The sequence below is a fragment of the Xenopus laevis genome, chromosome 4S, assembly GCF_017654675.1.
Source record: "Xenopus laevis strain J_2021 chromosome 4S, Xenopus_laevis_v10.1, whole genome shotgun sequence".
Lineage (NCBI taxonomy): Eukaryota > Metazoa > Chordata > Amphibia > Anura > Pipidae > Xenopus > Xenopus laevis.
Window position 1 is genome coordinate 117,343,216 of NC_054378.1, and position 72,089 is coordinate 117,415,304.

The 72,089-nt window shown below is 41.1% G+C and overlaps 1 protein-coding gene and 1 pseudogene across 1 annotated transcript; both read right to left on the bottom strand.

The window, feature by feature from the left end:
* Positions 1–9,367: 9,367 nt before the first annotated feature.
* On the bottom strand, positions 9,368–11,073 carry LOC121393369 (annotated as a pseudogene).
* Positions 11,074–23,792: 12,719 nt separating this feature from the next.
* LOC108715894 (NUAK family SNF1-like kinase 1) lies at positions 23,793–53,318 on the bottom strand. Its single transcript, XM_018261430.2, has 8 exons — positions 53,162–53,318; positions 51,635–51,990; positions 41,336–41,456; positions 35,679–35,830; positions 31,799–31,864; positions 29,332–29,451; positions 26,530–26,662; positions 23,793–26,215 (listed from the first exon to the last, which is right to left on the bottom strand). Exons 2-8 carry the CDS (start codon positions 51,902–51,904, stop codon positions 25,281–25,283), a joined length of 1,797 nt encoding a protein of 598 aa, XP_018116919.1. The 5' UTR covers positions 51,905–51,990; positions 53,162–53,318; the 3' UTR covers positions 23,793–25,280.
* Positions 53,319–72,089: the final 18,771 nt, after the last annotated feature.

Below are 72,089 nucleotides of genomic sequence, written 5' to 3' on the forward strand. Positions count from 1 at the left end.
GACTTCGGGGCTTGCCCCCCTCCCCCCATGGAATGCCTGGAGAATTGGGACAAGGACCATTTTGTGGGTCAGTTAGGGTGAGATCTATCCAATGCCCTTCCCATCATGAATTATATTTGGGTTACACCTATTTGCTTTCCTACACTAGATATTCTTAGCATAATCACTGAATTGCTGATAAACCTGACAGGGGTTCAATAAATAAATCACCATATAAAATGATGCCAGAATAGGTATTCCCCAACACTAAGCACAACTGCGCAGGAAAATAAAAGTGTATAGTTGCCAGTAGAAATACTTTACAATTTGAATTTCTAAATTTTTACTTTTAAATAAGGTAATGTTCTGTTTATGTAGAGCATTGTTAGTGCCTTTATTTCAAACTTTCAGGTCTGCTTCTACTTCGTTCTAAAATGTATTTAGTTTATTTTTGTTCACCAATTCTGTAGTTTACCAGTGTAATTAAACTCATAACCAGAAAGCAGCTTCTGCTTCTCAGTATGTAGCTTTATAGCTCCATCTGCCGTTTATTGTTGTTGATTAGATGTTTCTCGCTGCTTTTATACACTTACAACAGTTCTAAAAGGTTAACAGAAAACAAAATGTTCACATGATGAATTTGGGGAAGATGTATTTGAAGTTTGAACTGGGGAATTCTGACTGATTCCCAGCAATTTTAATTTAATAATACTTTTCTGACCGGAAAATGTTTTAACAGATTATCACTTTTATTGAAGCCTTTGGCTTTTTTTTTAATGTGCTTATTCATCAGAATTTATTAGACTTATTCAAGAAGCCGAGTCCAATGCTTTTCTACTGGATGTTAGAGCCCCATTGAACTGATGCACCTAACAAAGACATTAAAGGTGTTGTTCACCTTCCAAACACTTTTTTCAGTGAGTTGTTTTCATATTGTTCCCCTGAAATAAGTTACTTGCCATTATTTCTTTTATACTGTTTTTTCAAAACCTAAGTTTAAAGTTGAATGTTCCTGTTGCCATACTTCCGGGGATTTACATTCTAGCCGGTAGGAGGCCGTTCGGGGAGATTAGTCGACCCGAAAAAGAGGAGATTTGCCGCTGGGCGACTAATCACCCCAAATCTGAGTGAGTGTCTCTGCCCTAAACTATTCTAACAGCTGCCTGTAATGAAACTCAGGGTAGAGTCCTGCGCGGGTCCATTTTGTGGGACCCGAACCCAACCCGTACCCACAACCTGCAATCCGCAACCCGGACCCGCAACCCGAATTCTTACCCGCTTGGACCCGCTACCCGACCCTACCCGCAAGTACCTTATCTGCAATCCGGACCCGCGACCCGCTGACCATCAAGAATCAGGAAGTGCTGTCATTGGAAACCGGAAGTGACGTCATCGAAAGTAGAAGTGATCAGGAAAAAAAAGAGTAAAACAGGAAGTGCTGTCATTGTAAACTGGAAGTGACGTCATCGGACGTAGACATGACCAGAAAAAAGGAGTGAATATAGATATTGAGAAGACCCGCGACCCGACCCGCAACCCGCAAACCTGCAGAACCACTGACCTGCGGGTATACCCGCACCTGGAACTTCTAAACGCAACCCGCAGGGTACCGCAGGTTTTTGTGGGTAACCCGTGAGTACCCGACCTGCTGCAGGACTCTAACTCAGGGATTCTGTTTAGCAAGGACAAAGATAAGAAATGTATCAACTAAGGGGCAGATTTCTCAAAGGTCGAGGTGAATTAAAAATTTGAATTCCGAGCTATTTTTTGTGTACTTCGACTAGGGAATAGTCCAAATTTGATTAGAATGTACTGTCTCTTTAAAAATTCGACTTTGACCATCTAAAACCTGCCAAATTGCTGTTTTAGCCTATGGGGACCTCCTAGAACCTATTTAGAGTCAATTGGTGGACTTTGAAAAATCAAAGTTGTTTTTGGGAAAAACTTCTAAATGAATTTGATTCGGCCAAATATGGACCTATTTCATCGAAAACTGACCTATTCGACCAAACAAAACTTCGGCTTCATTTCGGTTGGTCTTTTTGAATTCGAATTTTAAAGTTATTTCAATTCAAAATTCGACCCCTAATGTATCCATTTAGCACAGTTTAAAGAGTCGGCAATCCCCCTCCCAGAGCTGCTTTAGAAGGTGAAAAATTACACTTTACACTTCAATATTAGAAAAACGGTGACACATAAAAAATAGAAAGCAACTGAAAAAAGTTGTTATCTCTGCTGATCTATCTGAAAACAACTAGTTGTTTGAAGGTGAACAACCCCTTTAAGTCCCCAGAAAGGCTACAAATGTATTGTTTCAGACCAGCACACCTTATAAAAAATATAACTTTTATTACTTATACATTAAATCATATATTCTTGTTACCCCTTCCTGTGCCTGATTTGTATGTAAAAATGATGGTTTGTATTCAGTTTGGCATTCTGCCAAATTTTCTGCAAAGTATTCAATCGAAACCCAAAAAAGTGAATTTGGTGCATCTCTAATATATACCGACAAGATGTGGATCTTTTCTCATCGTTTTTAATGGTATTATTTTATTTTTTTGAACTTCTCATTCTCCTTTTCTTTCTCTTAAACCAAAACAGAGTGACCCAAGCATTTCAGTGAAATACCAAAGTAAACCCCCTTTATACAATAGTTACTACAAAGACATGGGTACATTTCAGACCTATAGCATTGGAAACCCCAGAGGGATTCTGGAGCAGTTTGAAGAGAGGAAGAGAAAAGCAAAAGAAAAATATGACAAGTATGACAATACATGCCTTACATTAGGGAAACTCATTATCTATAAAGCTTTGAATTATGGAAAAAACATCTCCCATAACCTTCATTTTAATCTAATAATTTAAAATGTTAAAAAGCATTTTCTTTTTCTGTGTAATAATCAAACAGTACCTTGTACTTGATCCAAACTAAGATATAATTGAGGGGGTTGTTCTCCTTTGAATGAACTTTTAGTATAATGTAGAGAGTGATATCCTGAGACAATTTGCAGTTGGTTTTTCATTTTTTATTTCTTAAGTAAATTGTACTTTAATAAATAACCCTCTTAAAGTACAGATTAAAGTATAGATCCATTATATGTAAAACCCAAAGTCCTGAGCATTCTGAATAATAGTTCCAATACCTGTAAAATGCCACTATTGAATCATGTATTTACCAGTGATGGGTGAATTTCTCCCACTTTGCTTTGCCGAAAAATTTGTGAATTTCCCTCAAAATTCGCGAAGCAGCAAAAAATTTGCAAAAAAAATTGTGAAAATCAAAATTGATGCCCACATCCAATTTTGGACGCACGTCTGAAAAGTCGCTCAAAATTCAATGTGAATTTGTGACAGGCACATTTATTCGCCCATCACTCGTGTTTACACTTTGCACCAAAGGCGAGCCAAATTACAGATAGATCCATTATATATAAAACCCCAGGTCCTGAGCATTCTGAATAATAGTTCCAATACCTGTAATATCTCACTATTGCACCACTATATGCACTTTGCACCCTGCCCTGCACACTATGGGGCAGATTTATCAAAATGTGAGTTTAGAGCTTAATAAATAAAAACTCGTGTTCTATTCATTCCTACGGGATTTTTAGAACCATATTTATCAAATGGTGAGTTCCTACTTTAACCCACTGATAAGTACTGTACATTACTAAAATGAATATAACATGGATCTGGTTTTATTTATTAAGCTCTAAGCTCGCATTTTGATAAATCTGCCCCCTAATATCCGATCGAATATGAATGGCCCGAAACTTCGTAACGAGTTTTCCTCCGAAAAATAATCTTGACTGTCAGGAAGGCTATTAACATATTTAAATGGTTCAACAGACCATTGACTCGGCAGGTTTTAGGTGGGGGATATTCAAATTAAAAACAGTTTTCAGGATCGAGGTGTGAGAAATATCACATTCAAATTAATGTTCGAGATTTCAAATTCGAATTTGTGAGTTTTGACCAAAAAAGAAATTCATAAATTCTAATTTGAATTTACCATTTGAACCTTAATAAATCTGCCCCTAAATAAACCAATAGGCTGGTTTTGCCTCCAATAAGGATTAATTATATCTTAGTTGGGATCAAGTACATGATACTGTTTTATTATTACAGAGAAAAAGGAAATCATTTTTCAAAAATGTGATTATTTGGATAAATGTATTCTATTGGAGATAGCCTTTCCATAATTTGGAGTTTTCTGAATAACTGGTTTCCGGATAACAGATCCCATACCTGTAGCTCTACAATCATATAACTTTACAACAAATACAATTATTGCCATGAGGTGCTGGTGTTTGGGACCACTCAGGTCTGGACTGGGATTCAAAATAGGCTCTGGCATCTGAAGTTCATAGAGGCCCTCCAGCAGCCCACTAAATAGTGTCGATGGGATCTTACAGCAACCGCTCTGCCATTTACCAGAATCCACAGATTGCCATTCTGTACCCCTGGGCGTAGGGTCGCCACCTTTTTAGAAAATTTCTACCGGCCAGTGGTGGGGGCGGGAACAAAAGGGGCAGGTTGTGAAGTAAAAGGGGTGGGCAGTGAAGTAAAAGGGGCAGGTAATGACTTAAAAGGGGGTGGGGCCACATTGAGCGATGGCTAGAAGGCGGAGCAAAGGTACGTTTCAAGCGGAGGGCCAAGGGCTTTTGTTAAAGGAGAAGGAAAGTTAGCGAAGCAGTTTATTGCCAATAGATTAGCCACAATAGTGGAAGCTATAACACTATGGGGCAGATTTACAAAATTCGAGTGAAGAATTCGAATGTAAAAAACTTCGAATTTCGAAGTATTTTTTGGGTACTTCGACCATCGAATTGGTTAAATTCGATCGAATTCGATCGAATTGCGAACGATTCGAAGTTAAAATCGTTCGACTATTCGACCATTCGATAATCGAAGTACTGTCTCTTTAAAAAATACTTCGACCACCTACTTCGGTAGATAAAACCTACCGAAGTCAATGTTAGCCTATGGGGAAGGTCCCCATAGGCTTGCCTGTGATTTTTTGATCGAAGGATTTTCCTTCGATCGTTGGATTAAAATCCTTCGAATCGTTCGATTCGAAGGATTTAATCGTTTGATCGAACGAAAAATCCTTTGATCGATCGATCGCAGGATTTGCGCAAAATCGTTCGACTTCGATATTCGAAGTCGAACGATTTTAGTTCCCAGTCGAATATCGAGGGTTAATTAACCCTCGATATTCGACTCTTGATGAATCGGCCCCTATATTTATTCTGCAGAATGCTTTACCATACTTGAGTAACAGCTGTAGAAGCTCTCTCTGTTTCTTTAGGATAGCAGCTGCCATATTAGCTTGGTGTGACATCACTTTCTGCCTGAGTCTCTCCCTGCTCACTCTTAGGGGTATATTTATCAAAGAGTGAAGTTAATAGTGATGTTCCGCTACTAGAGTGAAATTCCGCCACTCTCCATTCATTTCTATGGGATTTTTATAGGCGTATTTATCAAAGGGTGAACTTTCACTTCACCCATTGATAAATACGCCTTTCAAAATCCCATAGAAATAAATTGAGAGCTGTGGAATTTCACTCTAGTGGCGGAACTTCACTCTTTGATAAATTTACCCCATAGCTCTGGGCTCCAATTACAGCAGGGGAGAGAGAAGCAAACTGAGCATGCTCAAGCCCAAGCCCTAGAGGTTTTTGCTGAAAACAGGAGGTCTGATACAGAAGCCCATGAGTACACAATAAAATGAAAGAAATGTGGTTTTACTTTTGACAGAGGACAGCATTAATTTGAGGGTTTACTGGTATATTTATATAGACCTTTCTGATAAAGCTTACTTAGTTTTAGCATTCCCTTCTTCTTTAAGGGTATTACAAATTTACTGGCAACTAAATTCAGGGTCGCCATCAGGGGGGCACAGGGTATACTCCTGTTCTGGGTCCGGGCCTCGCTGAAGCGGTGCCACCTCTTCCGTCCCAAAAAGCCAAACATCCAAGGTTCCGAACAGCTGAAGTCCCGAAAGCGCCGAAATTGAAACCTGAAGCGGTGAAAAGACCCAAAGTTATGAAAGGAGGCAAAGTTGAAGTCTTGAAGCCACAAGTTCAATTTTACTGAACACCAATTTTTTTTTTAATCCCCTGGCCACCAATGTATTATTTTAATACTCTATAGGCCCCTGCCACCAATGTTTTTTTAAAAAAATATTCTCTGGGGCCCCAAATTTTTTTAACTTGTAAGGGGGGCCTGGCGCCAATGTTGTTTTTAAAAAATATTCCCAGGAGCCCCAAATTTTTTTTAACTTGTAAGGGGGGCCCTGGCACCAATGTTGTTTTTAAAAAATATTCCCTGGGGCCCCAAATTTTTTTAACTTGTAGGGGGGCCCTGACCACCAATTTTTTTTACAAAAAAAACTTTTATGGGGGCCTTGGTGCCACAGTTTTTTTTAACTTATAAGGGGGCCCTGACCATTAATAGCTTTTTATAACTTGTGTGTGTGTTACCTTTTTTAGCGCGGATGTCTGTGTGGTGTTTTAAAAGTGTGGAGGGGGCTGGATCTGGGGTGGAACGCCCAGGGGGCCCCAAAAATGTGGCTGTACGGGGCCCATGATTTCTAATGGCAGCCCTGACATTGCCGGTAAATTTGTAATACTGGCCCCCGGCCTTGGCAGGTTTTAGACCGTCCGGGTGGCAACCCTACCTGTGCGGGATCATAAATAGGCCAAGGGGGAAGATACCCGTCTCATACATGCAGCAAAAATACTGTCAGTATCTCAGCATTCAGATGTAAGTGAACCACTTCTATAAATAGAATTAAATTAGCATATATTGTACAAATTAAACATATTCATAAAACCCTTCCTCACCTTCCTCTGAATTCGATTTTAGTTAAGATTTTATTTGCATCTCATGTACAGTCCCACAGGGCAGACATGTCCGTTATAATATTTGTGCTGGCATGCAATGTAATGAATTAAAGGAACAGTAACACCAAAAAATGAAAGGAATGCCCGTACAATCGTTTGTTACACTGCACTGGTAAAACTGGGGTGTTTGCTTCAGAAACACAACTACTGTTTATATAAACAAGCTGCTGTGTAGCCATGGGGGTAGTAGGAAAATTAAAGTGATCTAAAAATAAAATGGCTGAGCCACTGCTTAGTGAGATCTACTGCAGCCAAGTTACCCAAAATGATATGATATTCAACATTTAGGGGCAGATTTATCAAGGGTCGAATTTTGAAGTGGAAAATACTTCGAAATTTGACCATCGAATAGAATCCTCCGACATTCGAAGTCGGAGGATTTTATACAGCGTACGATCGTATTCCGATTGTAGTACGATCATACGATTTTCCTTCGAATCTAAAAGACTTAGAAATATGCTCTGGCAGGTCCCCATAGGCTAACATAGCACTTCAGCAGGTTTAAGTTGGCAAAGTATTGAAGTCGAAGTTTTTTTTAAAGAGACAGTACTTCGATTATTGAATAGTCGAACGATTTTTACTTCGAATCGAAGTCGCAGTGAATTCGAAAGTCGTAGTATCCTATTCGATGGTCGAAGTATCCAAAAAATTACTTCGAATTTCAAATTCACTTCGACCCTTGATAAATGTGCCCCTATGAGATGCTTTCCAGAATTCTGGCATAATTGTCAGGGGGCCCCAGAAAATGTTGTGGTACAGGGCCCCATGATTTCTGATGGCGGCACTGACATGGATCATATATTTTCTGTTGTGCAAACTCAGTCACAGATCACAAATATATAGTAGTATAGTATCAAAGGGCACCTACGATTTTATTAAGCACCACAGGCTAATGCGATGCCATTACACTAAGCAAATACATAACACATAAAATTATCTTGAATGACAAAAAGGAAATGACCAAAAATAAACACAGATGAGCATCTGGTCAGGAAACTCCTTCACTTATACAGTATTTTGCAGAACTGGTTCATCTACTGTATGTGTCTAAAAATATCAGGAATTATTCATATTTTCAACCTAAAAATGGAAACCAAGGCTATTTAGAGTTGCTGAGACAGATGCCAACAACTGACCAACTGTAATATTCTTTAGCTCAAGCAGATAAACAAATATGACATTTTAAAGGCAAACTACCCCTATGTTCAACATGAGAAAATACACAAGGATTCTGTTTATAACATGTTTTGCCTTATTACGTGACCTTAAGACATTGTCTAGATTTGGTCAGGAAGTTTGGCTCATTTTGCCTACACTACCCAACCATCTGGGCCTGTATAGCAAGTCGGGGGGCCATTTAGTGGATAGGTGATTATTTATCATGATGGAAAATTTCCATCAATTAGCTGAAAGGTTTTCCTTTACTTCTGGACAGGACAATAGAAGAGTGGCCATACATGTGCATTGCCCTCATATGATACCGATTCATTTTACCTGTTGATGATCATTTGTGGGAATAAAAACTGCCAATTGCAGAATGATATCTTTATAAAATGGGACAGATAACCCTAAAAAAGAGCGCTGCAAATAGGAACTTTAGCCTTTAGTTTCGCTTCACCTACAGGACAAATATGTCTGAACACCAGGACTGGAACTAGGAATAGGCAGAAGAGGCACATGCTTACAGCGCAATGGTGGTGGTGCTAGAATTCTAGGCATGTACCTCTTCTGCCTCTGTGACCTGTGATGTGCATGGAAGATGTGGAATCCATTTTCTAGAATCAGAACTTCACAAACCGCGGTTGGGGAAGGAGAGGTGGGAGAGAGATCAAATTGAGTGAATTGAGGGGGGTCAGCTTAAAGGGATACTATCATGGGAAAAAATGTTTTTTTCAAAATGAATCAGTTAATAGTGCTGCTCCAACAGAATTCTGCACTGAAATCCATTTCTCAAAAGAGCAAACAGATTTTTTTATATTCAATTTTGATATCTGACATGGGGCTAGACATATTGTCAATTTCCCAGCTGCCCCAAGTCATGTGACTTGTGCTCTGATAAACTTCAATCACTCTTTACTGCTGTACTGCAAGTTAGAGTGATATCACCCCCCTCCCTTTTTCCCCCCAGCAGCCAAACAAAAGAACAATGGGAAGGTAACCAGATAGCAGCTCCCTAACACAAGATAACAGCTGCCTGGTAGATCTAAGAACAACACTCAATAGTAAAAAGCCATGTCCCACTGAGACACGTTGAGAAGGAAAAACAGCAGCCTGCCAGAATTTCTCTCCTAAAGTGCAGGCACAAGTCAAATGACTGAAGGCAGCTGGTAAATTGACAATATGTCTAGCCCCATGTCAGATTTCAAAATTGAATTTAAAAAAATCCGTTTGCTCTTTTGAGAAATGGATTCAGTGCAGAATTCTGCTGGAGTAGCACTATTAACTGATGCTTTTGGAAAAAAAACATGTTTTCCGATGACAGGATCCCTTTAAGAAGTATTGAGAAAATGCTAGTAGGCCAGACTCTGATAGATACCTATACATGGGCCAGTAAAAGTTGTCATCTGCCCCTCTAGAAGGAGTTGGCAGCTTGTTGTTCCATACAGAGGGCCCTCCTGTCAGCCAGCACAAATGATATCTGTATGAAAATGGGTCAGATATCTAACAGGCAGTTGCCTTTAGCTCCTCCAAAAAAGCACTTCAACTTTAGATCTTCAGACTTGAGTATACCCTTAACTTCTTAAAGTGATATCTAATTAGAATCATCGCTACTATGAAAGAACAGAGAAAAGGTCTTTTGTTCTGTATGTAAAAAGGGCTGATTTAACCAATTCTCAAACAAAGGTGTTGAAGGGGAAACCCAAGCCATGTGGTTTTCCTTTGTAATGCTATAATGTAGGTGATTGCTGTCCTCCAAGGCAAAATCCCAACACATGAGTTTTTTTTCTGCCGTAGAGACTCCAACCCTCTCACCTACACATATATCACTCTTCGTAGATGACAGCTGTTCCTGTCTTTCATTGGAGCAGAGAAGTGGAAGCTTTGTCACATTTTTTTGCCTTGTCTTTCTTTCTGGCACATGAACGACAGGTAATGAAGGCCCCCAGCTCTCCGAATGAAGAGTGAGACAATCCTCTGTTGACTCTTTGACTGAGCGACCAAATCTGCTGGAGATATTTTCTGATTCATCCTGCTAGAGTTCTAAAAACGTTATCTGTATAATTTTCTAAAGGACAATTGGTTCTTTTTCTCTGTTTTGGCTTTCTTCTCTTTGACATTTTTACCTTTTCTTCCAGACACATTTTCTGCAACATTTTCATGGTCGCTGAATTTCTCTGCAACTCCAGGTAAATACATTTCCCAGCAATTACAATTTACTGGTAATTGCCTGATTTGTGAAATCTGTGTAGAAGTTATTGATGGGTTCCCTAGGATGGGCGGTTTTCTTCTAAAGTTCTTTGAAACCAATCAAAGGTGTGAGAATCTGAGGTCTCAGGAAACTTGGAAAACATTCTAGATTTGAAACCACGTAATGGAGCCTTAAAGCCGTCCTTGTATGCTCAACGAGAACATTCCTTATCATGGCAACCTGCACAGAATTTGCTAGCAAATCTATCATCAGATCTTATTTTTAAATCAAACTGATGCAAAAATGAATCATCTTCATAAGTTTTAATGTTCCCAACTGGGATTTTGATGATTCTACGAGACATTTATCTGGAACACTTTTTTGGAGAGGTTTGGGAACTGTTCTCTTTTAAGTGAAGTGATAACTTAGGAGCCAAACTCAATTTCTGGAGTTCACTTAGTATATTATTGTTTTCCATTGACTTCACATAATCAGAGAACCATGCTAACTTTTTCAGCATTTCCACACGCTTCTTAATTTGCCATGGTTTTAATACATCAAGGCTTGTTAGAAATAGCTGCACGTCAGATTTCAGCGGAGCTGTTTCTCCAGCATTCTGCAGGGATAAAGATGACGAAGATTTGATAAACGATAGTTCCATTTTTGTAAGTGTAGAATAAGATAAATGGACACAAGTAGTCAGTGACACACTACAGACTAGAGATCTGATTAATGGCTAGACTGTTTACAATTTGTATAAGAAAGCAATCATATGAACAAGAGGCAAGTGCAAGCAGGTTACAACCATTGCAAGTTTAATATGTCAAGTGCAATATTTTGAATGTAGGACTTGGGTATTAAACTTGCAAGGGTTTTACCCTGCTCACACTTGCCCTCTGTCCTGGTGATTATCTTGTGGAACTCTTCAGGAGTTTGCTGATACCTCGATTACTGAACACCGCGCCTTGGATTGGGAAAGCAACCGTGTTGTAGCATTTTCTTATTTCATTCCTGAGTGCAATTTGGGCATAAACATGGTGGCAGAAACCACCAATGCCATAAACCATAGCAACTCGCTAAGCAATTAAAGCAAATGCTGGATTTGTTGCCATAATTTAACACCGTATTTTTTTTAGCGACTAACATCAGATTCATGCAGGCTGGCACTGATCCAGATCCCAACAATTGTATAAAAATCAATGGCAGTATAAAAACCATCTAGTTTATTGTTACATATCGGAAACAGTAATATTTAAATATCCTTAAGTGTTTCGTGCCTCCTAAAGGCACTTTATCATAGAGTGCTTAATCATGGAACTGCAAGAAATAAATATAATTTGTTTTACACAAACATACCCAATTCCACAGATTGAAAGGAAACCATGACAGTCTTCGCAGAGGCCAGTTCTCCACCTCCTTGATGGTGGCCATACACAGGTCGATAAAAGCTGAGTCGGCAGTTTATTGGCCCATGTGAGGGGCCCTCCAATGGGGTTATATATCCAGTTGGATCGCGGACCGCATCTGTTCGTTGATGCTGTCCGACCACCCGTATCATCCGATCGTTGGGCCCTAGGACCCATGATTGGATCAGCCCAATATTGCCCACCTCAAGGTGGGCATCTCGAGGAGAGATCCACACATTTGGCGACATCATCTCTATGTGTATGGCCACCTTATGGCTCCCGTCATGCAACACCTCCCTCACATTCTCCATTGTAAAGCGATTGATTCTAAACTTGAAGCCCCTGAGCCTAAAGCTCCCCATTCATGGACCAATATAAATATGCATGAGTCGCCGGCTTATTGGGCAGTGTATGGGGCCCTCCGATGGACTTCCCCCATCCAATATCTGGGCAGGTTTAAAGATCCTGTCAGATTGAGGACTGCAGTCCTCGTTCAACCTCGTGTATGCTCGTTCCCAAGGGACCACATTAGGATCAACCAGATATCACCCACCTCGCTTGGTTGCATGCATGGTTGGCCACCTTAAGGGAAGTAATATGGTTTGTTACATATTGCTTACTTCCAATCTTTGGAAATCAGGTACATATGTTTAATAATACATTGATTTTTGGCGGTTCACTTTGGGGCACATTTACTAAGGGTCGAATATTGAGGGTTAATTAAACCTCGATATTTGACCATCGAAGTAAAATCCTTCGACTTCGAATGTTTTACCGCAAATACTTTGATCGAAAGAAAAATCGTTCGAGCGAACGATTAAATCCTTCGAATCGACCCGCAGGATTTTAATCCATCGATCAAAGGATTTTCCCTTCGATCAAAAAAAGCTTAGAAAGATTATGGGGACAGTCCCCATAGGCTAACATTGATGCTCGGTAGGTTTAAAGTGGCGAAGTAGGTAGTCGAAGTTTTTTTTAAAGAGACAGTACTTCGACTATGGAATGGTCGAATAGTTCGAATCGTTCAAATCGAAGTCGAAGGTCGAAGTAGCCTATTCGATGGTCGAAATACCCAAAAAAACCTTTGAAATTCAAAGTTTTTTTTACTTTGAATCCTTCACTCGAGCTTAGTAAATGTGCCCCTTAGTGTTTATTCACCTTATCTACTTAAGCCCAGCTGAATGGGCTCATTTAAAAAAGGGGGGTACATTTTTCTTTTCATTTCATGTTCCAAGGGCATCAGTTAAGCCTGTTTCATCTCCAAGTCTAAAACTGTGTCATAGAACAGCAAAATTATTTTTTTTTGTCTGTAACAGTGTTAATATGACTTGTTTTTGTACTTTTTTTTTCTCTATATCCAACATGAATTGTTCCCCCCCACTGCTTTTAGCGGATAGGACTTTTAGAATTGATTGATGCTGTGATGCAGTCTTTTATATTGTACCTTTTTGTTCTCCATTTGGAAAATAGTGATTGCAGTTTTGGCTACTTGGATTTTTTTATATGGGATTTATAGGTGAGCACTCCTTTTCACACTAAGGCAAATGCAGGAACCCTGGATAAATACAGTACATACAATTTATATGCAACTAATTAGCATGGTAACTGTAATCTGAGCACATACATTGCAGGTATGCGCATCTTTCTGTTTTGGCACCGCAGCATAAAATGACATGTTGGCATTAAACGAGTGACAGAGAGAGAGAGAGAGAGAGGCTGATAGTGAATAAGTACTGGACTATAGTAATATAAACCCAAACAGCAAACAGAAAATTTGGGAGGTTTGTCTATCCAGGCATTTCGGACTCAGGCCCGGATTTGTGGCGAGGCCACATAGGCCCGGGCCTAGGGCGGCAAAAAATAGGGGCGGCATGCCGCCCAGCCGCATTATGGGGACGTGTGCGTCCCCATTTAATTACACAAGCTGTGCCGGCGCTTTTTCGCCGGCGCGCTGGGAAGGGAGAGTGTAGGCAGGCGCTAGGACCTAGGGCGCTAGTGGCCTAGGGGCGGCCGGCAAACAAATCCGGCGCTGTTTGGACTCAAGGTTTCCTTCTTTAATTTAACTGACCTGTGGATGGTATATTATATATTTTTAATCAAATGTAATAGTGTGTATGAATGTGATAGGGACCTTAGATTGTAAGCTCCACTGGGACAGGGACTGATGTGAATGATGTACAAAAGAAGTAGTAGCAGAATAACTTAAAAGTATAAAATCCTCAAGGAGATGCGTATCTTAACTTAAAGGAGCAGATTTATTGAGGGTCATATTTTCCTATTTAACCTCAAGTCTCTGTTCCTGAGAGCTGCCTAATTCTGACATACAAAAAGTTCTATATAAATTGCAGTTTCCAGATGCCCTCTTCTGGCAAATTTACACAAATCCTATTAGCAACAGCAGTATCACACTCACGTGCATTAGAAGCTGTTTCCACTGCCTCCATTATAGATTTGTAGCTCAGATTCGTATTCTCATCAACCCGACCAATTACATTTTTCAGCTACAAAAAAAAAAAAAATATTAACAAAGTAAAATAAAATAAAGAAGCACTGCAGAAAAAAGGCATTCATAGATCACCACAGAGGAAAGCTAGCTGGCAGAAACTTGAAACATTATCGATTATTCACCCCTGAAAGGGGTTGTCCCCGAAACATTGCATGCCGCATTAAATAAATTTAAAGCAAGGGTCTCACCCTGCTAGCATTACCTGTGTGCCAGTGAACTTCTTTCCTTAGAAACTTGAAACATTCCATATAGAGTACAGAAAATCATCAGTTATTGCTTAGGTCATGATCTAAAATATCGCTGTCCAACTGGAGCCCCTGCTTTGTATAACATAATTTTAATATACCGTAATCCGGCTCTCAGTTAAGTGCTCTGTGATCTACGTAATTAGAAAAAAAATTGATTTCTGCGTACTTTAAAAAAATTTTTTTTTTTTTTTTTCCACTTCTTTCTCCAAAAAAGCAGTAAAATCATGTTTTAGCTCACTCCTACTGTGGACATTCAGTATATAGCAACAGTACCTAGTTACAAAAATCCTGAAAAACATATAAACGTCCTGCCAAAAAACAAGTTTTACTGATGCCCTGAAGCCTAATGCATCTTCTCCCCCTTCATCCCATATTTTTTTTTTTTTCAAATTTCTTTATTTTCAATTTTCTAACAGGGGTACAAAACAAAAAAAAGGGGAAAATAAGGGGAAATAATAAAGGGTGATGTGGTTACTCTTACATATATCTACGCATATACTTTATATGTTACATATATCTGAACATATAATTCATGTAGTGCATAATCATCTCATTGCACCTTTAAATTGTCATTTATTCTCTCCTTAGAAAATCCTTCAAATATCTGTCATATCTTCATCCCATATTTATCCATATATAGAGACCCTGAGGGTTAGGCATTTCTGGGACCTCACCTCTCTGGGAGGTTGTTACAGGCCCAGGTTAACAGCCTGGTGAAGTTTATATATGATTATCTAGTGATAGTTGCCTTGCTGGAAGGGATTTGTCACTATTGCCCTGATGTACCTAAATCAACATGCATGTAAAGTCTAAAATAGAATAAGGCTAGAAATGCTGTATTTTTGTAATTTATGCTTTCAAAGTTGGCTACAGGGGTCACCATCTTGTAACTTTGTTAAACATCTTTGCAAGACCAAGACTGTGCACATGATCAGTGTGGTCTGGGCTGCTTAGGGATCGTCATGAACAAAGCTGCTTGAGTTCTGCATGGCTGGGAAGTGAGGCGGGGGCTCCCCCTGCTGTTCATAAGTATGATTGTTTCCCTGCTCAGCAGTTAGGGACCTAATCACAGCAGTAAATGAAGGGAGAATTTCACTGCATACAGTCAGGTTTCTTATAAAAACGGTACACATTTTTTAATTAAAGTATATTCGAGATAGGTTTCTTTTTCATTAAAGAAAGTAAAAATGTGATTTTATTTTTTTGCCTTTACATGCCCTTTAAAGGACCAGTAACAATTTTTTTTCAATTCGTTAGTATAAAACGAAAAAAAAAAACAACAACAAAGACAAATGAAACTTTGAAACTGCTAAGTCTTTATTAAGAAATAAATTACCGAAACTCCACTTGCGCTCCTCTTCAGAAAAGGTGATGATCCATCGTGCGGTGCTCGATTTCTCCTCCCTGGCTATCTCCTATAAGGAAGGCAGGGAGGAGAAATCGAGCGCCGCACGATGGATCGCCGGATCGCCTTTTCTGAAGAGGAGCGCAAGCAGTGTTTCGGTAAGTTATTTCTTATTAAAGACTTAGCGATTTCAACGGTTAATTTGTTTTTGTGTTTTTTTTCGTTGTATACTAACAATTTTTTTTTTTTTTAAATTTGATGTTACTGGTCCTCTAAGTTGTGATCTCTGCAGTTAATCTTGCTGTGACCAAAGTGAAGGTAAAGATTCCTACTATCCTGGTTTCTGTTAATAAACAAATTGTTTTACTGCAAGAAATCCTCTCTGTGACTGGATCCTTAGCTACACCGGAAATCACAAGGTACCAGGAGTTGCTGGGAGTTGCACAGGCACAAGTGGTTCAGAAGCACTTTACAAGCAGCAGTATTCCTGCACACACAAACAATTTAAATAGCAGTACTTCCATGGGTGTTCTACACATACAACAGGTTCTCTTTTACATAGTCCAAAGCCTTCTGTTGGGCTGTTAACACATTCAAGCTCTTTATGTACCCTATGTAACTCTGTGGGTTCCTCCTATGGCCAGACATTTATGATCAGATTGTTGACCCTGATCGACCCAGTTTTGCATGTGAGTGTAAGGCTCCATTACATTATAGTGTTGCTTACTCATCTGTGCTCATGTATCAGGGTACTCATGCACATTCTTATCGCCTGCTGCCTGTATGTTTGTCTATGTGTTTGTTGGTGCATTCGTTCATACGCCCATTCTTCACATGTGACGTAATTGCGTCCACACTCACCTACATATCCAAAACTTGTCCATATAAGCACTCCAAAAGGAAGTAAACAGCGCTTGGTGAAATTCTTACCTCCGGGTTCACGGGTTCAAGTACTTCTGGTTCCTGACTTCTGGTATTGGCTTGGTTTGATTCTTGGACTTCTTTTATGCTTGATTGCTTCCTGCCTTATGACTCCTGCCTGTGATTATGATTAAACTCAGTCTGCCCTTGACCTCTGCCTGTTTTTGACCTTGATTGTACTCAGCCTGCCCTTGACCTCTGCCTGTTTTTGACCTTGATTGTACTCAGCCTGCCCTTGACCTCGGCCTGTTTTTGACCTTTGTTGAACTCAGCCTTCCTTTACCTTGGCCTGTTTTTGACCTTGATTGAACTCAGCCTGCCCTTGACCTTGGCCTGTCCCTGACCACGTTAGTAGTCAGCTTGCTCAACTTGGCCCATTCTGTGTTGTGTTATACACTTCCTTTTACAAGCAACATGACAGTGGTTGGCCAAAGTGGGCAGAGATCCACTCGCTTGGCGACCTCATGAGTGGAACTCAGTGTGTATGTCAAGTTTAAGAGGCAGATTTACTTTTTGGTCCAAAAAATTACCAACTCGAATTTGAATGTGAGATTTATCACACCTCAACCCTGGAAACAGTTTTAATTCGAATATTCTCCACCTAAAACCTGCCGAGTTCATGTAGAAGTCAATGGTAGTGGTCCCTTGAACTTTTTGAAGATGATAATAGTAGCGATGAACCAAATTTTTGCAAAGATTCTCTTTGAAAATGACGCACATAGACTCTAATTGGAGAAAAAAAAATAGTTGCGAGTCAAAAAAAAAATTGATTAAAATTAGATTGGAGTTTTGGGGTCGGGTCTATTAGATCGAATTTTAGACATTCGAATTTTGGAAAAAAATTCACATTACTCTAAAGTTCGACCTTTGATAGTCTTTATATTAAACCTGCTGATATTATGGCTCTGTTGCACACACACTGCCCTGTATATTTAGTAAATATTGCCTGATTCCTGTAACTTGTAGCTGCATGTCAGTTCCATGAATTGTCTGTTGCTTGCTACAATGCATTGGATACATATCTCTTGAATGGTAACTTGAATGTTGCAAATCACACTATTTAGCTGGTCACTAAAACAAATAAACACAGATAAAAACAAAGAGATATTTTTAGCAGGATGAAGTGCACTTCTAACAGGAATTACATAGGATACAGGTAGCATCTATTAATAAATGTATACAGACATATAAAGAAACAACAACCAATCACAGATACAAGGAGAAAAATGAAAGAACCTTGAAGAGTAACTAATAGGGATGGGCAAATTTTTTTCGCCTTCTTTCGCCACAGAAATGACGCCCATAGACTTGTATGGTGTTGTGCGTCAAAAAAAAAGAAGATGCACGACAACATGGGCGTCGGCGACATTTTGCTGGCAGTACATTTTTGGCGAAACGGGTCAAATTCGCCCATCCCTAGTAATTAAGACTTTCAGGGACATTGCCAATTTACAGTGGGATTGCATTTAAAAGTTGTGACTGTTAAAAAATATTGTTTTAACATTTTATCCCAGCCATTTGAAGGTCATGCCACATTTGTTTTAGGGTGGGCTCATGTCTCGGGCATTAGAGGATCTCTTTTGTCTTTAGTTTGCTTCCTTGGACATTTGTAATAATAATAATAATGATAATAAGTGGCCACTTCAAGCAATTTCCCCAACATTCAGCGCCGGATTTGTTTGCCGGCCGCCCCTAGGCCGCGAGGTCCCACTAGCGCCTGCCTACACTTCCCCTGCCCAGCGCACCGGCGAAAAAGCGCCGGTGCACCTGGTGTAATTGAATGGGGACGCACATGTCCTCGCCACAAATCCGGGCGTGCCAATATTACTAATAAAGACACAAATATGACTTATATGTACCTGCCCTATTCAAATTGACCTAAGCGCAAGTGTACAACTAGGCAGAAATTAACGTTAGCGAAAGTTTACTTTTAAATGCTAGCGCTGACAAATTTTCGCCGCCTGGTAGCAAATTTGCACCTGGCAAAGTGGTGCGAAGTATGGCAAAGCCTTCGCAGTGGAAAATTCACCCTTTAGTGAATTTGCCCCATAAGGCTTTGGTTGCCTTTTTTTTATACATATACCTGACATTGGGATTTGGGAGTGAGTACTTTGTAATGAATTTCTGAGTGCCTCCTCAAGCCGAAAGTCTGCCCCAGCCCCCATGTTATATTGGCAAGTTAACAGTTGTTATGCCAGCACTATGCATTAGTAACCCCTTTTTGTCTGAGCATAGCAAATAAACCTATGCAGTATCACTGACAACTAAAAGGTTTTCATTATTTCAGGATATTGATTTGTTTCCCAATCACCTTGTTAATGTATTTTATTTTACTTTATTGTAATGGCGGTGGCAGGTGGACCACTGCTCAGAAACGCTCGCTGAGAAATAATGGGTACGTCAATTCCAATTCATTATTTTAATTTGTTTTGTAAAGCCTGGCCTTTTATCTGTCAGCGTTCTACAGAAACGCTTCCTAATTGCTGAAAACTAGGAGCAATATCAAAGGAGCAATGTAAGAGTCTATTTAAATTACCTATTTACTCCATTCTCCCCTATGTATCTTCTTCTTCTTCCTTTAATATAATTGCCACCTTGTGTAGCACCATATCCTGTATCTTCATGCATTGTCTCTCCTTCTGTTGACTTATATAACCATATCCAATCTCCACCACTATCATTATTCTCAAGCTAAACTGTGCCATTTCTTCATCCTTTTCAATTTCTATTTCACCCTCACTCTTTTTCTTCCTATACTGTCAACTTCCCTTCATGTTTCCCTCACATAATTTCATTTGTCTCATGTCTTTTTATGACTTTCTTCTTGCTCCATTGAGCAATTAAATCCCAGGATGCACTTCTTACCTTTTATATTCTGTGCTTATTCATTCTCATTTAAAGTCCCTTACTTTACTTTCCCTGTGAACCCCCCACCCCTCTACTCTTTCTACTGGAGCAGAGTAGATTCCTGAATGGATTCAAACTCCTACTTTCTGGTTCTTCACATCGAATGAGTTTGGAGCTTTAAAAATGTATTTTAAACCTTAAGATTCATGCCAAAGATGATTCGTGCTGTGTTCCAAAACCTTATATTACTCATGCACATGCAAACTCTTTATGGCACAAGTAGGAAGGTTTATTTTGGAATCCTCAATGTGTTTCATCTGCCAACCAGTACTATAATCTAACACAGACACAGTGTTTCCCACTTAATGTTTGGATGACAGGTGTCTGGGGTAAAGATTTATTTATATCTGCCCCTGATGTAAGTGCAGGAGTGTTAAAGGGTGCAAAAGTCCTCCCCTAAATGCTTATTCTGGTTGGACTTGTGGCAGCCGTAGAGATGGGCGAATTTGCCCTGTTTCACCAAAAATTAGCCGGCGCTGAATTCTAAGGGCGTCAAAAAAATTTTTGACACATGCCAAAAATTTTTTTGACGCACAACTTTTTTTTTATATATATATATTTTTTTTAAGCACAACGCCATACAAGTCTATGGGTGTCATTTCTGCCCGGTGAAAAAATTCACCCAATCCCTAGTGGCAGGGGCTCTGCACTGCTTCTTATGTCACATTACAGACAGTAAGTACAGGACCCAATTACAGACTGCACTCACAGGCGCTCCCTGAATTGAGACTCTAAGGGGGTTATTTACTAAATTTCAAATGCAAAAATCACAAAAAATGTGTGATTTTTTTTAATAAAATCTGATTTTTAGGGGGTAACTTGTCAAAGTCTGAATTTATCTCAATACTTTCTGCTACAAACTCCAATAAAATCGGCTCATTTTTTTTTACGCTTATTTATTATTACATTTTCCCGAAAATTTGCTTTGCAGGAAAAAATCTGATTTTCTTGATTTTTTTGGAATTTTCACTCGAAAACTTCGGGGTATTGCACGAAACCCAGTGCACATAAAAAGATAATTGGGATTTCTCCCATTGACTTATATCCAACCTCAACAGGTCTGAGATGCCAGATTTTAAGATTCTGACTTTTCCATCCTCGGGGTTTAATAAATTCCAAAAAAATTGTGATTTTTTAAAAGTCAGATTATATTAAAAAAAAAAATCACGCATTCACTCATTTTCATGATTTTTGCATTCAGAGTTTAGTAAGTAACCCCCTTAAAAAAATCTCAAATTTTTCGAAATTTATTAAACCCAGAGGATGGAAAAGTCAGAATCTCAAACCTGTTGAGGTTGCATGTAAGTCAATGGGAGAAGTCCCAATGATTTTTTTGATGTGCGCTGGGTGTCATGCAATACCCTGACGTTTTCGGTGAAAATCCACGAAAATTTGAAAATCGGATGAAAAAATCTTGTAAAATGTAATAATAAATAAGCGTAAAAAACCCAAGCAGATTTGATCGGAGTTTGTAGCAGAAAATATTGAGTTAAATTCAGACTGTATAAATAACCTCCTAGATGTTCGAGTTAAAAAAAAATTTACATAAATTTGAAACTCGACCTTTGATAAATCAGCCCCTTAATGTTTATGTGATTTTCTACTAGAAGGTACAGACGGAAAGATCCATTATCCGGGAAAACCCAAGGTCCTGAGCATTCTGGATAATAGGTCCCATATACATAGTAAAGCATGTCAGAATGAAAATAAATACACAGTTATATTTCCTTGAAAAAATTCATCTGTATTTTCTTTTACAAAAGTTGCATAGCTATTTATTCATAGCCATTTGTAAAACAAAGCAAATCCAATGGAATTTATATGTCAGGCTTATTACAAAATGCGTTACCCACTTCTGGACTAATTTTGGAAATTAATTGAAATGGCACACTTTGTAAGGAAGCAGAGACATTTCACAGCATCCATTGTCTGTATGACACCAAACAGCTGAAGGTTCAGACATTAGTAAACACATATAATAAATATTCTAGCAGCACAACCTAGAAATGTTTGCTGGGTTTCACAGACTTAATTTATATTTTAGCTTGTAGGTTGTCTCTTTTTTTTTAACACTAAAAATAGTCAACAACATTTATAGGAAGAGTCCCCGGGAACTGGAAGATAATGACACGGTTCAGCTTTAGGACTTCTTACTGAAGAAGATCTGTTGCTTGCAGAAGGTGCTACTGAAGGTAAGATTTTTATTCCAATACTCGAAAAAGTATATTTGGGAAATCTTTTTGAGGTTCCTTCGTAACACCCTTGTCTTGGCAAGGGAAGGGGCGACTAACAAAGAGCAATAAGGCAGTTTCTCTAGAGGAGGAACACCCTAATTCATTTATACTTTAATGGAGAAGGAAAGGTTAAAATTAAGTAAGCTTCATGAGAAAGGTCTATATAAATACAATTAAACCCTCAAAGTAATGCTGCTCTGAGTCCTCTGCCAAAAGAAACACCACATTTCTGTCCTTCTATTGTGTACTCATGGGCTTCTGTATCAGACTTCCTGTTTTCATCTTAAACCTCCAGGGCTAGGGCTTGAGCATGCTCAGTTTGCTTCTCTCCTCCTCCCTTTTCCCCTCCCTGCTGTAATCTGAGCCCAGAGCTATGAGTGAGCAGGGAGAGACTCAGTCAGGAAGTGATGTCACACCAAGCAAATATGGCAGCTGCTATCCTAAACAAACAGAGAGAGCGCTTCTAGAGCTGTATGGTAAAGCATTCTGCAGAATGAATACAGTTTTATAGCTTGCACTATTGTGGTTAATCTATTGGCAATAAACTGCTTCTGTAGCTTTCCTTCTCCTTTAATATTATCTGTTTGACTCCATTGGCACCAACAGTGCTCTAAAGTGCATTTTCAGGGCTAAAAGCGACCAGCGGTGTCAGACATCTTCTATTAAAGTCAGTGGAGGTGGTACAGGCATTTTCGCCCAAAAACTGCCCCATATGACATTAAAAGATGAACCAAAGATAATCTCTTGGACTTTCAGAACCCATAAAACAACTTTCTTTTCATACATTCAAAAATATAGTACAATTATTATACATTTATGCCAGTTTTGCATTAGCTGTAGAAAGAAAATATATCCAATAGTTTTGCTGTCACTTCTTGGAGCTCAGGTTTTGATTAGTTTTTCTAACTAATCTCTTTATAACCAATCATGAATGGAATCCTCCTCAAAGGCACCCTGTTATTGCCATTGTTTCTAAGCAGTCTCCGTCATGGAACCAAACGTTTGATTCTGACATCTGCAGGGAGTTATATGTATGTTCTCATTGTGTCCGCTTGGGTTTCCTTGCAGCTTCTGATAAATTTGACCGTACTGTATGCGATATGGAGCTTAGACTGTAAGATACACTGAGCCAGGGACTGATGTAAATGATGTATAATCTCAGTTACGAACCAATCCTGAGACCAGGGGGAAGCATTCGAGAGGTAGAAACGGTGTTGTGTCTGCACACGAATTTCGTGGTGACGGGCATTTTAGAAGCTTTTTAAAGGGCACCTGTTGGGCAAAAATGTTATCCCCAACCAAAGGTGCAGGCTCATAGAGCCTGCACTCCAGTTTAAAAAAAATTACCCCCACCACCGATAGGACAGTCGCACCAGGGGGGAGCTCCTGGTGCCAGTGGTCATATCAGTCAAAGCACATGCGCAAATGCGCTTCTGACGTCATGTGCATGCATATAAAGAGCAGACCTTGGCGCTCACTCATTATGTGCATGTGTGTGCCCCAAAATGCGGTGCGGTTACTCCCAACCAGAGTACGGGCTCTATTATCTTGCACCTTTGGTTGGGGATAACATTTTTGCCCAACTGATGCCCTTTAATGAAGTACCAAAACCTTGGTTAAGTGAATACGATATCCGGCACTGTTCAGTGATTTCTTTTCATTAGATTCATCCCTAAAACAATGCCTGTCCCTGCTTAAATAGCCCCTCAGAAAGTTTGTTAATGTTTCCTGGCAATAATCCCAGTATACATTACATAGTGTATACATCAAGACTGGATAGAGCAGACGTTACTGAAAAAAATAAAAAGCTGACTTTCCTAAAATCCCAAGGAACTGACATGGGAATGGAGTAGAGTTCAGAAGCAGGCAGCCCTTTGTCTGAGTTCACCGAGCCAATCCCTCTTCTACAGAATGCTCTGGCATTTCCGCATTTTCATACAATACTTTCTTTGGCTCTGAATCTTATATAGATGTAATTAAATACCGTCTCTGGTATTTCCTTCACAGCGGGGATTTTTTTTTTCTCTTGCTTCTGGTATTTTAGCAATTTGTACCCATATCACAATCTTATGGTACATTTTACATTTCATCATGAAAAGGGGAAATGTATTGAAAATGGTTTCAATGGAGGCTCATTTATTGAAGGTCAAATTTTAGCGGCTTTAGAGGTTTTTTGAAACCTTATTTAAACTCATCTCATTTATCAAAAGATCCGAACTGAAAAAGCACGAACGGGGAAAAAAGTTGCAGAAAACTTGTTCTGCTTCCTCTATAGCGAATAAAAAAACCCAGTTCTCTTACCTGCGGTGGGGAAGGGGGACGCAAGTCGGGCGGGACTGGGCGGAGTCTGGGCAGGGCAGATGCAGGATGTGGGTGGGAGGATGGGGATTGTAGTGCCCCGGACCAAGATTTTTTTCAGGGGGACCAGGCGCTCTCTAGTAACGCCACTGCTACGACTTTTTCGTATTATCACACAAAAGCCACCATGAAAAACACCCCAAAACCTCAAAAACCACAAAGCAAAAACAAGATCCAGTTGTAAAAGGGACCATCTGCCATTGACGTCTACATGATTTTGACAGGTTTTAGCTGGAGTCTTTTCAGATTCAGAATTGTCACAGTTTTGTTGCATAATACCCAGAAAAGCTGCACTTTTTTTCTGCAACTTTTTCGGGTTTTTTGGCGACAAAAAGCCCGAACTGAAAAGGACACGGTTGAGTAAATCAGTCCCATAGATCACAACTGAGGTTAATGGGGATGGACAGCTTTAAAATATTACAAAGAATCTAATTAATTTCCACCTATACTACCATTTCTTTTCTTCCAGGGCTCATTTTGGGTACTCAACCTACACGCAATTAATTTCAATGAATTGCGTGAAAGCAAGCATCATTGCTCCAAAAATAACTGCACTGACGTGATATACCAAGAGAGCAAATCATGTTGACACCAATTATTGTATGGGAGCCCAAAATAAGTCTGGAATTCTGAGAAATTTTGCACCTAGAGTGCATTCATAAAGCAGAGATAGTTTAAAAATAAATAAAAGAAAGCTTATAGGGCAGAGGGTATGGGTAACTAACTGGCGGAAAAATCTACATCAGAGATGATGCTCTGCTATGTGTTGGGGAATTTCGACTGATGGTTGAAGAGCATTTCAATGAAAAGGTCTGGCACAAACAAAGTGAAGAAATCCCTGTACACCCAAGGTAGGTATGGGACTACCAACAACTACTATCATCCTTTCAACTGTGAAATTATGCCTGCATGCTTAAATTCTGGAATTGTGCCTAAAAAGATTCAGGTTCCTCACCAGTGACCTAAATATGAATGAATCATAAGCTATGACTCAATGAAGGACTCTTCATTGTTATACATTATTGCAGTTAAAGTCAGTGTCCACCAAATATCTACACAAGATTTCCATAAGGCACTTATATAGATTATATATATATAAAAAAAAATTTTTTTAAATTAATGAACCCCAGTAAGCTTTCTTGACAAGCCATCTTCTTCTTCAGAACTGGACAAGTTGTTTTGGGGACTGTAAGAAAACAATGGGCTCTTTTTCTCAGAAGTCACATCAACCAGATCAAATGAATCACTAGAAAGAAAGCTGTCATCACTAATGACACTCGATGGCCGACTTGGGTCTTTTGCAGGTCCTCCAGGAGAAAGGAACAAGTCTTCCAAGGAACCAGAAAGGCTATTCACCGAACCATCACCTGGGGTGTCCAAAGGGCCTGAAAACCGTCCAGTTGTTTTTAGAATACCCTTTTTTCTCCTACACTCATTCTCTGATCTTCTTTTATCTTGTGGAACTTGGAGATATGTTTTTGGACATTCTGTTGACATGATCCTTTCTGGGGAAGATGAGTAACCAGATTCCCGTTCGTATGATGTTTTTTTGAGTATTCCTTTCTTTGGCATCTTAAAAATACCATCAGTATTTATAGGACTGACTGCACTGTGCAAGGATGAGCTCTGTGAGTCTTTGTTTAGCTCTGGCCGCTCTTCTGACAGATCTGAAGAAGTCAAAAACGCGCTGTCAAAACTGCTTCTTTTCTTAAGGATTCCTTTGGGTATTTGGATTGTACTGTTTAACTCCATCTCTTGCTGGGACTGATAAATATCGTTTTCCTTCTTGGATTTCCTAAGGCAAACTTCATACTCCTCTTCTTTCCTTAGTTCCTCTTGACGATGATCCATCTTTGTTATTTGGAAACCTGGTGTGTTCTGACACTCTATATACCGGGCTAACAGAGGGGACTGACATTCCGGTACCAATTCACAGTCACACACCACAGTGTCATATCCCCAGTTAACCCACCAGTGGTTGGCAATATCTTCTATGGTGGCTCTGCTTGTAGTATTCACTGTGAGCATCCAGTCAACCAGTCCAAATGCACCTGATAGAAAAGGAAACAATCGTAGATTGGTCAGATTTTACCAGTGTCACTTTACTTCGGTGTAATAATTATTATTAACTTTTACAAAAGATCAAGAATGAAAAAGGCAGAAAAAATAAAGTTTTAATAATGTCCATCAATCCTTTTTCTTGCAATTTCCTCCTGATGCCTCGCTAGTTCCCGTCAACGTTGCCATTGCCTATTCACAGTAAGTTATATTTAGACATTAAATAAAAAGGCGATCGTACATTATAGTAGTAATATATCATATTTAAAATAGTACAGATGCAGAGAGAATGGGAAAACGTAATAACCTGAGAGATGAGGAGGCTCCCTGTACTGGCCATGGCTAATCTGTTCAGCAAGGGACTTGTAGTTATTGTTTTCAAATGGCATGACTCCATACACCAGTGCATAAAGTAGTACACCTAGGGCCCAGCAATCAACCTGTAATGGAAGGGAGTAGAATAAAAAAAAGATGAGTATATTCTGATGAAAAACAAGTTTGTAGTACAGGTATGTCTGCTAAAAAAGATCATTTAAACATTATTGAAACCCAATAGGATTGTTTTGCCTCCATATCTTCGTGTGGACGAAGTACAAGGTACTGTTTTATTATTGCAAAGAAAAAGGAAATAATGTTTACATTTTAATTATTTAATTAAAATGGAATCTATTGGAGATGGCCAACCCAGAATTTGGAGCTTTCTGGACAACTGATTCCATACCTTTACACAGTATAGTCTTGGTGCAAGAGAGAAACAAATTGGTTGTACAGAGAAAAAGGACATTATTCTTAAGTCTATGGGAGATGGCCAGGTTTCTGGATAACAGATCCCATACCTGTACAGTATAATCTTGGTTCAAGTGAGAAACAAGTTGGTTGTACAATATAGTTTTGGCTCAAGTGTGAAATAAGTCAATTTTATAGTTTTAGTATAATCTTATCACAAGCGTTAAACAAGTTGGTTGTACATTGGAGTCTTGACCCAAATGTGAAGCAAGTTAGCTATCCAGGGCCTACATGTTGTTTAGATGACCACTAGCCTTAAGGTGGCCATAGACTCAAAGATCCGCCAAACAAGCAGATATTTCCCGATATGCCACTAACGGCATGGCTATATCGGGGGTAATTTGAACGTTCGGCCATATGGCCGAACGATCGAATTACGATGCGCCAAGGGGCTCTGATGGGTCGGTCGGTTAAAAATCAAACCTTCCTGATCGATATCGTGGCCAGATATATCGGTAAGACCCGTCGGAAGCCCCCATACACGGGCAGATAAGCTGTCAAATTGGTCTAAACGACCGATATCGGCAGCTTTATCTGCCCGTGTATGGCCACCTTAACTGTCATATTGGACAAAGATACCACATCAGCAACCTCCTCCCATAAATGAGATTATATGATAAGAGCACTGTCACTAGGTTCTCAAACTAGGTGACAAACACCTCAAATTAATCACCAGTGCATAAATGGATTCAACAACAAGTCAACACTGATATTCCTGCTGTTCATCCAGACATGGGACCTGACCACTAATGAAATTCTGCTGCTACATATTTCCATGGACGGCATCAACTGGCCATATACTGTTAACTGCACAGTGCTGTACAATGTGTAGGCAAACAATATTCTATTAGGGTCACATTGGATGGAATCTGTTTATACATCCCCAAGCATCTCCAGTTTTAAATCACATTTTATGCTTGTGAAGGCAGAAAAAGACACTATTACAAAGTGCATTTGGAATGTAGTGCTTCCATCTGAGCCCCATCCGCAGTGCTGAGCTTGCCATTGAATTGAAAATGCACTTTACATCTGAATGGTCAGACAAGACCCAGCTTCATTCCACCCATTGTTAATATAGTGCTCACCCCATACTCCACCAGCCAATGACCAATGAGAGCTGTATCTCATAAAAACACGTTAATTTATAATTTGTGTGCCAGTCTGTTTGGTTTGAAGTGGGCGAACTGAAGTCTCACATACTTGTCTAGAGTTATTTCCTGCCACCCAGACAATATTATTGTGTAAGGATGTTGGAAGCTGCATTCCCGCAGCTCTTCCAGTGCATCTGTTACTGTTACAGAGATTGTGCCGATTTCCTTAAACTATTTCTAATGTAAAATTGGCAATAAACTCAAAGTGTGTCATCTCAGAAACCTGGACCGTTTTTCGCTGCTTCCCATGAATACAATAGAAAGCAACTGGTGATCCGCCCAGTGCCCTTTTGCCAAACATGAAGATCTGCTCATTTGGTGAGGTCGCCAATAGTCAACAATCAGATCATAATTGGAGCAAATTAAACCTGTCTTAATGATATCTGGCTGATTTTTGGCCAGAAATAGGACATTGCCTAAACTAAAGGTGGCCATACACGCACCGATATTATCGTATGAAACAATTTTTGTGCGAAATTCGCGTGTATATGGCAGGAGACAAGCCGAACGATATCAGCAGAAAGCTGGTATATTGGTCGTCTCATCGATCGACCCAGGCGGAAAATTTTGGTTGGACGTCTTTGAAGGCACCTGAAAATTGGCCACTGTTAGTGCTGAATCATCAGATACAGGTAGAATTCTATTGTTTCTACCTATATATTTGACAATTCAGCTCTACACGTGTGTATTGAAACAAACGTTCTTACTTGGAAAGATCTTTTCCAGGAAAGATCATAATTGTTACTTCTATGGCCACCTAATGTCAGCAGCTTTTATCAACCAGTATTATAATTGGAGCTATGTAGACTGTGTGTTCCCCATCCCAGCGAGAAAATCAAACCTGCCCTATCGACATCTGTTTCGATTTTTGGCCAGATATAGGACATTGTCTGGCACCATACTGAGTCAGCAGCATTTATCAGCCAATGGGGCTCATTTATCAACACAGGGCAAATTTGCCCATGGGCAGTTACCTATAGCAACCAATCGGTGATTAGCTTTTTAAAACCAGCTGCAAGTAGAACAATGAATGCAGCAATTTGATTGGTTCCCATGGGTTACTGCCCATGGGCAAATTTGCCCAGTGTTGTTAAATGACCCCCAGTGTATGGCAGCCTTTATAAGATGGGGTGGAATGGGGTGGAATGGATTGCGAGAGAGAGATCGCTCACCTCTGGTCCTTGGTAGGGCAATCCTTTAACAATCTCTGGTGATGCATACAGTGGGCTGCCACAGTACGTTTCCAACACTTGATTCTTTTGGAAATGATTCGAAAGCCCAAAATCTGCAAGCTAAAAGAAAAAAGAAATATATATAATGAACTTCTTTTACACAATATAGGACTCATTTAGGTTTGAGAAGCACAAGTACCATTAATGGGTGCGAATTTACTAACTGCTTAATAGTCCTACCTGCTCTAGTCTGTGCCCTTAAGTCTATTGTGCAATATGCATTGTCAGGGTCAAACTTGGGTGTGCAAGGCCAACTGGGGCTGCTACCCTAGGAGGCCCCACATCCCTTCTAGGCCCCCAGTTGTACGCTCACCCACTACCAGCCCCTTCCCCCCCTGTCTGCACTGTACTTACTTTTGCTGCAATTGGGGGAGGGCAGGCCATGACTGGGTCTGGGTTGTCAGGGCCCACCGGGCTTTTTTCCCAGTGTGCCTCTGGCTCAGTCTGACCCTGTGTATTGCAAGTTTAATATTTCCTACTTATCCATGTCTATTTTGCACTATGGTTGTATAGAGCCACAGATGGAGCAACCTAAACTTGAATCATATTGCAAACAAAAAGCAATACCCTCTCCCCCACTGAAATTAAGGTTGTGCCATGTGTATTGTGTGCACCATCAGTACAGTCTGCTCCATCTATATGAGTGCACCAGATACAATATGCCCCCATTCAAGTTCATTTCAAACACAAGCATCAAACATACTTTACATTCTATTCTATGAAACGCTTTTTCCAACTTGCATCTTTGCATTAGAAAACCTAAAGATGTTCTGGGTAGAAGTGTTTAGGAAATGGGGACTCCCAAGCAATGCAGAAGCGAAATCACAAAGCAGAGGGGAAAATGTAAGTAATTCAGGGTTGTCCTTCTTGCAACTCTGCAGAGGCCGAACATTCTTAAAGGGATACTGTCATGGGAAAACAAGTTTTTTTCAAAACGCCTCAGTTAATAGTGCTGCTCCAGCAGAATTCTGCACTGAAACAGAATTCCCATTGCAACAGAACAATGGGAAGGTAACCAGATAACAGCTCCCTGGTAGATCTAAAAACAACACTAAATAGTAAAAGCCAAGTCCCACTGAGACTGATTCAGTTACATTAAGTAGGAGAAGTAACAGCCTGCCAGAAAGTAGTTCCATCCTAAAGTGCAGGCACAAGTCACATGACTGGGGGCAGCTGGAAAACTGACAATATGTCTAGCCCCATGTCAGATTTCAATATTGAATATAAAAAAGTCTGCCTGAGAATTGGATTTCAGTGCAGAATTCTGCTGGAGCAGCACTATTAACTGATGTGTTTTGAAAAAAACATGTTTTCCCATGACAGTATCCCTTTAATGTATAAAGTAAAAAACTACAATGGATTCCCAGCATCACAGGATTCCTTGGGGGAACATTCTTAATAAAAGTTCAAATGACGAATACAAATCTGTCATTCCCCAGCCCTGTCTATGGAATTCTCCGGGAATGATCCCAGGCCTTATTATTCTGCAAAATGAAAGAATCTACAAGTAACTGGCAAAGCGTCTTTTCTTAGGTCGCCCATCCCATGTTCTACATACACCTTCTTTGTTCACAATCGGACCACGAATACACAGGGGAATTGTTTCCTGGAGGGAAATATTCCAAGAATGTTAATGCATCCTGCCAGTGGTTGGGAATTCAATGTATCGCTGGAGAAAGATCCAATTAAAAAAAGTTGTTTTTTTTTGGTGTGATACCAAAACACAGACATTCCCAGCATTCTTCTACACAATGCCAGACCTGGGGTGCCCTCCTTAAAAGGCAAAGGGAACGGCAGGAGACTGCTCAATCATGGCTTGGGGCTATTTTTAGAAATCCAATCAATCTCAGGGCTATTTCTGCCCTGCTGCACTTTAGCTGGTGGATACATGATGGGACCTTGGCTTGCGTTTGGTTAAACTGTTCCCACACTCTATTACTGAGACTGCACATGTGTCTCTTGCAGCTGGAAAAATGTCTCAAAAGTCATTGAGTTGCTGCCAAGTCACAGAGTTGTCTGCAAAAAGCAAAACAGCTAAATTTAGGTCCCTTCTAGTGCCCCAGCGGTTGCATTGAACAGGGGTGTCATTTTGGCACCAAATAGCAAAAGCAACTGAAACTTCCAGGGGTGGTGGGACCTGGACATCCCAATCCAACACTGATCTTCAGACTGAGTCTACTACATTGGTCCCAGTTGGACGTTTCAAAGGATAAAATACCCTATTTAAAGTTCAGGCTTTATTGCTCAGTACATATTGAGCTGGGTTACTGCGCTCAGGGAACTTTTAATAATCACTTTGCTTTTGTTTGTACAAGACACGAATATATTTAAATATACACGCAAAAAACTAACTAGATCTCAGGATTACCGTATGCCTGGATATTACATTTGTCTGGGTGTGCCTTACCTTTACATTCAAGTTTTCATCCAAAAGAATGTTCTCCAGTTTAATATCCCGGTGTACAATACCTTTCTAGAAAAATAAAAGAACATTTTAGGAGCAGTGTAAAACTGCTAATATAACAAAAACAAAAAGAAACTGAATGTCCAATACAGAAGCTCTCAGAAGAGCAGCACTTTCCTAAATGTTTTATTTGGGGGGGGCATCCTGTTATGGGATCTCAGAAACAATGCTATTTAAAGTAAAACCTTCTACAGGTATAGGACCTGTTATCTAGAATGTGCGGGATCTGGGTTTTTTCCGGATAAGGGATCTTTCTGTAATTTGATTCTTCATACCTTCTACTAAACCTTCTAAGTCTACTATAAAATCATGTCAATATTAAATAAACCCAATAGGCTGGTTTTGCTTCCAATTAATTATATCTTAGTTGGGATAAAGTACAAGCTATTGTTTTATTATTACAGAGAAAAAGGAAATCATTTTTTAAAATTTGGATTATTTGGATAAAACGGAGTCTAAGGAGACAGCCTTTCCGTAATTCTGAACTTTCTGGATAACGGGTTTCCAGATAACGGATCCCATACCTGTATATGAATAGACACCCATGAGTGCAAGGGTTCTGATGTGACTACACGATTCTGCAGCAGAGTATTGTTGGTTACATACTTTGCATCGTCGCTATAAAATAATTACCCTTTAAAAACAACAGGTGATTTACTGTAAATTCCCTAACTGAAAGGGTGACGGCGAATACATTAAACAGAGTTCTTACTATCAGGGTCACGGAGTGATTAATAGGCAGAATTAGGCCAGAGTTCTTTTCGGCAGTCGTTTCCAGCAGCCGCTGCCAGTAATAACAGTTTATTGATTGGAAGGAGAGGTTTGAAGTGTCTCAACAGAGACATAAACAGAGTGATATTGTGAGCTCCGAGTTGCCCAGGAAACCAAAATAATGTTTCCCCGAGACACCAACAAGCAGGCAATAGAGACTGCCGGTCTGCAAAGAATAAGCCTCGGGGAATGTGGCACGGAGTCAAAAACACTGTACAACTACTAAATCTTTCCTTGATTAAACTCACACTGAGCCAAGGGAGAAAACCACAGCAATCCCATTCATTGGGACACAAGTGCAATGCTGAGATCAGGCCCGGACTGGCAATCTGTGGGTTCTGGCAAATGCCAGAGGGGCTGCTGTAAGTTGCCATAGACAGTCAATATTTAGTGGGCTACTGGGGGCTGTTTGGGCCTCTGTGTATTTGAAATGCCAGGGCCTATCAAACATATACAACTATACATGCACTGGTCCATTATCAACTTACCGTATATACTCGAGTATAAGCCGAGTTTTTCAGCATCCAAAATGTGCTGAAAAAGTCTACCTCGGCTTATACTTGGGTCAGCAGGCAGTAGTTGAGATTGCAGTCACTTTTAATCATTCCTATACCAACAGTTCACTTGGGGAGAGACTGCAATATCCCACAATGCCCTCTGTTGGTTTTATGAAAGAATAACAGTGCGCCCTCTGTTGGTTATATCAAAGAATAACAGTGACTGCAATATCACACAGCGCCATCTGTTGGTTGTATCAAAGAATAACAGTAACTGCAATATCACACAGCGCCATCTGTTGGTTGTATCAAAGAATAACAGTGACTGCAATATCACACAGCGCCATCTGTTGGTTATATCAAAGAATAACAGTAACTGCAATATCACACAGCGCCATCTGTTGGTTATATGAAAGAATAACAGTAACTGCAATATCACACAGCGCCCTCTGTTGGTTGTATAAAGGATTAACAGTGATGGCAATATCACACAGCACCCTCTGTTGGTTATATGAAAGATTAACAGTGATGGCAATATCACACAGCACTCTCTGCACAAGTCTCTGTCACCATCAACTTTGCAAAGAAGTCCGGTTGATCGCTGGGGGAGTCTTTTTGGCGGAAGGTGCGCTGCTGGGAGACAGGGCTGTAGTTGTGTCTAGGCTTATACTAGAGTCAATAAGTTTTCCCAGTTTTCGTAGGTAAAATTAGGTACCTCGGCTTATACTCGGGTCGGCTTATACTCGAGTATATACGGTATTATTGTACTGCACATGCAAAGGCAACTGAAACTTCCTGGAGTGGTGGGACCTGGACATCCCAATCCGACACTGATCTTCAGACTGAGTCTACTACATTGGTCCCAGTTGGACGTTTCAAAGGATAAAAGACCCTATTTAAAGTTCAGGCTTTATTGCTCAGTATAACATATTGAGCTGGGTTACTGCGCTCGGTGAACTTTTAATAATCACTTTGCTTTTGTTTGTACAAGACATGAATATATTTAAATATACACGCACGAGGATGTCTCGGATATTCCAGACTTGACGGTTATTGGTCCAAGGTTAAAGCAACCAATACCTGGTCAGATATTTATAGGGCAGGTAGTGCTACCGAATGGTACAATACTTGTTTGGACTGAAGCCTGTGCACCTAGATCGCTAAATAGCTGCAGCTTGTCCTTCCCACTGACAATTGTTGGTGGTTTGGTGTTGGTTGACCATAATGGGTGGGTCCGGTATAAAAGTCTACTGAGGAGACTCGGCAGTGATGTGAAAGTTTTCCGATCCCCCCTTGCCCTAAACCTTTCCTCTTCAACCCGTGCCGAAAGCAACCCGAGGTTGTGGAGGGTCTTTTATACAAATAGAGCAAATGGGGCTATCCGGCACTCAAAGGAGTCCACAAGGCCAAGAAATAAAGTAAAAACAATGTTTATTTATATAATAAGCCCTTATGGAGATGGTTAATTTTTACATTCTACAAATAAACATTGTTTTTACTTTATTTCTTGGCCTGCTGGACTCCTTTGAGTGCTGGATAGCCTCATTTGTTTTATAGTTAGTTATTTACATTGGTACTCTTTTGCACCATTTTTGTTTTTCTAAGGGACTTTTATACACCAACCCACCAACAATTGTCCACACTTCACAAGTAATGAATTTGCACGGGCATGGATTTGCAGCGAAATTCTGCATTCCACCACCTGCAAATTTTTTCGCAAAACTGCTGCAAAAACTCACAGCCACAAAAAAGTCGAAAAGTCAAAATGATTTTGACGCCCATTGACTTTTATGCATTGGGGCGAAAAAGTTGTGCGTGTAGAATTTGTCGAGCGCGTAAAATTTATCGCCCGTCAAAATTATTTTGACACCAAATGACAAATGCTTTTCACCGTTTAACGAATTTTTTGTCAAATCGAAACGAGACAGATTCGCCCATCACTATTCACAAGCCTCACTGGGGCATTTCTTTTTAGTAACTCATGATTGGGTTTTGTTGTTTGACACTGGTACAAAGGCTTATCCCACAGAGGACAGTTCCTCAAATTTTGGGGTCTGTTTAGGACAGTAACTAAAGCTGGTTGTACAAGGGTCGGATGGCACTCGGATCACTTCGTTTTCCAAAGTCGCCCGAAGTTTCCTTGTGAGGCAACTTCGGAAAAAGAAGCGATCCGAGTGCCATCCCATCGGCGATTTACATTCTAGCCGGTGGGAAGGCAGTTCCAGGAGATTAGTCGCCTGAAGAAGTGGAGATTTGTCGTTGGCAGACTAATCTCCCGAATCTTCGCATTTGTGCCTCTGCCTTAAAGAGAAACTATTACTAGAAAACCATGGCTTCTTATCAAGGCAAAGCATACCCTGAAGGGCCAATGTGTCAGAGAAGAGAAATGTCCAAACTGTTACTATAGGCGCCTTTGTTTGTACTGGTAGATAATGATAATAAAGAACCCAGCTATGACCTTACGGACACAAATCCAGCAACAATGATAGGAATGTGTCCGAGTTTGTTTCTTCACAAGTGCCTTTAACCCTGTTCCCCAGTTTTAGCTCCGGTACCTTGTGGCAGTAGTGCACGGCGGACACAATCTGTCGGAAGAATCTCCGAGCGTCATTTTCTGAAATCTGATTCTTATTATTGATGAAGTCATAGAGCTCCCCATTGCTGGCGTACTCCATGACGATGATGATCTTATCCCTGCTCTCGAACACTGTCAATGAGAAGATGAGACAGAGGCGAGGTCAGTAAGTGGTTTAACAATGAGGCATTTCGTTAAATCTAGAAACATGCACATTTCCCCAGCAAATTATATAGGTGCCACTCCCTCATCCACCCAACACAACACCCACTTCTCTATAAGCATTTCCACTTCGGGGGTCCTTGTCTATGGACTGTTCTCCATAAACAGAATGTGGGGGCATGTTATATTATGTATGGCACAGATGCAGTATATTAGCAATAAATTATTCTTTTTCTCATTATTGGTATTAAGATAATACTCGGTTTCTTTCTGGCTACGGAATTTCCCACAGTCACCAATGCAACACCGCCATCTAATGGCTATAAGTCTTGCATTAAAGGAGAAGAAAAGGCCTATTTACTTGGGAGTGCCAAAAATTAGGCACCCACAAGTGAATTTATTTACTTACCTGAAACCCCAGGCTGGTGCTCCTATCAGCAGAAAACTGCACCGGTCCGGGGTTATTCCAGTGAGCACCACAGAGCGACTGTCTTCCAGCTTCTTCTTTCTTCACCCAGGTGTGCATGGGCAGTAGCGCAAAAAGCCAAACTTTAAAGTCGCTATTAAGTTCTCCCGGGAAATTTGAAGAAAGAAGAAGCCAGAAGCCAATCGCTCCATGGTGCTCACTGGAAGAACCCCCAAAATGGTGCAGTTTTCTGCTGATAGGAGCACCAACCTGGGGTTTCAGGTAAGTAAATACAATCACTTGGGGTTGCCCAAATTTTGGCACACCCAAATAAAAAGACCTTTCCTTCTCCTTTAAAATTACATTTGAATGGGATTCTTTTGATTCTGTGACTATTGGTACAGCCTGACTCTATTTGACACAACTATGCAATAGTGCAATGAGCATGTTTAGATGCAAACCTAATTGTGTCATTAGCAACATTTTATATATATATATATATATATATATATATATATATATATATATATATATATATATATATATAAGCAACAATGTAGAATAAACTATAGCAGGTTTATTGTATCCAACGTTTCGGTTCTATCTAAGGTTCTTAGATAGAACTGAAACGTTGGATACAATAAACCTGCTATAGTTTATTCTACATTGTTGCTTCTAATTATTTAAACTCCAAACTACGGAAAGGCCGTCTCCCACAGACTCCATTTTTACCTAAATAATCAGAATTTTTAAAAATGATTTATTTTTTCTCTGTAATAATAAAACATTAGCTTCATCCAAACTAAGATATAATTAATCCTTATTGGAAGCATAATCAGAATATTGGGTTGTTTACATGATTTTCACATAGATTTTAGGATGAAGATCTAAATTACGGAAAGATCCGTTATCCGGAAAACCCCAGGTCCCGAGCATTTTGGATAACAGGTCCCATACATGTATAATAAAAAGGAACAATAACAAAAAAATAACTTGTAGCCACAAACAACTATCACTCTGGGAGGCTCCAATACTGTTATTGTTACTTTTTATTATTCTTACTTTAATGTTCGGCTGCCGGGGTCAGTGACCCCCCCTATATGAATCGGGGGAAAAAAAGGCAGACTTCTGCTTCATGGTTTCAAGAGCCAGACAGGGCAGAAGAGGATAAACAGACACTGCTTTCAATTCCATTTCCACATAATTAACAGTTTGTAGATGTGTAATAAATATTGGGAGGTTTCTTAGGACTGTCTTTTTCTTAATTAAACAAACAAAAAAAGGGGGTGGAGACAATAAACAGCCTTATCCCATGTGTATAATTCATTTCACTGGGTAATTATAAGCGTTAATGTGTAACGGTCAGTTAACGACACAAACAGACGTCCATGTTTATCTCTGGCAGCCGCTGACATTCTTTGGAACATTGTTTCCTTCCCTGGCTAATCAGGCATGACGTCGAAAATCTCTCACCACCTCCCTGTGTTTACAGTGACATCTTCAGCAGAAGTGCCCCGCACCCCCACCCTGCCCACCGGATATTTTCCTATCTGTCCCATTGCAAGTTAGTACTCAGCCTTACTATGCACTGATAACAATAGAAAGGCAAAGTCATGTTATATTTGTTCTAAGAGTTTAACCATTAGCAAAATCTAGTAGGCAGATACCTAGTTGAACTCTAACTGCCAGCGTAGAGTTGTGCATATCTGATTCGGGGAGATTAGTCCCCCACTGACAAATCTCCTCTCCTAATCTCCCCGAACTGCCTCCCGCCGGCTAGAATCTAAATTACCGACGTTATGGCAATTGGTGTGCCTCGTTTGCCGGAGTCACTCAAAGTTGCCTCACGAGGAAACTTTGGGTAACTTCAGAAAAGTGAAACACTCCGAGTGCCTTGAATCTGCCTAGAATCTAAATTGCCGGCGTGAGGCAGTTTGGGGAGATTAATTGCCCTGAAGAAGAGGCGATTTATCGTCAGACGGCTAAATCTCCCCGAATCCGAGCGTGTGTCTCTGCCCTAAACCCTTAGGGCAGAGACACACGTGGAGATTCGGGGAGATTTAGTCGCCCGTCGACAAATCGCCTCTTCTTCAGGGCGATTAATCTCCCAGAACTAATCTCCCTAAACTGCCTTCCCACTGGCTAGAATGTATAGTGTCAGTGGGATGGCACTTGGATCGCTTCGTTTTCCGAAGTCGCCCGAAGTTCGCCTCACGAGGAGACTGCGGGCGACTTCGGAAAGCGAAGTGCTCCGAGTGCCATCCTGCCAGCGATTTACATTCTAGCCGGCGGGAAGGCAGTTTAGGAAGATTAGCTGCCGGGCGACTAAATCTCCCCGAATTTGAGCGTGAGTCTCTGCCCTTACTGTGCATGCTCCCATGGAAAGAAAAATATTTTGGGATATAATGGGCTGAGCAGGAGTTTTTACACCAGGTTTAAATTCCCCTGAAGGTTCCTGCTAAGGTTGGAGAGAGCTGTGGGTGGGGATTAGTGTGGCCTATGAGTTGTTCACTCACACAATAAGGTGCAGCACTTATATCATTAGAGGACAGAGGTTAATTTGAGTAGTGAGGTCAGTAGGGCCTCTCTGGTTAGTTACATGTCCCTATAATTATACATTGCAGTAACATGTTTAGCATGCATATCACAAATAGAGCCCGAAATGCACTCCCTTAATAATCACCAGTGAAAGTGCAATTTATCAGTGGACGTGGCATTTGGGGAGTTTTTATCCCCTGTACTTTCCTTGGAAAAAACGGTTTTCTAGGATAAGCCCTTGGGCATACTGGGGGCCACATTGAGACCATGGGCCTCCTGTTGACAATGGAATGGAAAGAGTTGTGGGGATGGAGAGAATCCTCATGCACAAGTGAAAGCAATAGCAGCCAGAAGGGCTTGGCCACTATAACAAACAAGGGCCCTATCAGGGCCAACCAAGACCCACTCCTACTCCAGAGAATGTTCACCCACCTGCCCAATGCACCACCCGCCAGCCCATCTATCCCTTGTACTTCCTCCTTCTCCTCCTAAAAACTACCAGCCTAGGTAGGTAGGGCAATGAGGGTTGGGGCCCATGAGGTTTTTTTTTCCAGCGCCCTGCCGACCTGGTCCGACCCTGCCCCTACTGCTGCAGGCCAATAAATACAAACATTTCCAAATAAACCTATAAAAGCTCAATATGAGGGCTTAGAACAGAGATCCAGTGGTTAAAGGGGAACTATCGCGAAAATGAAAATTTAATATAAGCTTCCTCATACTGAAATAAGAAACATTCTAAATACAATCAATTAAATAATCGGCATTGTTTCTGAAATAATCAAGTTTATCTTCACTATCCCTCTCTCAGCATCTGTTTCTCTTCATTCTGTCTTCATGCAGGAATTGGGTGTCAGATATTTATTGACAGTTAGATCCAATATATCTTATAGGGGGGCTCCCTTTCCAAGCAGATGTATTAGAGCTCACTAAAATAACTGATTCCAGTACAAACAAAATATAAAAAAATAACTGCCTTTTGCACAAATCCTGCATTGGTGTTTTCTTTATGCAACAACAAGAACAAAGTCGTTTTTGGGTGGAGTTTGCCTTCTTTAAGTGCCATTCATTCCAACAGAACCGGACTTGCTATGTGTGGAATTCAGGGCATTAATTCACTTTCAGGAATATTCAGGGAAAGCAGAGAAAGAGAGATAGAGAGGTGTCTGTGAAATGATAACCACTCTGTGATGGAGAAGGCTGTTCTAGGCAGAGGTGCCTAATGCTTTCAGAGAGAGTCTGGGCTTAGCAGGATACACAGAACATAATCCATAAACGCACACTGTTGATCCGGCCAGAAATGTGTTGTTGTTTAAAGCCAGGAATGAAGTCCCACCCCAGCGCCCTGGGGTAAAATTCCAACAAAATGGGTTTTGCAGCATATCACTAGGAATGGATAATGCTGAACCCAAATAATTAATTTCTCTTTTTGCACCTGCCTTTTTAACTGTAACTATGGGTATCACTTGTGTATTATAAGGGATAATGTAACCCCTACTGTAAATGATAAGGATATTAGAAGTCACTGAGGGGTTGTTCTGTGACCATATAAAGGCACAAGGCTGCAGGCTGAGTTATACAGGGAACTCTGAGTATCACTCATGTATTATAAGGGATAATGTACCCCTACTGTAAATGATAAGGATATTAGAAGTCACTGAGGGGTTGTTCTGTGACCATATAAAGGCACAAGGCTGCAGGCTGAGTTATACAGGGAACTCTGAGTATCACTCATGTATTATAAGGGATAATGTACCCCCTACTGTAAATGATAAGGATATTAGAAGTCACTGAGTTGTTCTGTGGCCATATAAAGACACAAGACTGCAGGCTGAGTTATACAGGGAACTCTGAGTATCACTCATGTATTATAAGGGATAATGTACCCCCTACTGTAAATTATAAGGATATTAGAAGTCACTGAGGGGTTGTTCTGTGACCATATAAAGGCACAAGGCTGCAGGCTGAGTTATACAGGGAACTCTGAGTATCACTCATGTATTATAAGGGATAATGTACCCCCTACTGTAAATGATAAGGATATTAGAAGTCACTGAGTTGTTCTGTGGCCATATAAAGACACAAGACTGCAGGCTGAGTTATACAGGGAACTCTGAGTATCACTCATGTATTATAAGGGATAATGTACCCCCTACTGTAAATTATAAGGATATTAGAAGTCACTGAGGGGTTCTGTGACCATATAAAGACACAAGGCTGCAGGCTGTGTTATACAGGGAACTCGGAGTATCACTTGTGTACTATAAGGGATAATGTACCCCCTACTGTAAATGATAAGGATATTAGAAGTCACTGAGGGGTTCTGTGACCATATAAAGGCACAAGGCTGCAGGCTGAGTTATACAGGGAACTCTGAGTATCACTCATGTATTATAAGGGATAATGTACCCCATATTGTAAATGATAAGGATATTCCCCTGTACAGTGATATGCTGTTGATCTTACAGAACTCCTGGATCCCAGGGAGGATAGTTACACAGACACATGATGTAGCATTCAGTCTGATCACTGACCTTCAAAGACCTGTATAATGTGTTCATGTTCCAGCAGCGCCGTTATCTCAATCTCTCGCTGAAGGTGCACTTTGTCCAACTCATCCTTGATCGTATCTTTCTGAATTGACTTAACAGCCACCTAAATAAAATGACAGAATGTCAGGTTGGAGTGAAGGTAAGCGAGTAAAGTGAGCTCCTGGGTGCTGCAAAGAGTGTCAGAACACACAAAGTGATATTAAAGGACTAGATAGAGCAATGATTGCTGGGATATTACAGTTCAAGTCCTCTCTTGGATATATTGCCTTTATTCAGGGCCCTCCTTAAAGGTGTGGTTCACTTTTAAAGTGAAATTTTAGTATCTTACAGAAGGATTCATTCTAAACAACTTTTTAATTGGTATTATTTTTTTATAGTTTTTTTTAATTATTTGCATTCTTCTTCTGACTCTTTCCAGCGTTCAAAAGGGGGTCACTGGCCCCATCTAAAAAACAAATGCTCTGTAAGGCTACACATTTACTCTTATTGCTATTGCTTTGTATTACTCCTCTTTCTATAAGGCCCTCTCCTATTCATATTCCAGTCTCTTATTTAAATCAATGCATAATGTAATTTGGACCCTAATAGACTGCTGAAACTGCAAACTGGAGAGCAGTCGATTAAAAAGCCAAATAACTGAGAAACCATAAATAATAAGAAAATGAAGACCAATTGCAAATTGTCTCAGAATATCACTCTCTACATCATTCTAAAAGTTGATATAAAAGTGAACAACTCTTTTCATTCCTAACAATGTAATAGATACAGGAAGACATGGGCACATTGGTCATTGAGTTACAGTTTCACGAATATGTTTTCTCCAAATCTCAAACAAACTGACCTAAAAGGGGAACTGCTAATTGTATCTGTATTCTCCCCAAATCTCACCCTAAATACCTTCAGGCTGAGCTTCCCTGACACTGCTCCAAGCCCCCTGTCCCCCCAGGGGTTCAAGCCCCACAGTTTGGGAAACAGCAGTATCCCTTCTGTTGTACAGCACTACAGACTATGTGGGTGCCCTATTAATATGTGCAGTAATCCAGCCAGAAATGTGAGTGATTGAGTGTGGCAGCTGATTCATATGACCTACAGCCCTGGATATACATTGGCCCCATGAGGGCAGATTCTACTGTTCTTTAGTGATGGGCGAATAAATTTGGCTGGCGGGGAATTTCCGGCGAAAAATTCTGCATGCACGTCCGAAAAGTCGCTTGCGTCAAAATCGCCACGTGGCAACACTATTCGGACGCCCATTGACACTAGCGTCAAAATAGGCAAGAGCGACTTTTTTGTCAATTTACGATTTTCCTGAATTTTTCACAAAATTTCCAATTTTCACAATTTTTTTGTGAAACTTTCCATTTTTCGCGATTGTTTCCGTGAAACAGGAGAAATTCACCCATCACTACTGTTCTTTAATCTGGGACGTTGCCCAGTGTATCATTGGAGCTGAATTCCACCTGGAGCCTCTAAGTGATGATATATACACTGTATTTTCTGTTCCATACACTAAACAGCCTCTTGTTATTCCCACATCTAACGGGGAGGTTTTGCAGGAGCACATTCCTAAATCTAAATGAGGAAACTAGAGCATGCCGACTATATGTTGTTTTGTAACTGATATCCAAACCCACCAAAGAACATTGCCCAATGTACAGACGCATATGAAGAAATCAGCAAGGTCACACGTGGGTGACACACACTGAGGAAGACTATGGGCAGATTTAGCCCCAGCCTGTGAAGATCCCGGAGTATATGAGGAAGGTCGTTTGCACCAGCCCCACATATGGCTCATATTAACCTCACTGAGCACGACAAGGAGAATTTATTCCAATATAAAGATCATTTCCAACTCTCTAAAGCCTTGTACAGAACTACTTATCCCAGAATGCCCTTGCTTAGTTTTTGGCCAAAGTCCCTTTTGAAGGTGTTAGCAATTTAGTCTGCAGTTTCAGGCTTGCATATCACCATTGTTATCACTCCGGCCACAACTAAAACTTAAAGGATTTGTTCACCTTTGAATTAACTTTTAGTATGATGTAGAGAGTGATATTCAATTTGCAATTGGTTTTCATTTTTTATCGTTTGTGGTTTTCGAGTTATTTAGCTTTTTATTCAGCAGCTCCCCAGGTTGCAATTTCAGCAAAGTGGTGGCTAAGGTCCAAATTCGCCTAGCAACCAGCCATTCATTTGAATAAGAGACTGGAATATGAATAGGAGAGGCCTGAATGGAGAGAGGAGTAATAAAAAGTAGCAATAACAATAAATGTGTAGCCTTAAGAGAGCAGTGGCTTTACATGGGGTCAGTGACCCTCATTTGAAAGCGGGAAAGATTCAGAGGAAGGCAGCAAATAACTCGAAGACCATAAAAAAGAAAAATGAAGGCCAAATGAAAAGTTTCTAAGAATAAGGTATTCCATAACATACTTAATACATAGGTGAACCATCCCGTTAATTGTGCTTTAAACCCTTACAAGGTGCAACAGGATCAACCCTATAGCCTGCACATAAAGATCCCAGTAAACTAAATAAGCTTAAACAGTGCCCAGCAATAAGGACAATGCAGCAGGACTCTTCCTGCAAACAAAGACCCTTAACAATATTATACTCTCTTGTTTCATCCCTTTTTTTTGATGTGATGATCTAATAAGAAGAGAGGCTTGATAAAGGGCCCGTTATGTCTCCAATTGAGCCAATAAAATCACCAAATGGATCAGTGTGTGACAGCGACCTTGGACTTGCTTATAGATTGCTCTTACCCTAAGCAGGGGGTCTAATAGGCTGTTTAGCACCCGACACCTGAATTAGGTTGGTCGGTAAAGGAACAGTAACATGAAAAAATTTAATTGTTTTTTTAAGTAATAAAAATATAATGCAGTGTTGCCCTGCACTGGTAAAACTGGTGTGTTTTCTTCAAAAACGCTACTATTGTTTATATAAACAAGCTGCTGTGTAGCCATGGGGGCAGCCATTCAAGCATAGGATACACAGTAGATAACAGATAAGTACTACTATAGTTTATATAAACAAGCTGATGTGTAGCCATGGGGGCAGCCATTCAAGCATAGGATACACAGTAGATAACAGATAAGTACTACTATAATTTATATAAACAAGCTGCTGTGTAGCCATGGGGGCAACCATTCAAGCATAGGATACACAGTAGATAACAGATAAGTACTACTATAGTTTATATAAACAAGCTGCTGTGTAGCCATGGGGGCAGCCATTCAAGCACAGGATACACAGTAGATAACAGATAAGTACTACTATAGTTGATATAAACAAGCTGCTGTGTAGCCATGGGGGCAGCCATTCAAGCACAGGATACACAGTAGATAACAGATAAGTACTACTATAGTTTATATAAATAAGCTGCTGTGTACCAATGGGGGCAGCCATTCAAAGGAGAAAAGGCTCAGGTTACACAGCAGATAAGCTCCGTAGAACATAATGGTGTTATCTGTTATCCACCATTTACACAGTGTCATATAGAATTTTTTTAATGTCCACCATTGCTACGCAGCAGCTTGTTTATATGAACTAAAGTAGTGTTTCTGAAGCAAACACAATAGTTTTACCAGTGCAGGGCAACACTACATGATATTTTCATTACTTTAAAACACTTGCATTTTTTGGTGTTACTGTTCCTTTAACAGGTACAGCACTCTGTTTTTGTGTCTAAAAAGAAGAGATCATCATATCTAGCAACCCATAACAACGAAAAAGCAGTAAAATGCTAGCTGTTGCTTGGTTGCTATGGGTTACTAGAACGGTTATCTCTTGGGACTGCACCCATCCAATATCTGCTAGCTTTTGGTTTCCAGCACTCAGACATAAATACTCCAGCTATGAGCCCCTGCGTGACTGTAACTGTGGCTGCTATTTAGCTGCTCATTAGCTGAACCATAATAATGTGCACCTTCCTCTTCCAAATTGGGATCCCGTGATCAGATGACACATTCCCCTCCAACAACAAGGGATTACTGTTAAGTACAGGGTAGTGCGCTCCGGTGCTCCCATTATCTCCCTGTTACTCTGCGCCTATTAGCCTTCACTGGGGGAAATACTAATATATACGAACAGGAGGGATCGCAAATTTGCCCGTGGGCAGTAACCCTTTTTTTTTTTTTTTTTGGAACGACTTGGCCTTTAATCTGACAAAGCCTCACAATGGTGACACTGCAGTGTTAAACCAGAGATACAGTAATGTTATTATGGGAGCGGCTCAGGCAGCTATAGCTGGGGACGGGGTGCAGGTACCATAGCAACCAATCAGTGATTCTTCAGCCAGTTGCAACAATTTGATTGGTTGCTGTGGGTAAAGGTGGCCATACATATAAAGGTGTGGGTAAAGGTGGCCATACACAGGGAGATCCGTTTGTTTGGCGATGCCGCCAAGCGAGAGTATTCCTCCCCGATATGCCCACATTGAGATGGGCGATATCGGGCTGATCCGATCGTGGGCCCTAGGGCCCAACAATTGGATCAGAACTGAGGTCATACTGGCGGTCAGATCGCGGGACTGCATCAACAAACAGATGCGCCCGTGATCCGACGTGATTTTTTACCCTGCCTGATCGGCATCTGTCCGACTTTCAGCCACATAACGATCAGGGAACCCGTCGGATGGGCCCAACACAAGGGCCAATAAGCTGCAGACTTGGTCTTTACTGCCCATGGACAAATTAGCTCAGTATTGATAAAAAACTCAGCGTCTTTATGATATCACTGGGGATTTATGTGCCCATGGCATAACATGGGGGGGGCAGTGCCCATATTCCTGTTTCTGTGCCATAATCTGCCCTCGTCATGCCACCTTTCTGCCTTTTTCTGACTTTCCGCCTGTCCCAGTAAAAGTTACACAGCTAGCAAGTTATTTCAGTAATAAAACAACTTTTTGAACCAAATCTTGGTGTCCAAACAGTCATGTGCCTCATTCAATTACTATTTTCTATTTCAGCAAAACCCTACAGTGTGGGGATCCATTTTTGGGTCCCAAAATACAGGTTAGGTACCCCTACCATAGGCTTGTATATTTTATTTATTTAATATATATATATATATATATATATAGACACACACATGCGCATACATACACACACAGGTATGGGATCAGTTATCTGGAAACTTGTTATCCAGAAAGTTCCAAATTATGGAGAGCGCATCTCCCATAGACTCCATCTCATCCAAATTTTTTAAAGTGATTTCCTTTTTTTATCTGTAATAATAAAACTGTACCTTGTACTTGATCCAATTTAATCCTTATTGGAAGCAAAACCAACCTACTGGGTTAATTTAATGTTTACAAATTAAAAAGGGACAGGTTCTGGTTTCTTCTTATGGAACAAGATAAACTGGAAACCAATGAGGAATTAAAGGGAACCCGGAGCCCCAAATAGTTATTACATATGGCCAGTGGTACTGTACCCATCAATTCAAAAGAAGATCGCCCAGCCTGTGGCACTTTTACTTTGCTTTCTAACCTACTACTTCATTTATAAAGGGGAACTATCACCAGGTACAATGTTTATACAAGCAGTATTATCTGTGTTTTAATTTTTCTGTTTTATTAAGTCATATTAACATAATGTGAGAAGGAGGGCAGCTCTGTCCGGGCACCGTCACCTTCCTGCAGTAAAGACTACTGATACAAAGGCTGCATATGTTGTGCTACAGCTGCTTTCATTAGGATCTGGCACAAGTCTCCTCTCTATAAGCCGGCCCCTAACCTCACTGGTCTCAGCTGTTTCCGACACTTTCACCACATCCTCCGGCTGCCGCCCATGTAACTGACAGATAACAGAGTACTGGGAGGAAGGGCTGAGTCAAGCTGACATTGCAACTCAAAGTGCAGACAAACGGGATTTTGAAAGAAAACAAAACCCTAAAAAAAAGTATCTAAGATTGAACCCCAATTCACTGGAGGGGTGTAAATAACCCCCATTTAACCAAATCAATGTTTTTTCCATGTCTTGGTTCGCTTTTCAGGAAAAAACACACCCCAGTGACCCTCCAAGAATTGAGGTTTCTTTATCCTTAAATAAAGTTTAATTTCTAATTCTCAGTTGAACAGCTGAGAAAGCTTTGATCACACTGACACCCCAAGACCCCAACTCCCCCAGCCCTATAGTACAGTATAGTATAGTTACAGTTTCAGGTGTTGGTTGTTCTGAGCAGTTGACCGCCATTCTGATTTATTAGGAAGAAGTGATCAGTGATTATCCTCAACAGAGCTGAGCACTAACACCTGCCTTATTCCTTGCTCGGTATGTGTACACCATGTACTGGAACAATTATACTGTTAATGGGCATGTAAAGGCAAAAAAATAAAACCCCATTTTTACTTTCTTTAATGAAAACAAAACCTATCTACAATATACTGTAATTAAAAAATGTATACCGTTTTTATAAGAAACCTGACTGTATGCAGTGAAATTCTCCCTTCATTTACTGCTTTGGATAGGAATTGTCAGACAGTCCCTAACTGCTCTGTAGGGAAACAATCATACTTATGAACAGCAGGGGGAGCCCCCACCTTACTTCCCAGCCATGCAGAACTCAAGCAGCTTTTGTTTGTTTCCCTGTAGAGCAGTCGGTAACTGTGTAGAGATTTGTATTGGATTTTATTTTTGCCTTTACAATCCCTTTACCATTTCCAACTCCAGCTGCAGGGACAAAGATCATGGAGCCAGATTTAAACAGATAAACTGGGATTCTATTTGGAGGATTATTTTGCTGCAGCCACTGGTTTTGCAGAGTTGGAGTAAGTTTGTACTAAACAATACAAAAACTATAAAATCCACATTAGATTACATGACAACACAGGACCCAGTGCAGTCTGTATATTCTGATTATTAATCAGTCTTGTTGTATCGGCTTCTGGCAGATATTATTTGACTTGTGCTGTGTAGATAATTTATGATGATCCCTAAGCAGCCCAGACCACACTGAGCATGTGCACAGTCTTGGTCATGCAAAGATGTACAACAAAGTTACAAGATGGTGACCCCCTGTGGCCAACTTTGAAAGCCTAAATCATTTGTTTGATTAGGCTTGTGGTGCAGTAAGTTCATGTTTATGTTTAGTATACAAAATACAGCATTTCTAGCCTTATTCTATTTTAGACTTTACTTCCCCTTTAAATGCTAAAGTGTTAGATCTGACATCCTTGGACATATACTGGCTCTTCAGTGTGTTATACTCTGTCAGTTCTAAGCAACTCTTCGGTTGGTCTTCATTGTTTATTTTGTATAGGTTGTGAGGGCATATCTTATCTGGTTGTGAAGCTTCACTTACTAGTCATCTAGTTTCTGCCTGGTTGCTAGGATAATTAACCCCTAGCAAACAGATAAGCCTAAAAACTTCATACACAATAAGGAAAATAATTGAAAAACTAAAAAGACCGACTGCAATTTTTTCTTTGATTTTTGCACCATGCTAAAAGTGAATTGTTTCTATCATTATGAAAGTCATGTTGTCCATTGAGCCTGGGCGTTGTTGCAGCCCCTGAGCTTCCTTTAGTTCTGTCCCTGGATCGTGCACCACTACGGCTGACTGACAGCTGATATGAGGCATGCAAAGCAGGAACAGCGTACAAATGCCATTGTATAAGGGTGTAAGTGATATGCCCTGTTGTACAACAGCACCTTTTGTTCTTCAGAGCAGGAAGTATTGGGAATGAATGGCAGACTGTGCTTAGAACAAAGTGGGAATGAGTTCCGTTACAGAGGAAGGGCTGCTTATGTAAGTTGCTTTATAAATAGACACCTGGCCGGTATTTTAAAAATGATGGTTGATCCCAATGTTATTAATAGGGAAGAAAAATAAATATATATCCAGAAAAGTTGGCCACCCCCAGGAAACATTGATCGGGGAGGACTTTGTGCCTGGGATACGAAAACATGAATTATAGCTTCGAGCAGTTTATTGTAGAGGATGCTGGGAGTTGTAGTTTTGCTCCCATTCCTGCTTGTGATAGAAAAGATCCAGGCCTGGAGATCAGGTTGAGGGTGTGAACAAGACAGGAGACAGACCCCGTGTGTTAATTATATGAACAATCAAATTTGGGCCGCAGGGCACTCTTGCAATTGAGTCCAGGGCATTGATAAAAGATGTACCCACCCTTTATGGTCAGGGCACACAGGCAGGCAACTTATCTCCCCGAACTGCCTCCCCTGCCTTCCCGCCAGCTAAAATGTAAATTGCCAAATCTGCCTGTGTGCCCTGACCCTAAAGGTGGCCATAGACTAAGAGATCCGCTCCTTTGGCAATGTCGCTAAACGAGCAGATCTCGTCCCTATATGCCCACATTTAAGTGGGCGATATTGGGCTGATCTGATCGCGGGCCCGATCGGATCATAATGGATCTGATACGGGTGATCAGATCACGGGACCACATAGACGCATAGATGCGGCCACGATCCAACGTGATTTTTGAACATTTTTTAACGACTTTCGGCCAGATATCGATCTGGGAAGCCCGTCGGATGGTCCGATGCATGGGCCAATAAGCTGTCGGCTTGGTCTGTTGGCAGCTTTTATCGGCTCGTATAAGGGGCCTTTAGAAATGATAGATCACTAATGACCTGTGTTTGGGGGTGAGAAAATCATTGTTCCACCTCCCCCAAACCAATGTATGAACTATGGGTCATTGTCCCAAACAGCATGAATGGAGGAAACACTGAAGAACAGGAGACTGCTGTAAAACTGAGCCCAATCATATATATATATATATATATATATATATATATATATATATATATATATATATATATATATATATATCATATATATAATTAATTCTAAATCTTTAATGGGAAAAAAATATAAATATGTTTTCCAAATCAGATATGAACGGGTTAGTAAGAAATAGTTTATGTACCTATTACATGACTTTAGTGTGGATCAGACTTATATAGAGGGACTTGTGGGTATAAAACCTCTGTCTCAGTCTCATAAAGGACAAGAATGCAGGGGGAGATGGAAGACTTTGTTCCGGACAGAACAGAATGTGCCGGATAATTCCCAGGAGCTGTGATTGTTTGGTGGGATTAGTCACCCTATGGATCACCTTCCCTTTGTAGGGGGCTTTGTTCTACCCGGAGCATTCCATTCCAGCCTCTAACGGGATCTATAGCCCTGAATATCCCAAGATTGTCCCTAGGGCCCCGGCGCGAGGAATCTGGCCATGAAAGCAATCAGTTTGTTTTGTTTGGCAGGGGGAAATGCCTCACGTGCGTTAGTTTGGGACTTGATGTTCCTCACTCTGTTCTCTCCCCTGCTGCTTCCTGTGTAAGTCAGTGTGGAAGGGAGATGTAGCAATCAGGGTTGAAGCAGATAGATAGCAAAGTAAACATGGGCAGGCATGTAGCCATTTGGCAGTAGAGTTTGCCACTCCTCAGTGCAGGTATGGGCCATCAGCATGATTAGAATAGAAAGGGGACACAACTCCCTCTCGACTCCATTTGGACAGAGTCGTTTAGGGCAAAATTTTAGGGCAGACTTGGCCCAAATTTAAAGGGGTTGTTCACCTTTTTTGAACTCTTTATTAGAATTTAAATGTTCATTGATCTTATGCATGACATATCAAGATATTGTTACACATTGAGGCCGATAGAAAAGCATATAACTTTTTATATGAGGGGTTGTTCACCTTTGAGTTAACTTTTAGTAGGATGTAGAGCAGGAGTGCCCATACTTTACTAATGGGAGGTCTACTTTTAGTGATGTTGCCCCATAATGATCTACATCCATAATATTCCTCTTATGAAATATCTGAATGAAAAGAATGAAACAGTAGGGTGATTTAGACAAGCTGTTTGTTGACAGTGTCTTGAGATCTACTGATCACCAGCTAAAGGTCTACTAGTAGATCTACCTTTTGGGCACCCCTGATGTAGAGAAGGATATTCTGAGACAATTTGCAATTGGTTTTAATTTTTTATTATTTGTGGTTTTTGAGTTATTTAGCTTTTTATTCAGCAGCTCTGCAGTTTGCAATTTCAGCCATCCAGTTGCTAGGGTCCAAATTACCCTAGCGACCGTGCACTGATTTGAATAAAGACTGGAATATGAATAGCAGAGGGTATGAGTAGAAAAATGAGGAATACAAATTAGCAATAACTATATATTTGTAGGCTTACAGAGCATTTGTTTTTTTTAGATGGGGTCAGTGACCCCCATTTGAAAGCTGGAAAGAGTCAGAGAAGAAGGCAAATAATTAAAAAACTATAAGAATTGGCCTTTGTATAACATATTAAAAGTTATGGCAACACTCACCATTTTTCCAGTAGCCTTCTCCGTGGCTCGCTTCACTTTGCCGTATGTCCCCCGACCCAAGGTCTCCAGCAGCTCATATCTGTGCTTGATGCTGTGCTTGTGATGGTGCTTCTTCACGGCTCCGTGTGTCGCCCCTGTATCTGAGAGGTGTGACCCATCAGGTCTGTGCCGTGCAGGAGGGCTGCCCGCTCCAGTGCCATGCGCTTTCCTGTGCCCTGCGTGGCTCTTTATAACTCCATGATCCTCTCTGGAGCAAGTCACGCCTGTCATGGTATCAGTCTATTGCACTCTCCCAAACTGGGGGGGGGGTATTAACTCATTCAGTGCCAATCAAAAAAAAAATGTACTGAGGGTCGCTGTAATAGATAACACAATGAATAACATTAACAATTAGGCCTACAAAAATAAGCTTATGTTTATTTAAGAGCTGGGCAATATGTTCCCCTGCAGTCAGTGTTAAAGGGTTGTTCCCCTTTAAGGGTTAGTTCACACGAGGAGATTTGGGGAGATTTTATTGCCTGGTGACTAATCGCCTCGTCTTCTGAGCGACAATCTCCCCAAACTGCCTCAGCATGTCTTCCCATAGGCTATAATGAAAAGTCGCCTGCGCTAAAGCACACGCGGCAATGCATTTTCTGTAGTCGCCCGAAGACTTTGGAAAACGCATCGCCACGTGTGTTTTAGCGCAGGCGACTTTTCATTATAGCCTATGGGAAGATACGTTGAGGCAGTTCGGGTAGATTGTGGCTCAGAAGACGAGTCGCCAGGTGACAAAATATCCCCAAATCTCCTTGTGTGAACTAACCCTAAATCAACTTTTAATATGATGCAGAAAGCGAAATTATGAGACAATTTGCAATTGGTTTTCATTTTTTTATTATTTGTGGGGTTTTTTTCTTTTAGTTATTTAGCTTTTTATTCAGCTGCTCTGTGGTTGCTAGGGTCCAAATTACCCTAGCAACCATGCTTTAAGTTAAATAAGAGACTGGAATATGAATAGGAGAGGCCTGAATAGAAAGACAAATAATAAAAAGTAGCAATAACAATACATTTGTAGCTTTCCAGAGCATTTGGTTTTTTTTTTAGATGGGGTCAGTGACCCTCATTTGAAAGCTGGAAAGAGTCAGAAGAAGAAGGAGAATACTTCAAAAACTATAAAAAAATGAAGGTCAATTGAAAAGTTTAGAGTTAGCCAATTTTATAATGTACTAAGACGAACTACCCCATTAAGCTAAAATTAGCCATTTTATTGTCAGGGAGTTGCTGGGAGTTGCAGCACCAGGCTGAAGATACCCCCTATCCCAGAACTCTGCAAATGACTTAAATCATCCCAAGTAATTAACATCACGGTGACACATGGCTGAACTACAACTCCCAGAACCCTCACCCACGTGGAACCATTAATGTGACTGGTAAATAAGCATTTAATTCAGATACAAGTGGAAGGCTGTGCAGAATCCAGTGCAGTCTGCAGTTTATATGTACATGAGATTATAAGGATATAGAATAAAGGTATTTGCCTCTCACCTTTCAGAGCAAGAGGTCCGGGTTATTAAACTCGTTCCCCGGGAACTTAGTGCAGGACACGAGCCCCGGACAGGCGGCAGTTGGGATGGAAGTGGCTCTTGTGTCTGCAGAGCGCTGAGTCTCCCTTGTGTTCCCCCAGCTGAAGGGGCGGGGCACGATTTGGGAAATGGGCGGGGCTCTGTTTGTGCGCCCAGTCCCTGTTGTGCATCTCTCGCTACTTGTCTCTCCTGATGGGGAAGATCCATTGGCTGCTGCGCTTTCTCTTTGTTTTGTTTGTTTATAATTGAGCTGCATTCTTGGGAATTCTTACATTGCACTGTGGGTTCTGACACATGAATGACTCTGCACTTGGCTGCTTTGCGCGGGGGAGTATTGCACAGCACAGGGGTACATTGCGCAAGGGTGCTGCAGAACTCAGGGCTGAATTTAGCAGAAGGGTGTCGCTCTGGGGTGTAGAAAACAGCAGGGGGTTGTTGCTCTGGGGTGTAGAGAGCAACGGGGGTGTTCCTCTGGGGTGTAGAAAACAGCAGGGGGTGTTCCTCTGGTTGTAGAAAACAGCAGGGGGGTGTTCCTCTGGGGTGTAGAAAACAGCAGGGGGTGTTCCTCTGGGGTGTAACAAACAGCAGGGGGTGTTACTCTGGGGTGTAGAGAGCAGCAGAGGGGTGTTGCTCTGGGGTGTAGAGAGCAACAGGGGGTGTTCCTCTGGGGTGTAGAAAACAGCAGGGGGTGTTCCTCTGGTTGTAGAAAACAGCAGGGGGGTGTTCCTCTGGGGTGTAGAAAACAGCAGGGGGGTGTTCCTCTGGGGTGTAGAAAACAGCAGGGGGTGTTCCTCTGGGGTGTAACAAACAGCAGGGGGTGTTACTCTGGGGTGTAGAGAGCAGCAGAGGGGTGTTGCTCTGGGGTGTAGAGAGCAACAGGGGGTGTTCCTCTGGGGTGTAGAAAACAGCAGGAGGGTGTTCCTCTGGGTGTAGAAAACAGCAGGGGGGTGTTCCTCTGGGGTGTAGAAAACAGCAGGGGGGTGTTCCTCTGGGGTGTAGAAAACAGCAGGGGGTGTTCCTCTGGGGTGTAGAAAACAGCAGGGGGGTGTTCCTCTGGGGTTTAGAAAACAGTAGGGGGTGTTCATCTGGGGTGTAGAGAGCAGCAGGGTGTGTTGCTCCTGGGTGTAGAGAGCAGCAGGGGGTGTGGCACAGTAAATTCACTCAAAATGTCACTATTTCCCATTGTAAACTGAAATATATGATCCCAAATAGGGATGTAGCGAACCGCCGTTTTGGTGTTCGAACCGTTCGCGAGCTTCGAACACCCGCAAAATCGTTCGATTCGAACGTTCGAAGGATTTTTCGTTCGATTCGAACGTTTGAAGGATTTTCATCGTTCGATCGAAGGATTTTCATTCGAATCGAACGGTCGAGGGATTTTAATCGTTCGAACGAATGGAAATCGTTCGAACGAATGGAAATCGTTCGATTTTAGCGGTCGAATGGTCGCGAACTCAAATTGCGAACGTTCCCAAACGTTCGCGAACATTAGGCGGACGCGAACGGTCGAAGTTCGCGCGAACAAGTTCGCAGGCGAACTGTTCGCTACATCCCTAATCCCAAAGGCTTTAGAATTAAATATCTAGTTGCGATATTAAAGGGGTTAACGTTTAGTATCTTATAGAATGGCTAATTCTAAGCAATTTTTCAACTGGCCTTCAATTTTTTTTCTTTCTCTATAGTTTTTTTTTTATTATTTTCCTTCTTCTACTGACTCTTTCCAGCTTTCAAATGTGGGTCACTGACCCCATCCAAAAAATGCTCTGTAAGACTACAAATGTATTGTTATTGCTAATTTATATTACTCATCTTTCTATTCAGGCCTCTCCTATTCATAGTTCAGTCTCTTATTCAAATCAGTGCATGGTTGCTAGGGTAATTTGGGCCATAGCAACCAGATGGCTGAAATTGCAAACCAGAGAGCTGCTGAATAAAAAGATAAATAACTCAAAAACCACAAATAATAAAAAATGAAAAATGATAATGGCAAATTGTCTCAGAATATCACTCTCTACATCATACTAAAAGTTAATTTAAAGGCAAACAACCACTTTAAGCACGGCAGTTGGGAAGTCAATAAAAATATATAAGGTGGGTGGGAGGATCATTATATTTTCCAGGGGCCGCTTAACCCTAGCAACCACGTGGTGATGTTAACGGCAGACTGGAATATGAATAGGAAAGTACATGGTGAGACTACAATTTTATTGTTATTGTTACTTTTTATTACTTTTATTGTTACTTTTTATTATTGCTATTGTTACTTTTGATTATTGTTATTGTTACTTTGATGACCCCCTGTTTGAAGCTGGAAAAAGACAGACTTCTGCTACATTGTTTCAAGAGTCACAACCACAGAAGAGAAATGGATAAACACTGTTTTCAATAACAATTACTTTTACAAATAACTTTCAAACCACTGGAAATGTACAATGAATGTATATTGGGAATTGCATTTTGTTCCATTGTACAAAAAAAAAAAAAACATTTGCGAGTTTAAATCCCTTTTTTAATTTAAAGGTAAACTACTCCTATTTACCAATATTCAGAAGAAGGCTGGATAATCCACATGAAGATCCCGGAGGACTTTGTGTATTTGGCTTTATGTTCCCCTACAAAGAGCTGTGGGTCGCTGGGGATGCCATTTATGGGCAGGTCTATACGACAGACACAAGGTGAGTCAGACTCAGGATTGAGAGAGCGGTGTCTATTGAGTCACACAGCTGGGTGCCAAACACTGTCTGTAGCCTGAGGCTTAACTCACATTCCAACCTCTTTTCTCAGTGCAGAAGAAAGTGACTATTGTGACCCACAGCAGCAGCTGCTAAAGTCAGCCCTAAGGGAACGCCATGCTCTGCTCTAAGAGCTACAACAATGGGTTTAATCCCACCACCCCCAGGGTCACAGCACAGTGTCGGACTGAAGGGTCCAAGGCCCACCAGGCTTCCAACACAGGGGCTCCACCCCCCTCTGGGCCTCCAGCCACAACCCCCTCCAGGTCCCCCTAATGCTGCCGCAAACCCCCTCTGCCCCCCCCACTTCCGCAACCCCTCCCTCCTGGCACCCCACACTGCTGCGCATACCTTTTCTTTCAGTCGAGTCCGTGAGGGGGAAGATCATGAGGGAGCACAGACAGTAGCGCAGGCAGCGGATGGGAGCAGGTCTGGGTCGGCAGGGCCCACAAGGGTTGGGGCCCACCTGGTTTTTACCTGGTGTCCCGCTGGCCCAGTCCGACCCTACACAGCAGTTGAGAATGGTGAGCTTTTTGGCCAAGGACCGTTATTGTCCAATGGAGTTGGACAGAGCATTTGTTACACGGGTGTTTCTGCCCCCTTCCACCCCCAGTATTTACCTCTCCTACACTGAATAATTGTGCTCTTTGCGCTAGAAGGGATGAAATTCTGGTTAAAACTGCCCTGTTTTGCCAGCAATATTTTAGAATGATAAATCTAAAGGACAGTGACCCTGCAGTATGACATTTCGGGAGTGGGTATAGATGCGGGTTGGCGGTTCTCCGGGTCGCGGGTCAGGTCGCGGTCTCTTTTTTTCTGATCACGCCTACTTCTAATGATGTCACTTCCAGTTTACAATGACAGCACTTCCTCTTTGTTGATGGTCAGTGGGTCGCGGATCGAGTTGCGGATAAGGTACTTGCGGGTCGGGTAGCGGGTCCAGGCAGGTAAGTATGCGGGTTGCAGGTCGGGTTTAACAAATTGGTTCCGTGCAGGACTCTACATTGAATGTCACATTCAGTTTGTTAGGAGGGACAACCCAGTGATAAAGTCACTTATTTTAAACCTTGACTAGTGCTCCTCTTTGGTGACTGAGCAGGGCTGTCATCAGTGCTGTACAGGGAGTTCTCCAGTCTGGGGTCTCCAAAGGATTTGTGCATCACAAACAATCTTGTGGGGTAGTGGGTGAGATTTGGGCATAACGTGGGCATGATTAGGGCAGATCAGGGGAGTGATTTTGCATGTGATCTTGGTGATTTATTTTTCATTTGGGCCCATTTCCACTTGTTGGCAGAGCCCAGTGCCAAGGAGACAGTGGACTTAAAATTGGACTCCTAGGGGAAGAGCTCTGCTTACTGCCCTGAGTTTGGTGTACCTTCTGCATGACAGTTGCACCACTAGTAGCATAACCTAACTTTCACAGGTCCCAAAAAAAACACTTTTTGGGGCCTCACTCCATCGCACACTCCATGACCCCCACACTGGACTGGCTTCTACCACAGGGGTGCAGGGAAATGGGAGGGTACAGAAGGGATGAAGGTCCTTACCAGGCAAGTCTCTGCAATGCACCTTCCCCACCCATGGTCACGGGTCTGTTTTTTAAACATAATCAGAAGTGGGGGGGGGGCAGAGGGGGTTTGCAGCAGCGTTAGGGGGACCTGGAGGTGGTTGTGGCTGCTTATAAACAGTTATATCATTCTGTACCTCCATAATAAATAATGTGACCTGGGGATTCCTTGAGCCACCCCAGGCTGCCACACAATCATTATAGTATGTTTTTCAAATCTATGGGGTGGGACATTTATTTAGGTGGCCAAGTAGATGTGACTTAACTTTCCTTTCCAGCTCAGGTTTACTCACAAGGTCAGTGGGGACACATATCAGGGTGCATGTATAATTGCTATACGCAAGGTGCTTACACCCACTCACTTTGTACCAATTTCAACTGCTTTGGTGCAAAAAGCAGAAGGTACCGATCACTGCTCGCCAGGGGAGCAGAACAAAATTTAAGGATCTTAGGTGAACAGTAGTGATGGGCGAATTTGTCCCGAAATTCGTGAAACAGCGAGAAATTCACGAAAAGCTAATTTTGACGCCAGCTGCAAAATTTTTTTGCCACCGGCAAAAATGTGATGCACTTTAAAGTCAATGGGCGCTTTTAATTGCCGCCAGTGATGGAATTCCATCGCCGGCATCAAAAAACTTACGCGCCAATTTCACAAATTTATTCACCCGTGGCGCAACTCACCACGAATTCGTGCCTGGCTAATAAATTTGCCCATCACTAGTGAACAGACAGTTTTCCAAAAGAAAATCCAATACAAGTGACCACTGTAGAGATGAACTGTCAGTTGTCCCTTTGAATATAATGGAGGCTTTTGGGCGACAAGAGTTCAAAAGATTAAGTCTGAGATCCTGGGCACAGATCTGACCAATAGGAATACAGTTATCGCTCTATAAAAATGTGTAACAAAAGCATAGTTGGGGGCTGCACTTTGAAGCCTGTACATGGCCTTGGGGCACTGTATTGGTGGTCAAAATAACCCTTGCAGCTGTGTTACTCATATAATATAGCTATAATAGCTAGCCTAGAGCTTTGACTGTACACTAGGAGTCACTTGTTGAGTTAGAGCTAGAGTTGTGCTGGACTTGGAGTGTTCAAAGAAAACACTTGGCAAAAGAAAATATATATAATATACAAAAAGCCCTGAATATCCTGTAAATTCTATCCTTATAAATAGCTCTGCATGATGTCATCAGTTATAACTGGAGCTTATTGATGTCATTTTGGTCACATGGTCTCGTGGTTTTACATGGTCATGGAACTCCTTAGTGAATTATCCTTGTATTTTAATTAATAGGGGGTACTTTATTCACTATACAGAGTTTAGTGATGTCATTACCTAGACTCTGTGCTTATGACTCCCTGAAACCCCTAATGAACAATGAAAAAAAAAAAACAATGAACCCCCTATTGTAAAATATTAGGATATTATAAGTCACCTTAGAGTTCCATAACCTGTAAAAAAAAAAAAAAGCAATTGGCCTTTACATTATATGTCCATGGGACTCCTTTGTGACTGTAATATCCTTATAATACACAAAAGCCATGAATATCTTGTAAATTATATCCTTATAAACGGTGAGTTCTGATGTCATCAGTTATAAACGGTGAGTTCTGATGTCATTTCTGTCACTTGACTCACTAAAATTTGTGTATTATAATAAATAAAGTACCCCCAGTTGCAAAATATGAGGATATTAGAAGTTACCTTGGAGTTCCATGACCTGTATAAAAACACTCGGCCTTCGGCCTCGTGTTTTTATATGGTCATGAAACTCCTCGGTAACTTATAATATCCTTATAATTTACAAGAGGGGGTACTTTATTCACTATATAATACACAAAAGCCATGAAAATCTTGTAAATTAAATAGTGAATGAAGTACCCACTCTTGTAAGTATAATAATATAAGGATATTATAAGTTACCGAGGGGTTTGATGACCATATAAAAACACAAGGCTGAAGGCCGAGTGCTTTTATACAGGTCATGGAACTCCGAGGTAATTTCTAATATCCTCATACTTTGCAACTGGGGGTACTTTATTTATTATAATACACAAATTTCAGCGAGTCATGTGACAGAAATGACATCACTACTCATCGTTTATAACTGATGACATCAGAACTCACTGTTTATAAGGATATCATTTACAATATATCCATGGCTTTTGTGTAATATATCCTTATAATTTCCAAGAGGGGGTACTTTATTCACTACATATTTTACAATGGGGGAGGGGTACATTATTCCCTATATATTTATATAGTACAATTGCCAATAATGAACTTTGTGCAGGTATGGGTTCCCTTATTCAGAAAGCTCCTACTTACAGAAAGGCAATCTCCCATGGAATCTATTGTAAGCAAATAATTCTAATTTATAAAAATGATTTCTCTTTTCTCTGTAATAATAAAACAGTATCTTGTACTTGATGGTAACTAACCTGCATCAATCCATTTTGGTGAAAAAACAATGCTATTGGGTTTATTTCATGTTTCAATAATTTTTTATCAGGATGAAGGTATGGTGATCCAATTACAGAAAGATCCCTTATCTGGAAACCGCCTGGTCGCAAGCATTCCAGATAATAGATCCTATACCTGTATTGTCGTCGAAGGGTACACCATGCAAAGGCTATTTTCTCAATATAAAAGCCAAACTTCCTATATATAATAATATGAATGTTATATATATATATATATATATATATATATATATATATATATATATATATATATATATATATATATATATATATATATTTCTATATATATATATATATACATACATATACTGTATAATAATTATATAATAATCTCTTAAAGTGGCAGGCAGATTTACTAAGGTTCAGATGGTAAATTTAATTTGAATTTTCAAATAGTTTTTTTTTTGGGTCAAAACTCACAATTTTAAATTTATATTTAAAACCACCAACTTAAATTTGAATTCGAATGTGAGATTTATCCCACCTCGTTCCTGGAAACAGTTCTAAATCGATACTTTGCCACCTAAAACCTGCCGAGTTCATGTACAAGTCAATGGCAGAGGTCGGTTGAACCATTTGAAGAACCATTCCTGACATTCAAGGTTTTTTTTTTGGAGGAAAACCCCGATTCGAATTCAGTTCGGATTTTCGTGTCGTTCCTATTCGATTGAATGTTAGACGATCGGTATATTTTTTTTAAAAAAAAGGTGGCACCCTAGCAGCCTGGCCTCATATAGGTGCTTCTCTGGATGGAACCATATTATTGAGCAGAGTAGCATCAGGAGATGCCTCCTCTATGAGTAAATTTAGATGTTTGCATTAATCTTTCGCCCCTGCCTAGACAGAACTCAAGGTGGCTCTCCTGTTACACATTCTAAATCTAAAAAATAAATATTAATGTAAAGTGCAAATGTGCACAGAAAAGCAATTTCTTCATTACCTTTTATAACCTCACGCAAACACTAAAAAGACTTTTCAAGGTTAAGTACATAATTTTGCTTTAAAAACTACTCACCTTTACTGAATAATAAGCACGGATTTCCAACAAAAACAAATTATTATTTATTGTTATTTTTGTAATAGTGTCCCCTTAAAGGAGAACTAAACCTTAAAACAATGAATAGGACTAAAAATGTCATATTTTATATACTGCAATTATTGCACGAGGCTAAAGTTTCAGCTTGTCAATAGCAGCAATGATCCAGGACTTCAAACTTGTCACAGGGGGTCACCATCTTGGAAAGTGTCTGTGACACTCACATGCTCAGTGGGCTCTGATTGGCTGTTGAGAAGCTAAGCTTAGGGCTTGTCACTAATTATCCAGCAGAAAATGAGCTTCCCCTGTAATATAAGCTGATGCTACAGGTTTGCTGATTATTAAATTCTGATGCTAATTGCACTGGTTTCTGTGCTGCCATGTAGTAATTATCTGTATTAATTACTAATCAGCCTTATATTGTGACATTTCTATTCTATGTGTACTGTATATTGTGAGTGGGTCCCTAAGCTCAGTAAGTGACAGCAGCACAGAGCATGTCAGTATTATAATAGAAAGCAGGACAAATCCAAGGCAGTAGCTATGGCTGCAAAGTGCTTTTATTGGGGAAAAATGCTTTTTCCCCCAATAAAAGCACTTTGCAGTCATAGCTACTGCCTTGGATTTGTCCTGCTTTCTATTATAATACTGACTGTATCAATTTGGGTGTGGACACAGGACACCTTGCAGGAGAATCCACCTACATATACTAAAGGTGAGCTACAGCCTATTTATAATTGAGCACAGAGCATGTGCAGTGAATCAGCAGAAAAGAAGATGGGGAGCTACTGGGGCATCTTTGGAGACACAGATCTTTACTGCTAAAAGGTTGTGGTTGCCTTGGGCTGGTACAGAAGCACAAAACATAATGTACAATATTTCTAGCTACTTCTTAAGTTAAGCTTAAGTTCTCCTTTAAATATGACATCAGCTGGTACATTAACTCAGTGCCAGGTTACCCACCCTGCATATTAATGGAAAGAAATGGGACATGATTCAAGGCCAATGGGGAAACCCTTGGCGGGTAACATCATTCCAAATTTTCCTTGGGGGACATTCTTGGAATTTTTTTTCATGTGTTGTTAAGAAGCGGCCATTGTTCTGCATCTCTGTGTATTTGTTTAGCTTGGGAACCAGTATGAACAAGAAAATTGGGGAGAGTTTCTTCTTCACACCCGTGATCAAGGGACCTGATATTGTGTTTGTGCCGCACTCCAGATGTTTCCATTTAATCTGTGTTTTCATAGCATGTGGCCAACATGTGTTTGTCTAATCCACCCAAGCTCTTGTGAGACGGGTCCAATTCCAAGTTTCTCCTTTTGTGCAAAAGAAATGATATTGTCCTCACTAAGCCGCTGGTAGCCTCAAAACAAATGAACATAAAATTACTCCGAGCACTTGAAACTACTAATATGATTCATTTGAAATAATGGCGCCACCTGCAGCTCATTTTGCCCAAATGCCTACAGCCAGCTGAAAATTAATTTCCTGAGAAAAGGAACGTCTTTATGATTTTTTTCATGCTGTAAAGTGACAGGAGAAACATCAGAAGTCGTTTCTCTGCTCACTAACTTCATTTCATGAGCAGAATGGCATCACAAGACATTGTATTTTCTAAGGGAATGAATTTTCAGCCGATTGTTTAGTCAACGGACACATTTATTAATTAGTTGAATAATTGCTGATGCTTGCAAGCTAGAAAAAGTAATGTAAATTGCAAAAGTGATCAGAAAAGTGCTCCGAGCATATTTACATTTGGTTGTTTTGAGGGTTTACTATAAATTTAAATTTCTGAGTATTACTTTTTTTGTTGAAACATCTTTGCTCAGTAAAATGCCACATTTAAGGGTCATTGTACCCAAGTTTTCTTGCAGAATTAGGCTTCGTATATGGGAATGTTTATGATATGTCTCTGTACAAACTATTAGGACACCTAGGGTGTTGTCCCTGGATTGGGAAAATCCCGTTTACATCCCGTTAGTCTGAACATTCCCTCATTTGCTGGGGTGCCAGGCTGCCCACCTTCTGGAATCTCACTGAGATAATTATAACACAATAGGAGGGCCAGGGACGCCGTTAGAAATCATGGGGCCCCGTACAAGAAAATTGGCGGGGCCCCACCCATCCGGGCCCCCAAGCCCCGCCCACTCCACATTACAGTTAAAAGACCACACAGACATCAGCACTAAAAAGGTAACCCCCCCCACACACACAGGTTATAAAAAGCTATTGGGTACCAGGGCCCCCTATAAGTTAAAAAAAAATATTGGTGCCAGGGCCCCCCATAAAAGTTTTTTTTAAAAAAAGAATTGGTTCCAGGGCCCTCCTTACAAGTTAAAAAAAAATTGGGACCCCAAAGAACATGTTTTTTTAAAAAACATTGGCGCCTGGGCCCCCCTTACAAGTTAAAAAAAATTGGGGCCCCAAAGAACATTTTTTTTTAAAAAAAAACATTGGTGGCAGGGGCCTAAAGAGTATTAAAATGATACATTGGTGGCCAGGGGATTAAAAAAAATAAAAATTCGTGGCTTCAGGACTTCGCCTCCTTTTGTGACTTCGGGTCTTTTCACCGATTCGTGACTTCGGCTGTTCGGCTTTTTCAGCACTTCCACATTTCGGCTGTTTGGACTTCGGAAGGAGGCAGCGAGGCATCGGCACTGTCAAGGGGGACCCGGCTCTTTCGAAAAGTTCAGCACTGCCGGGCCCCCCTTCAGGCCTAGGCCCGGTACACTTGTACCCCCTGTGCCCCCCTGATGATGGCCCTGAGGAGGGCTAAGGGAGACAATGAGGAAAGTTGTAGCTAGAGAGCCTGAGATAATGACCCTTTAGGCAGAGACACACGGGCAAATTAGTCGATAGAATGGAAATCGCCGGCGGGATGGCACACGGAGCGCTTTGTTTTCTGAAGTCGCCCGAAGTTGCCTCAAGAGGAAACTTCGGGCAACTTCGGAAAACGAATCGCTCCAAGTGACATCCCGCCATTTATTTTCATTCTTGCCGGCGGGAAGGCAGGGGAGGCAATTCGGGGAGATTAGTTGCCCGAAGAAGAGGAGATTTGTCGCCAGGCGACTAATCACCCCGAATTGCAACTTTTGCCTCTGCCTTTAAGTAGGGATCATTATAGAAGTTTGTGGAGGGGTGAAATCCAGAAACCTTTGAATAGCGGTGAATGTCACTAAACAGTGTTTGTACTGGGAATTTTCCAAAGGTATCCACCCCTTTCTTGTACCCCAGAGAGAATATTCCTTATATAGGCAGGCACGGCACTAATTAAGCTTATTTTAGCAATGTGCCAAATATTTAATTGCCTTAAAAACAATATCACAGAGAACATACCTTGGGCATAATTCACTAAAAATCTTGGTTCAATTTAATAGTCAGAGAATTCAGATACCGGCTCTTGCACTTCTGTTTGTAAATGACCCCTATAATATAAGTGTCCCTAAAGTCAGAAGGGAAGTGACATATATTTTCATATCCCTGTCGAATCGAATTCGATAAGCTTGAATGTCAGGAATTCTGCAAACAACTCCAAATTGATCCCAGGACGCCTTCCATTGACCAAAACAGCAATTCTCCAGGTTTTAGGGGGCGACTAGTCGACTTCGAGTTCTTAAAGGGCCAGTGTATGATAAATCTCGAAAATCGAATTTGAATTGTAAAAAAACTTGAATCAAATTTTAACAATTCCCTAGTCGAATATGACAATTTTGGCCATAAGAAAACTCGAAAATTCGAAATTCGAATTTTAACTTCAACCCTTGATAAATCTGCCCCAAAGTGATAAAAATCGGAGCCAGCCACACACAAGCAGAGACACATATACTAATCAGTCAGTGGGTCCCACCCATCTGAGTGCATCTCTGGACAGGACATTTGCTTTTTAGCCTGTGTGCATCCAGAACTCATTCTTTGGAATTGTCAGACTTGATTTATTCCATCTTGCCTTGATCTAAATGTTCCTTTATCCTTTGTTTCACTTGAACCAAATTGAGGCTGGCGGTCACCATGCCCTCCATGGTCACAGATCATTAACTCCCTTCTGGCATTGGGCTTGATGCCCCCGCATGGGACACAACTACAAGGACATTGAAGCTCAGTTCCTAATTGCAGTAGTGATGCCTGCTTAGGGTTGCCAGCAGTCTGGTTTTGACCTAGACAGGCCAATTTTTGGCAGGTTTTTTTGGTTCAAAACTGCCTGCCTGGAATTCCAAATTAGGAAAACCAGGCAGTATTCCCTGAGATTGTTTTGGGAATCAGCCAATTTCCGATCACCATGTCATAACTCCACGGCACATCACCGCCCCACCCCTAACACGGAGTTGAGCTTCTTGAAAGGTGACAACCCTATGGATACTCCCAACTAATGTGTCATGTGCTAATGCTTTCTGGGCCAGGCAGATGAAGGGCTAAATACGACACGCTGAATTGGGCAGTAAAGTGGCCAAGCACACAGAGGTGCCCCTTCTCTTTGAGATTGGATGAGTCACAATCTTGCCCTGCACTATAGGGGTCACCTTGCCCCCCCCCCCGACCCAAAGTCTAGAGAACCTAGTGCCCATATAAAAAGCTTGGAAATCTGGAACTCGGAGCAGAGTGCAGCACTGGTGGGTACAAGGCAACCCTGTCCTTATTGGGTGCCATAAATGACACACAAGTTGCGAGACACCTACATGCCACCTCCCGCCCATCCCTCATGAATACAAGTGCTGCTATATAAATGAAGCTGTATTCGTGTGGCACACACAAGTCTCTGAGTTCAGTTTTGGAAAACAGAGGGCAAATCAGGGAAAACCCAGAGCACAAAGTGTGAAAAGCAAGCATTTTTTGTATTTTGCAGCCTTCCCACTTAGTAAATGACCCCCTTATGGCTGGTGAGACTGAGCTGCCCAATAACACCCCAAAGCACAAAATAACATGGAAAAAAAAAGTATCCATCTAAATCAGTGATCCCCAACCAGTAGCTAGCGAGCAGCATGTTACTCTCCAACACCTTGGATGTGGCTTCCAGTGACCCCAAAGCAGGTGCTTAATTAAGAATATTGGGTTTGGAGGCAAGTTTTGGTTCCATAAAAACCAGGTATTGCCAAACATCGTTTCTGTAGGCTGTCAGTCCATTTAAGAGAATCCAAATAGCCCATAACTGGAACTCTCAGGAGTTTTTTGAATGTTTGTGTTGCTCTCCAACTTATTTTACATTTGAATTTGGCTCAAGGGGAAATAAAGTTGGGGATCCCTGATCTAAATGCTATTCACAAAGATACTTAGCGCAGTATGCGCTCTTATGTACCTTGAGCCAATTGGTCTGGCTCCATTATGAACATAGGTAACAAATTGCACAAACACAATCACTGGATGCAACCAACCAGAAAGCAGTTAAATAAAAATCTACTACAACTTGGAGAATTAAAGCAAAGCCCTGATTGTATATGTGCAAATTAGAACCTAATAACACCAGCATACACAATGCAATTAGCACATCAATCCTCACACAATTTAGTAAAATTCCATTTACAGGTATGGACCTGTTTTCCAGAATACTCAAGACCTGGGGCTTTCCGGATTACGGATCTTCCCATAATTTGGATCGGCATACTTTAAATCTATTAGAAAATCATGTAAATATAAAATAAACACAATAGGCTGGTTTTGCTTCCAATAAGGATTAATTATATCTTAGTTGGGATCAAGTACAAGGTACTGTTTTATTATTACAGAGAAAAAGGTAATCATTTTTAAAAATTTGGATTATTTGGATAAAGTGGTAGATGACCATTCCAGTATTCAGAGCTTTCTGGATAACAGGTTTCCGGATAACAGATCCCATAGCTGTATTCAGTAAATGAGCCCTCCTGTGTATACGTCTAAAGGATATCTGTTGCATGGAGAAATAAATGCAGGGGGAAGTAGTGAATATCTGAATATCTGTGACCACATAATAAAAAAAATGACAGGTGGCAAAACAGCTGGGGGACATTTATCAACACTGGGCAAATTTGCCCATGGGCAGTAACCCATGGCAGCCAATCAGATTGCTGCATTCATTATTCTACTTGCAGCTGGCTTCAAAAAGCTAATCACTGATTGGTTGCTATAGGTAACTGCCCATGGGCAAATTTGACCAGTGATGATAAATGAGCCCCACTGACTTGCACACAAGCAGCACTCAATAGATCTCCTATAAAATGCGAGAACACAGTTGTGCTATCACTACATTGTGCAACCTTCAAAGCAAATACTTTGTGAATGGCATCAAACAATAAAGCAACTGACACTTCAGAACAAGTCTGGGAAGCAAAAAATTGCCTTTCTCTTTGCCTACACATGCCCAACGTGAGAGTCTGCAACCACTACCAGAAGCCTCAGTCCTAGCACACAGCTACAATGCATGGAATTTGTGCAGAATAATTACTCAGCCCACATATTTCTATGGCATTTCTCTCTGTATCTGCAAGAAGAGCTTCGTCCTCTGCAGCAGAATTCCGAATATGTCCCCCTGTTCCCAGTGGCGGAGATTGTGCAAGCCAAGGAATGTTGTGAGAGATCACCCCCACATATTTAAGGGAAAAGTGTTTGGGAAGATTACTAATCACTAATTACTACATTGTTGTCTGGCTGGATTTCTATTATTGCACTTCCCAGAAATTCCGTCCCTTTTCTATGGGGAGGAAGAGAAGGGTTTCTCTCTTGAATATGAAATATGCCTGGATAAATACAAGGAAATACCTGCCTACAATGCACAGGCGGAATGCTTAGCTACAGACCAGGGCAGCAGTCAGACAAGAATGAGACCTTTGCAGGAAGGCTGGGACACCCCCACCCCGGGAGAAGGGGCAATTACATAAAACAGGGCTGTAATCCCCCTACTGCTGTTATTGACATGAACCCCAATAACTGAACTATCAGCACCCCCCCTGCATCAATTAAATGTCTGGGGGGCCCCAAGGAGGGTCGGTCCCAGGTACAATTGCACCCCCTATAGTTCCTCCTATGATGAACCCCCAGCATACAGATGAAGGCTATTGTATTTGGTGAAATTGAATACAGGGACACCCATGGAACAATCTTATCTATAATAATGAATTATGGTATTTAGGGAGTTCATATGGTGAGTATTATGGAATGGTTAAACAATGGAAATAGACTGTAGCTCACCTTTAATAATTCTAGGTGGATTCTCCTGCAGGTGTGTCCTGTTGTGGTGCAATCTTCCCCAATAAAAGCACTTTGCAGTCACAGTTGCTGCTTTGGATTTGTCCTGCTTATACTATATTGATAGTATTATGGAATGGCTCTCTCTACTGGCTCTGGTGAACTTTGGGTGGTAGCAGGGTTGGCCCCTAGGCACCGCACGCATGTTTCGAAAGACGCAGCGACACTGTTTGCCCAAACAGGAGAGCAGGTCTGGATTGGGGCCCACCGGGTTTTTTCCAGGTGTCCATCCCTGTTTTTACAAGGGCAGATTTAAGCCTCTGATTCAGCCAATTCAGAGCAAGTTGTCAGCTTATCCGCCCATAAATGGGGCCCTCTAACAGGCCTGCCTGAACAATATCTGGCAGATATTGATCTTGCAGGTTAAAAAATCCCAACCAGAAAAAGCTGCATTTTTCAATGTATGGTCAGCTTTAGGGATTTGGTTTTTTTTGTTGCTTTGCCTTTTGTCTTTGCCATGGAAACATGCCAATTTACCCTAATGTTTGGTTAGTTTCCCTGATTTGACCTCTTCACCTGGTGACACCCAGTCACCAACTATGACAATTTACACCTGAATTCTACTTATTGCCATTACTAAAAATCATTGATATGCACCGAAAATCTTCCAAAACAGACAGAGTGAGGAGCTTGACTTGGAAAGTGGTCTGTAAAGAATTGGCTGTGTCTGTGGGCTGAATGGCTGAGCTTGGACAGAACAGGGACATAGTTAAGATCCACCCAGTTAATAATGCAACCAGGGTGTCATCTCTGGCTGTCCTTGTAGCATTAACATCAGGTTAATTGATCACAAGGTACTTTCTCTCATTTGGGATCCTCAAAGAGATTGAGGTTTATGAGAACTACCACACTGTCCTTGAGGATGTGCCACTAACAACATTATAGAATGGGGAAAACAAAACAAATACAAATGGAAAGCCACAAATATGTCTTTGATTTCTGCTTCACTCACTGATGCCACATGTCCCAAAATGTTCCTGTAGATTTCTCCCTCCCATACTGACATGGAAGCAAAACTGGAGGCACTGACCAATTGCAGGAATTGCTATATCTCCAATATAGGTTCTTAGGTTCTTGTTAGACCCACATAGATATTAGCCCAAACAGCTAGTAAGTCAAATACCTTTGGGTAATGACACCATGAAGTGGTATAAGGGAGACCTCCATGCCTCACAAATGATAGTCGGAGAGGGGTGCTCAGTCCTCCCTGTGTGCAATAGCTCTTAGAGGTTTTTATTTTCCTTTAGACAGTAGGGCTTGGAACTGGTTTTGGTGCCATGTCATCAGGTAAGTAATGTCTAACAGTTGGTTGACATGAATGTATGGCTTTTTCCATCCCAACTGTGACTTCATGTACAAATTAATACTTCACATACACAGGGATGCAGTGGTGCTCTTCACACCCAAAAGCTTCTTGTAGCAGACGTTCACTACAGCAAAACTAAAAAGGATGGCAGCTCAGAGGTTCCTCTTGGAGGGACAGACAGATCCGTACACATTTTAATAGCTAAGTGGAAAGAAAACCCACATAAGCACAGGTCGAGGAGCCCTTCGTCAGGTCTACATGTCGGGTCCTCCTGAAACCCTGTCTGGTTTTTCAGTCACTCAGCTAATAAAACATGTAGGGCTGTGTCTGGCCATCCGAGAGGAATCTGTGTGCCTCCCTTCTCAACACACAACCATACGTATTTTGTGTTTAAATGGTCAAATGCACAGCTGGGAGAGATCCACAAGGGGACTTTAAAGTGGATAATCCCCCCCCATCTCACTCTCAGGTTGAAATTAGAGATCTGCAACCTGTAGTTTACAAGGTGTTCCCAGACTGCAACATTCAGAGTCCCTCAACCCAAGATGGACCGATCATTAATAGCCGAGAACCTCATGTCACAAACCCTCGTCTCCTGCATATTTCTCTTTACAATTCTAAATCACTTTCCCTAATTTAAGGTACATAATTGCCATAATTGTCTCCAAGTACTCTGCCCATACACGTCCCTTTCACATAGTTTTCTTCCCACGTACTGCTTTTTATCTCAGAGACGTTTTAACCTTTATTGCCCCTCTTGTATGTAAGTCTTTGTCTGAGCTTCCACAGCCTAATGGGCGATTTGTAATGTGATCCAGGCCACATATGGGGCAGCCCTGGTTTTATTTACACACTGTCCATTCTTTATCATTTTGTGTTTTATTCTCATCAGCTAAATATTGGACATATCCTTTCATTTGATACACTCACCAGTGTAGGGGGGGGGGCCCAGGTGAACTGCACTGAGCGTTCAGTATTGGAACCAGACTAATGGAGTATCTGGATGAGCAGGTCCAACCCAGAGTGGCACAAGGGCAGGGGAGAGAGTTTGCTTGGCAATGCTAGAGCTCAAGAGGCAGGGCAGCCTATTCCTATAAGCACTGGGGTCATGGGGCCCTCTGAAGCTTGGGACCCAAGATAAGTACCTGAGTCACCTTGTCCTTCAGCTGGCCATCCTACCGGTACATTATTGTTATTAATGTATCAGCAGCTCAGTCTGACACATTTCCAGCCAAGCTGTGTGTGTGTCTGTGCTTTGCTTTTATCCATTCTGGTGGTCTTCGGAACAAACGACATGGAGGGAGGGTCAAGGCAGGTCTTATACTGTCTAATGTCTATGACTGTGTATTTGTGTTTACACAATGCTTATCATTTCACCCACACAGTCTCACTCAGCGTCCCTGTGTGAGTCAGACAGCTGACTGATGATAGATGCACCATGTTCCCAGACAGCTGCCAGTTAAGTGTAACATTCCGACTCATGCAGGGTCTGCCTGGAACCTTGAACTGGGGTCTCCCATTGCCGGACTTGCTGCACGTAGACTTGTCTCTTGTATCTGTCAGTATGTTCTACAGGCACTGGAAGCAGCTGGACAGCGACACAATGTCAATTTGTCAGGCCATTTCACCCCTGTGGTCTTCACACGTGTCCTGAAAAGTCCAGGGTCCGACCAGGGAGACTATTTGACTCATATCTGGGTGCTCCTATTCAGATCATGTGCAGAGGGAATCTCAACCCACAAAATATTAATTTCTTACATGATGCCATTTCCAGTATTCATTCATTAAACATTTTCAGTCATTTTGAAAAAATGTTTTGTCTCTCGCTGTTTATATTCTCTGCATTGCTGGTTCTGAATCAAGAAACCTGCCATAGGCTAACCAGTTATTTCAAGGCCCTGTTTCAGGTGCTACTTATATTGCACATTTAAATGATATGCAAGTTTGGGTGGTGCGCAGATGGCTGTGTGCTTCCCCCATAAGTCTGTATGAATCCAGTGATGCTGAACACAGGCCTGATGCCGGAGAGGCAGATCTAGAGACTAGTTGTCAGAATATGAGCGCTCTGTGCAGTTGGTCGCACTGAATCAGTCACAGCGGATGTATGTGAGAGTTAGGAATTTGTAGGGATTATGTCTTGAGTGCATCACTAGGTCCGGACTGAGAATTAAAATAGGCCCTGACATTTCAGGTACACAGAGGCCCAATCAGCCCCCACCAGCCCACTAAATACTGACTTTCTATGGGATCTTATAGCAGCCCCTCTGGCATTTGCCAGAACCCACAGATTGCCAGTATACAACGGCAGGGCGATATAGGGGCAATCAAAACGTTTGGCCGTAGGGCCGAATGATCAGATTACAATGAAGAGACTGGGCGATGACGGGATGAGGACCACATTAACTAGCCAATGCAGTCCTCGATTGCCAAAAAAAATCAAACCTCCCCAATCGATATCTTGGCAAATATCAATCGGGGAGACCCACCAGAAGCCCCCATACGCTGGCAGATAAGCTGCTGAATTTGTCTAAAGGACTGATATTGTCAGCTTCA

Coding starts and splice junctions, on each gene's coding strand:
- LOC108715894 (XM_018261430.2), bottom strand. CDS start 51,904: ATGACAGGCGTGACTTGCTCCAGAGAGGATCATGGAGTTATAAAGAGC. Junction 29,452..31,798: donor ATGAAAACTTGAATGTAAAG/GTAAGGCACACC, acceptor TTTTTCTTTTAG/CTTGCAGATTTTGGGCTTTC. Junction 26,216..26,529: donor GGAGCCTCCTCATCTCTCAG/GTTATTACGTTT, acceptor CTTTTCTATCAG/GTGCATTTGGACTGGTTGAC.